The 60,948-nt window shown below is 50.0% G+C and overlaps 2 non-coding genes across 2 annotated transcripts; one reads left to right on the forward strand and one right to left on the reverse strand.

Moving 5' to 3' along the window:
- Positions 1-47,332: 47,332 nt before the first annotated feature.
- LOC148663738 (5S ribosomal RNA) lies at positions 47,333-47,451 on the forward strand. Its single transcript, XR_015938469.1, has one exon. It is a non-coding gene; the product is annotated as a 5S ribosomal RNA (ribosomal RNA).
- Positions 47,452-48,051: 600 nt separating this feature from the next.
- Positions 48,052-48,215, reverse strand: LOC148663739 (U1 spliceosomal RNA). The gene has a single exon (XR_015938658.1). It is a non-coding gene; the product is annotated as a U1 spliceosomal RNA (small nuclear RNA).
- Positions 48,216-60,948: the final 12,733 nt, after the last annotated feature.

Here is a 60,948-nt window from a genome sequence, read left to right on the forward strand (position 1 = left end):
GCCGCCTCCATCGGCTCGTCCTTATCATCTGTCTCCACCGACACGCAGCTCAGGGAGTTTAAAAAGACCCACCAGCGCTTCTGAAGCAGAGACAGGAGAGTCACGTTTAGAGTCGGACTGGACACTCCAGGACATGAACACTGCACTGAGAGAGAGAAAGGGGTTCATACAGACACATGACTGGACACTCCAGTACATGAACACTGCACTGAGAGAGAGAGGGGTTCATACAGACACACTGACTGGACACTCCAGTACATGAACACTGCACTGAGAGAGAGAGGGGTTCATACAGACACACTGACTGGACACTCCAGTACATGAACACTGCACTGAGAGAGAGAGAGGGGTTCATACCGACACCCTGACTGGACACTGACTGGACACTGGACAGGAGTAAAGAGAGGATCAGAGCATTACCCACCTTCTTTTTCTTCTGTCTCACAAGAGATGGTGATTGGACCTCCTCTAGCTGGAGTCCGAGGAGGGAGAGAGGGGGCAGGAGAGGGACAGCACAGGGAGAGAAAGAGAAAGACAGGTGAGTCAAGTGTCCCAAGAGCACCGAGACTCTGCTGAGATCACACTCGCAGTGAGTGAGCCTGGGTGTAGCCCACTAATACTGACCCACTGGACACCACAGGACAGAGAGGAGGAGAGAGACACACTGCCTGGACACCACAGGACAGAGAGGAGGAGGAGAGAGACACTGACAGACAGGGCTGAAAGAGAGAGAGACAGAGAGGCAGGGACAGGCAGACAGCAGGCCGAGAGAGAGACACTGAGATCGAGGGACAGACAGACTGAGAGACAGGGCTGAAAGAGAGAGAGACAGAGAGGCAGGGACAGGCAGACAGCAGGCCGAGAGAGAGACACTGAGATCGAGGGACAGACAGACTGACAGACGGGGCTGAAAGAGAGAGACAGAGAGGCAGGGACAGACAGACAGCAGGCCGAGAGAGACACTGACAGACAGGGCTGAAAGAGAGAGAGACACTGAGACCCAGGGACAGACCCAGGGTGGGACCAGCACTGACCTCCTTCCTCTCTCCTGCCGGAGGAGCTGTCTCCACCTCCTCTTCCTCCTGCAAGTCAAGAGACAGGCTGAGAGAGAGACGGGCTGGCGGTACATCGGCGAACAGAGCTGAAGGCAGAGAGCAGAGGAGACAGACCCAGCTGGGACAACGCAGGACAGACAGAGAGACAGACAGGGAGACACAGGGAGAGAGACCCAGCTGGGACAACGGAGGACAGACAGGGAGACATGGAAAGACACAGGGAGAGAGGGACAGACACAGAGAAAAAGAGAGACTCAGACAGAAAGACAGAAAGAGAGAAGTACAGACGGACAAAAAGACAGAGAAAAGGACAGATGGACTGATGGACAGAAAGAGAGAAAAGGACAGAAAGACAGATGGACAGAAGGACAGAGAAAAGAACAGAAAGTCAGAAGGACAGAAGGACACATGGACAGAGAAAAGAACAGAAAGACAGAAGGACAGTGAAAGGGACAGATGGACAGAAGGAAAGATGGACAGAGAAAAGGACAGACAGACGGACAGACGGACAGACAGACAGACGGACAGACTCTGCCCCACTTGCCTCGTCAGACATCTCAGCCTCTCTCCTTGCCCTCCGCACTGGGGAGCCCCAGGCGGGACCTGGCGGGGCCGGGCGGGCGATGGGGGGCAGGACGGGTGGGGGCAGGGGCAGGGGCACCGCCCAAGGCAGCAGGGGGGGCTCGAGGGGCATGGCGGGGATGAAGAGGGGGCGGCGGGGCGGGGCGGGCAGGGGCCTGAGGGGGCCGGAGGGGGGGCCGGAGGCGGGTAGCGGAGTGGGCTCTCGGGCGAGGAGGGGGGGGGACACTGAGCGGAACGAGTCGGGCGAGCCCGAGCGGGACGAGCCGGGCGACCCCGGGAGCTCCAGCTGCAGCTCGGCCGCCCTCTCCAGCTTCTGGACGAGCTCGGGGAGACAAGAAGACACCACAGGATTCTGTCCAGCGGGGAGAGGGGGAGACACAACGCAGGGGGGATGAGGAGCAGAGACTACGCCTGGACAGGTGAGTGTGGACAGTGTGTCCAGTGAGAGTGTGGACAGGTGAGTGTGGACAGTGTGTCCAGTGAGAGTCTGGACAGGTGAGTGTGGACAGTGTGTCCAGTGAGAGTGTGGACAGGTGAGTGTGGACAGTGTGAGTCTGGACAGGTGAGTGTGGACAGTGTGTCCAGTAAGAGTCTGGACAGGTCAGTGTGTACAGTGTGTCCAATAAGAGCCGGGACAGGTGAGTGTGGACAGTGTGTCCAGTGAGAATCTGGACAGGTGAGTGTGGACAGTGTGTCCAGTGAAAGTGTGGACAGGTGAGTGTGGACAGTGTGAGTCTGGACAGGTGAGTGTGGACAGTGTGTCCAGTAAGAGTCTGGACAGGTGAGTGTGTACAGTGTGTCCAATAAGAGCCGGGACAGGTGAGTGTGGACAGTGTGTCCAGTGAGAGTGTGGACAGGTGAGTGTGTACAGTGTGTCCAGTGAGAGTCTGGACAGGTGAGTGTGTACAGTGTGTCCAGTGAGAGTCTGGACAGGTGAGTCTCTACAGTGTGTCCAGTGAGAGTCTGGACAGGTGAGTGTGTACAGTGTGTCCAGTAAGAGTCTGGACAGGTGAGTGTGTACAGTGTGTCCAGTGAGAGTGTGGACAGGTGAGTCTGTACAGTGTGTCCAGTAAGAGTGTGGACAGGTGAGTGTGTCCAGTGTGTCCAGAAAGAGTGTGGACAGGTGTGTCCAAGAGTAAGAAGCTGTCTTACCCTGTAACCCAGCTCAGGAGTGTTAGGGGGTGCTCTGTCTCCTCCCCAGATCTCACCTTCAGGTCTGGTGAAGTGACGGACCACAAGGAGACGCTGGAAACGAGGACACAAGACAGAGGTCAGGTCCACAGAGCTCACTCAATCACTACAGCAAGCAGAGACCTCTCGGCCATCAGGACTGTGGGGGTCAGAGTGGGGAGCTGTAGGGTATCGGGAGTTTAGGGGTCAGAGTGGGGAGCTGTAGGGTATCGGGAGTTTAGGGGTCAGTGTGGGGAGCTGTAGGGTATCGGGAGTTTAGGGGTCAGAGTGGGGAGCTGTAGGGTATCGGGAGTTTAGGGGTCAGTGTGGGGAGCTGTAGGGTGTCGGGAGTTTAGGGGTCAGTGTGGGGAGCTGTAGGGTATCGGGAGTTTAGGGGTCAGTGTGGGGAGCTGTAGGGTATCGGGAGTTTATGGGTCAGTCTGGGGACCTGTAGGGTATCGGGAGTTTAGGGGTCAGTGGGGGGAGCTGTAGGGTAGATGTGGGGCACCGGGCCCACTAAGAGTCTGGACAGGTGAGTCTCTACAGTGTGTCCAGTAAGAGTCTGGACAGGTGAGTCTCTACAGTGTGTCCAGTGAGAGTCTGGACAGGTGAGTGTGTACAGTGTGTCCAGTAAGAGTCTGGACAAGTGAGTCTCTACACTGTGTCCAGTGAGAATCTGGACAGGTGAGTGTGTACAGTGTGTCCAGTAAGAGTCTGGACAGGTGAGTCTCTACAGTGTGTCCAGTGAGAGTCCGGACAGGTGAGTCTCTACAGTGTGTCCAGGAAGAGTGTGGGACGTCCAGAGGCAATCTGTGCTCTCAGAAGGCCATAATGGACCTGCAGCTTGGTTTTCCTCGGACCCGCGACCCTGTCTCTTGAGCCGAGGCGCGTCCTCAGTCAAGATCACCACTGGAAGTGTCTCGTGGACTTATGACGCCTCGCCGGGCCCGGGTCCTGCTGTGACCGCGCATGGCCGTGCGGCATCTCTGTCGGTCCATTGTCCTGCCGAGACAAGCAGAGTCACAGAGGGGAGGGGAGGGGGCGGAGCCACACAGCTGGGCGGCTTGTTCCCCACCCCCGCCCCCCTCTGTGTATAGAAGAGCCTACTGTCCTGACTGGAGGAGCTCACCCAGCTGTGTCTGGAGAGGAGCCAGGGTATCAGCTTTGTTCCACACCCCCACCACCCTCGGCGTACAGAAGAGCCTCCTGTCCTGACTGGAGGAGCTCACCCAGCTGTGTCTGGAGAGAAGCCAGGGTATCAGCTTTGTTCCACAACCCCGCCACTCTCTGTGTACAGTAGACCCTCCTGTCCTGACTGGAGGAGCTCACCCAGCTGTGTCTGGAGAGAAGCCAGGGTATCGGCTTCAACCTCAGGGCTGGGCAGCTTGTTCCCCACCCCCACCACTCTTTGTGTAGAGGTGCACCTCCTCTCAATATCGTTTTACAGCATGATCACACCCATAAGAGTGGAGTAACGGGAAAAAAAACAACTTATTTCTCAACTTATTTTGTTTTTTCTCACTTTTGACTGACTTACCGATTTCACGGGGATACTTCAGAGTGAATCTGAAGCTGAAACTATTATTTGATTGAAGTCGAAGTAACCCGCGAATCTTTTTTGGAAGAAACACGTGTTTAGAAAGCGCTATATAGTCCTTTCCTCCTCCTCTCTCTTCACACCTCTGAGCTCACGGGGCTCCGGCGCTGCCCCCCGCTAGATTCGGCCGCTCTGTGACGTCAGGCGGCTCATTGTGACGCCACCGTGACGTCGCCCCCGACGCGATCACGGCTCGGCCGCGAAACAAAAATGGCCGCCATTTTTCGCGGTTGTATTTTTTTTTAGGTGGACATTTTATCTTTCCAACTCTCGGCGGCCAGCCGGGTGTCCCTGTACGACCCCGTTAGTCGCCACCTCGGACAGGCAGGGGAAACGGGTCCAGCTGTTTCCGGCCCAAGGGTTACAAAAGCTGCACTTGAATTTAAAGACAAATTCACGTCGAGGGCGCATTCAGCACCCCCACGTCCAACACGGGTTTCCGTGGGGTGGGGTTCAGTGAAATTAGCAACCCCCCCCTACCCCCAAGTCAAAGAAAGACCAACCTCCACCCCCCTCTAGCGGCCATGGGCGGAAATTTGGGGCCACGCCACGTCCAAAAAACACGGGTCCCCCCCCCCCTGTCCTGCAGGGAAAAGAGACGGCATTTTCTTTTCCGAGCGCTACGTGGGACCTCACGACCCCCCCCCCCCCCCAAAAAAAAGGGCTTCGCAGACGAGAAAAACCAGGCACGTCGACCTCTCTACAACACCACCCGGCTGTTTCTGTTTCAAACCGTGGGAAAAAAATAAATACAATTTCGCCCCTCACCGACCGCCGCGCAAAAAAACACAACTTCACGCTACAGAAACGGCCTGTGTGAGGGGGGGCTCGGGAAAAAAATAAAACCTGCGTGTTTTCGGCAGAGTAAGCTCAGCGGGGAAACTCCCTGAATCTCGGGGTTGCTTCTTGAACCCCGAAAACGACCTTTTTTCTCTCTCTCGTTTTCTTGGTGTCTGGGACGTTCACGAACTCCACCGCGTCGGTGCGATTCCCAGCGGGACTTGAACATAACCCCCCCCGTGGAGCCACAGCGCCCCCGTGTGGCCAAGAGGACCACCAGCAGTCCATCACAGGACACACACACACTCACACACCCTGGACAGGACAGCAGTCCATCACAGGACACACACACACTCACAACCTGGACAGGACACCAGTCCATCACGGGATGTTCAGTGCCTCTCTCTAATAAAGTAGAAACGCGACATTAAACGCGACATTGCTTGGGACGATGGGAGAACACCTGTACCTTCACGAGTCCGGGTTGTGAAAACTTCTTCTGGCAGTTCAAAACGTGTCGAAGAGACTACAGCACTACCCTGTTTTAAATTTTATCGTGAATTATTATACAGTCATAAGTATCTGTACTGATCACAGAGTCCCCCTCTCACTGCCAGGACAGGAGCCCAGTGCAGCACGAATAATAATAATAATTAATAAGTCTGGACTCTCCACTCATGGCTCTTCCCAGGTCAGGGGGAAACTCCATTCGAAACGGGAGAAATCACCAGGACATGATACACCTTGCTCCGGACGATGGGAGAACACCTGTACCTTCACGAGTCCGGGTTGTGAAAACTTCTTCTGGCAGTTCAAAACGTTTCGAAGGGACTACAGCGCTACCCTGTGTTCCATTTCTATCGTGTGTTATTATACAGTCATAAGTATCTGTCCTGATCACAGAGTCCCCCTCTCACTGCCAGGACTGAAGCCCAGTGCAGCACGAATAATAATAATAATTAATAAGTCTGGACCCTCCCCTCAGAGCTCTTCCCAGGTCAGGGGGATCCCCTCCAGCCCCCCCAGTGTGCAGCCCCCACCTGGATGATGCTCCAGTCCGCTCAGCACACAGCAGCTCTCAGTGGGGAGGAGAGCAGAGGGATGGAGCCAGTTCAGAGAGGGGGGTGATAAGGAGGCCATGATGGGTCAAGACCAGGGGGGGAATCAGGCCAGGACACTGGGGTAACACCCCTACTTTTCTCCAGAAACACCCCGGGATTGTTAATGAGCACAGAGAGTCAGGACCTCGGTTTGACGTCTCATCCGAAGGACGGCGCCTGTTTACAGTCCAGTGTCCTCCGTCACTATACTGGGGCATCAGGACCCACACAGACCGCAGGGTGAGAGAACCCCCTGCCGGCCCCACTAACACCTCTCCCAGCAGCAACCTTAGTTCTTATTGTCAAGAAGGAAAGAATATTAGGAACATGAAAAGGCTGAATGTCTTAAATGCATTTTTTTATACTGAAACAGAGGAGCACACACACGTCATTTCAAACGCACACCCGCACAGAGACGTTCTCAAGTGCCTAGTTCATATTTATGGGCTCCAACAGGAACAAAAAACGCCAGCCTGACAACTCGAGCATTCAAACCAAGAACCCAACACGTACTCACGTTGGCAGCCTGTGCATCCAGAACGTATCATTTCTTGAAAGGGATTGCTGTCCGCATGCACATCTGAATCCCAAACAGAATCTCTAGTAAAATACGATCATTTGTGAAATAGGCAAATGACTGTCTCAGGGGCCCATTCCTCATTCTCAAGACACATGTATGCAGTACGTACACCATGCATTGAGCAATAGGGACTGAAGACACCACAGGTAAGGTTAGAAGTCATTCTGAGGTGCCACATGTGAGGGATACAGCTAGGCATCTGAAATGCAGGGTTTGAGAGCCCCTCCAGGAGCACTGCATCCTTTGAGACAGACCCGTGCATGTTAAACAAATGATTATTTCTTTCAGCATTAGGGACTAAATATACTAAACGTATGATGCTAAAATGTTATTTCCACATATATTAATGTAATAAATGATTGTTTATGCTTAATAAACAAATCTAATTAAAATAAAAGCTTAAGTTTTGTATTTATCTTGTACCATAGAACATGATTTTCTTTGTATTTCAAGCCCACAAAGTGTCCAAATGACACACTACATGATATAAGGAAGATTATCACATGCATATCGGTATTATCTTTCTTATGAAAATGCATTCCTATCATTACCTTTTACTTTTTAAAATGAACTCAAATTGTGTATAATGTAATAATTTAAGTAGAGGACGCCTTCACTGTCCTGACTCTCCGCTGTGTCTCTGATCCTGTCTCTGTCTGTGGCTCTTCTCTCTGTGTATCTGATCTCCTCCATGAGGACGCCTTCACTGTCCTGACTCTCCCCTGTGTCTCTGATCCTGTCTCTGTCTGTGGTTCTTCTCTCAGTGTATCTGATCTCCTCCATGAGGACTCCTTCACTGTCCTGACTCTCCCCTGTGTCTCTGATCCTGTCTCTGTCTGTGGCTCTTCTCTCAGTGTATCTGATCTCCTCCATGAGGACTCCTTCACTGTCCTGACTCTCCGCTGTGTCTCTGATCCTGTCTCTGTCTGTGGCTCTTCTCTCAGTGTATCTGATCTCCTCCATGAGGACGCCTTCACTGTCCTGACTCTCCACTGTGTCTCTGATCCTGTCTCTGTCTGTGGCTCTTCTCTCAGTGTATCTGATCTCCTCGATGAGGACGCCTTCACTGTCCTGACTCTCTCCTGTGTCTCTGATCCTGTCTCTGTCTGTCTGTGGCTCTTCTGTGAGTTTGACCTTGAGAGATCTGTAATGCTGAGTTCTCACTGGAGCAGTCCGATATGATGGTCAATAAAAGGTCCAGCAAAGTCAAAGCTGGTCGCTCCCAGAACAGGACAACGCAAGCTCAAGTATCAATTCATGAAGTTTGTGGGTTTTAATGGATCCGGCCTGAGCAAGCCTGGTTCAGTTAGCAAACGGGCGGCCCATGATCGGCTTTCAACTCATTTCACAACTGCGGTCTCTCATCCTGTGTTTTGGGTTGTTTCAGAACGCCTGGAGAAAACGGACTCCGACTACTGCCTGGCGCAAACCCCACTCCCAGCTGGTAACGGTGAGATCCGAAGACCTTTTAGAACAGGACTTGTAAATATTCCCCTTCCATCGTCGTCAGAAGTATGAAGTGGCTCTGCGGGTTTTTTTTAAAAACCCAGCGACACCGACTTTGTCTTCACCCGCAGTGGAGCAGGTCAAGGTTTATCCCTGCGCTGAAAGGACAGGAAAAGAGACGCGGCGTTTCGGCCGCGGAGCCTCCTTCGGGCGCGTGAAGCCGGAAAAGACCACAGTCGAAATGTCGCGTCTCTTTCCCCTCTCTCTCGGCCGCGTGGAACGATCCCGAACCTGCTGCCTCTGCGGCCTGCGGGTGGCCGACACGGCCCCCTCCCTGACCGTTATCCCTACCTGCCGCGCGTCTTCAGCGACGCTTCCCTGACCGTTATCTCTCTTTCAGGAACCGCGGCAACGCAGGAATTCCACTACTCCGTGATCCAGGATCCCGGGCCCGCGGGCGGAAGTAGGTTTTGCCTTCTCGCGTGTAAGGGCTCGCAGGGCTCAAACGGCAGCGGCGGGGGGGGGCGAGACGCCTGTGGTGCGTGGGCTTGCTAGGTCAGTGCGAGGTGAAGTCGGGGCAGAGCCCCTGGACCACAGCCCCACCACCGGGAGCTCTGCTAAGTGGTGGGTTGGGCAATCATTACTGGATACGAGTGTCAAGTGTCAACACGAGTGTGAGCAGCGTCGATTCGAGTGTGAACGGTGTCGACACGAGTCCTGTTGGTCAGTACAGTGTCAATGCGAGTGTGAACAGTGAGTCCGGTTCTGTACAGTGTTAACTCATTGAATTCCTTCTTGCTCTGCACAGTGTTAACGGGTGAGAACACGTGTTTTATTCTTTGCAGAATTAACACAGACAGATACTGCTGTTGAATACTCCACAGTCAACAAACCCCGAGCCGCACAAAGTGAGGATCTTTTACTTCTATCTATTAAACTAGCAGAAATAAAACATCATGATAACTTCTTGCTGCTCTGTCCAGTTTTAACACAAGTGTGAACATTTGTAATAATAGTGAGTCCTGCTGTTGTGTACAGCGTGAATACAAGCGTGAACAGTGAGTCCTGTCGTCTGTACAGTGTCAATACGTGTGTGAACAGTGAGTCCTGTTGTTCAGTACAGTGTCAATACGCGTGTGAACAGTGAGTCCTGTTGTCTGTACAGTGTCAATACGAGTGTGAACAGTGAGCCCTGTTGTTTAGTATGGTGTTAATGTAAGTCTTATCCTGTATAGTATAAGTAAACATAAGTATTGACCTGTATCCTGTTCTCTACAGACATCACACTACCCAACAGGGATGTGGAGTACGCCACCGTCAACAAACTGAGAGCAGCACAAAGTGAGGACTTTTTTAACTCTTTACCACAGTATAAAACCCACAGGAGTAATGAGAAGGACACTAAAAACAACAACACTGATAGTGAACAAGAGATTTTGAACAATACACATTCTAGTCAGATTTAAATACCCACAGACCTGACCGTTGGAAGTTGTAAAAAAATGCAATTTTTTTTTTTCTGCATGCAGGTTTTCTAAGAACTGAAGAGAGGTTAAAAACGAGAGAACGCCATTCGGTTTTTCAAGCCTGTCTGGTAGTTAGTGATTAATTGGACCCATGATTTAATCCACCTGTATCTGGAGGGAAGCCAGGGTATCGGCATCAACAACAAGGCTGGGCAGCTTGTTCCCCACCCGCCTCTGTGTAAAGACGCGTCACCCATTCTTGGTTTTATTTTCACCTTTCACTATACGTGAAGAATTCCAAAAGGTGCACAAATGCTCCGGAGCTATTCTGTGGTTCAGCGATGTCTCTGGAGCCTCTTGTCACAGTGTGCGACTTCCCTGTGTGTCTCCCCGAACACAGGGTCTGACTGAAGGGGCACTGACCTGCAGGAATGGGAGGAGACCGAGCTGGGACGGTTCTGCCACGTCAGCGAAACTCTGGACCCCGACTTCATCTGCCAAAGAAACAGCAGCGTCAATTAACTCAGCCAGCGAGTTCAACTGTTGCCTCCCTTCTCTCCATCTCTGTGTGTCCCATCTCTTCATAACCCCTCTCCTATCAATCCTACTGTGTTTCATTTACTCTTCCTCACTCTGTCTCCTGTCCGGTTGTCTGCACTTAAAACTGAGGTATTTCCTGTGATCTCCTCTCTCTCGCTGTGTCTCCTGTCCTGTGTGTTTGTTACTGAGGGATTCTCTGTGATCTCCTCTCTCTCGCTGTGTCTCCTGTCCTGTGTGTAAGTATGTTTGTTACTGAGGTATTTCCTGTGATCTCCTCTCTCTCACTGTGTCTCCTGTTCTTCAGTGTTTTAATCCTCTTAAATAATTTAGCTCATTCCTCTCTCACTCACTGCGACTCCTATCCATTCTGTGTTCAGTTCCTCTGACTTGCCTCTTGCATCAGCGCTAGCAATATCATGCATCTATTTAATTTAAAATTATTGATCTGTCACCTTGATAGTTCGATCTCTGCTACAGTTAGCATAGATGGCACAATTAAAAGGACGATGAGCTCAACATCTGTGCGCGTCTAATTAACTGAACCGTACAGAACGTCCTGCCTCAGCTAGTCTCTCGCTGGCGGGGTCGCCCATCGGCTAGGCCACGTCTCCAGGAAATTCTGCGGACTGGACACTGCGGGAGGGTGGGGCTGTGTTTCCACACGAACGCCGGAAATCACTCAGGATCTCCAGAGAGACTCCTGTAGCCTTACAGCATCACAGTCACAGGCCTCAGCATTGCAACTGTATAATATCAAACGCCCAGACACCCTGAGGTGAGGCCGACCAGTCTGAAGTATTACCTGTAAACACCAGGCACACTGGAACCTGACTTCATCGTCCACTTAGCGCAGAGGTGGGGCGGACAGTCAGTTTTCTGGGGAGAAAAAAAACAACACCAGGAATTTAGCATACTGAAAGGATCATGGAGTGATGATCTGGCTGAACCCGCTTGGCTGAGGGCTCCTGGCCAGAGGACGAGGAGGCTGGGTCCCCCCCTGCACAGCGAGGAGGAGTGACCAGGGGGGGCAGCTACACAGGTGGAGACGGGGTGGGAGAGGGACGCGAGGGAGAGAGGGGGATCACGTGCAGTATTGACAGTGTTTCAGGAGAGGAGTCAGGAGTGATTGCTAAAATATCGAGAGCCGAGTCTGACCGAACTAGGGTGTGGCCATCCCTCTCGAACTTTCATCACAAACTCCTGTCTTCCTGCGGTGTCTCTGAGGAAGCTACCATTTTTCATTGGCTAATAAGAGGTGGAAGAGGTGTTAGTGGGACAGCAGGGGGGCGCTCACCCTGTGGTCTGATACCCCAGTATAGTGACGGGGGACACTATACTGTAAACAGGCGCCGTCCTTCGGATGAGACGTAAAACCGAGGTCCTAACTCTCTGTGGTCATTAACAATCCCAGGGTGTTTCTCGAAAAGAGTAGGGGTGTAACCCAGGCGTCCTGGACAAATTTCCCATTGGCCCTTACCAATCATGGCCTCCTAATAACCCCCCTCTCTGAACTGGCTTCATCCCTCTGCTCTCCTCCCCACTGAGAGCTGGTGTGTGGGGAGCGTTCTGGCACACTATGGCTGCCGTCACATCAACCAGGTGGGGGCTGTACATTGGTGGTGGTAGTGGGATTCGTCATACCGAAGGTCGCGCTTCGGGCCGCGGCGATGTTGACGGACTGTCTTGTAGCTGATAAGGGTTTAAATTTCGACTTAAGGAGTTGGCCATCGTTATATTTCGCGAGGTATAATACGGGGGGAAAAAGAACATTTATATGTATCAACCTACTAGTAATACTGGGTGGATGTCACGTTCCCCAAAGTTCAGTGCCTCTCTGTAATAAAGTGCAGCGCTTTGAGTGGAGTGTCCAGAAAAGCGCTATATAAGTGTAAGCAATTATTAATAAGGCCCCTCAGTAGTTGAGATCTCTGTTATACCCATCTAGAAACATGCAATCAGCATGTTATTGATGAAGCAATAGTCACAACATTATTCCACACCTCTAACCCTGCACTAAGGGGCGTGCTTCAGGCTCGGGCCAGGGTGAGAGGCGGGTTATGATGACAGTCATGCTTTCTACACCTTATACTGAGCTCAGAAATGGACCGAGCGGACATCTCACATCTATTGATAGATGTGGTGGTTAGATCTCACATCTACCCACCACATCTATTTTAGATTCCATTCCCACCACTTTATTCCAGTACTGTTTCTCTTCTCTCTGTCCCATTGTCCTCAATATAATACATGAATCCTTGAGCATTGTACCAACGGTCCTCAAAACTGCTGCTATTACCCCAGTGCCAAAGAAGCCTAACATGGCTCTCGACAATCTTAACAACTTTCGCCCCATCTCGAACTTACCCTTTCTGTCTAAAATTCTAGAACGTGCTGTCACACTTCAGTTACATAACCACCTCATGACAAACAACCTTTTCGAACGCCTCCAATCTGGCTTCCGTCAACTTCACAGCACAGAAACCGCCCTAGTCAAAGTCACCAACGACCTCCTAATAGCTTCTGATTCTGGTTCTCTTTCCATACTCATCCTTCTTGATCTCAGTGCTGCCTTTGACACTGTTGACCATAACATCTTGCTTTCTCGTCTCGAGACTGTGTTTGGAGTCTCTGACACTGCCCTCAAATGGTTTAAGTCTTACCTCACTGATCGCTGTCACTTTGTCTCTCTCAGTGGGTACAGGTCTGAAATTGGTCTTGTCAAGTCTGGTGTCCCTCAGGGCTCAATACTGGGCCCCTTGCTCTTCAGCATTTACATGTTCCCACTTGGTCAGCTTTTAAGATCACATGGCCTCAGCTTTCATTTTTACGCTGACGATACTCAAATATACATCCATACCAAACCCGACACTGATGTGGCTGTCTCTATTCTATCTAATTGCATCTCTGACATAAAAATTTGGATGACTCAAAACTTCCTTCATCTTAACTGTGACAAGACTGAAGTCATGCTTATTGGTACCCCCCATCAACTCCGTAAAGCCAGTCCTGTAACCCTGTCTGTAGATGGCTCTGTACTTGAGCTCCAATCAAAATTGAAAAACCTTGGGGTTATATTCGATTCTGGCTTAACATTCGACCCACATGTACAGCATACTGTCAAAACATCTTTTTTTCACCTTAGAAATATCGCAAGACTACGCCCTATGCTATCATTAACTGTGGCTGAAAAGCTGATCAACATATTTGTATTCTCTCGAATTGACTACTGCAATGCTCTGCTCCCTGGGGTATCTAAATCTACTCTGAACAAGCTGCAGTATGTCCAAAATTCAGCAGCCAGAATCCTGACCAGATCTAGTGCAAGTGTTCACATTACTCCTATCCTGGAGTCCTTGCACTGGCTTCTGGTCAAATTCCGCGTAGACTTTAAAATCCTCATGCTCACCTACAAGGCTTTACATGGCTTGGCACCTCAATACCTATCTGAACTTTTATCGCCCTACTCCCCACCTCGCAACCTCCGCTCTTCAAATTCTGCCCTCCTTACTGTCCCCCAAGCCCGTCTACATTGTATGGGCGACAGGGCCTTCTCCTGCTATGCCCCCAAGCTCTGGAACTCCTTGCCCAAGGATATTAGAGAGTCACCTTCTCTAAACTCCTTCAAATCCAGACTCAAAACCCTCCTTTTCAGAAAAGCCTTTACTTAACTGGTTCCATTCTTCACCCCTCTGCTCTTCTTAATACCATCTTCCACGGTCTCCTCTATTGTTATTGTTGTATTGTTGTAATTATAAATGTGTCCTGTCTTGTGAAATTTTCTTATCTATTGTTGTAGTCTTCTTATTTATTGTTATTGTCATCCTGTAAAGCGCTTTGAGAAGCCACCTTTAAAGGCGCTATATAAAATAAAGTTTATTATTATTATTATTATTATTATTATTATTATTATTATTATTATTATTATCTCACGAGCAGATCCCTCCGCGTATAAGAAAGGCAACTTGTCTCGGCAAAAATACCACGGATTCACATCCGAAATATGACATAAAGGCAAAATCCCCACACTTGGAATGCAAACGTACCCTAAAAAGGAAACACGGTTTTAAAACCAACTTGATTTTCCCCTGGAGAAACCTTTTTATGGACACACATCGCATCTATTACACATGTATGACTAAATATAAAGATAAAACTTAATATATGAAGTCATGACATATCACACATGACAAAGTCTGGTCCAGAATAAACAGTTTACACTGACCCACCTTTATTTACCCTGGTCACACATTTCTATTAACTGTTTTAATAAGGGTAACAAATGAATATTTGTTTCAATTTGGGATCTACATCTGGGAGCCCTGAAATGTTGGTCAGAGGGGAGAAGCTGATATTCAGACGTGAGAATATATTTAAAAAAAGGATCTGGTGTTGTTTTTCACCTGTCTAATCAAAGCTTGTTCAAAAATTATCTGATCATAGGACACACGAGTTTATAATCATACTCATTCCACTTTTTAACCCCGTATATATGCACAATATGAAACGTATATACACTAAATCTCACGTGTGACTCCCATAATATACATTTCTTTCCGAAAATTAGGAACACTTATTACAATTATCAACCCCCCATGACGAGGCAATATTTCATACCTTTGTTTCTTTGTGGGTTCAAAGTTCTGTCCTGTCGTTTCACACGTAATGTTTTGGTAGTTATCTCAATTTTCCTTTGCAATTATCTCCAAGATCATCCTCAACTTTTTGTAAAACGCTATGCACAACTGATATTTAAAGAAAGTCCTGTACCAAAACGTCTTCGTAGGGAAAGAAAACTTTTTTTTCCTTACGTTAGTTGCTACACGCTTACTCATAAAATCTATTCACCGCCTTTAAAAAAAAAGTTTCGTTTTTTATTGTGGTTCACTGACATTCCTGTCACAATTCTGAGGGACCCCAAATAAAATTCACTTGCAGGTATAAAGACGCCGGCGAGGTTAAGACAGGTATCGAGCCACCTGCGTATCTAACGGACGTTTAAAATAAAAAAAAATGGCGTGTAATGTTGCGAAGGGCTACTGTTTTTTTATAGTTTGTCAATTGTAGGGGACGTGGGCCGCAACAGAAATACTGGTCGGGTGGGAAAAGGTTTATTGATGGTTTATTGTACCGCAACGGTCACAATTGACTCACCAGCAAAGATGGCGCCGAGGCCACATCGACTCCCTCCCGCCCTGCCTCGCACCGAAGCTCGAGCTGCGGAGCGCGACGCCGAACCGCCGGTCCGCGGGCGCGGGCGCCGGACATAGACGTCATAACCCCTTCCGAGGCGCAGGAATTATAGATCACTGTAGTTTCTTCTGGACCCGGGTTAGGGACAGTGTGCCCTCCGTGAGAGTCTTCTGAGGAAGCCAGTGTCTCATGGGTGTCCAGGCTGGGTACCATCTGTCCATCACAGGACACACAGACACACACACTCACACATCCTGGACAGGACACCAGTCCATCACAGGACACACCCACACTCACTCACACACCCTGGACAGGACACCAGTCACTCACAGGACACACACACACTCACACACCCTGGACAGGACAGCAGTCCATCACAGGACACACACACACTCACACGCCCTGGACAGGACACCAGTCCATCACAGGACACACACACCAGGTCCAGTTTTCCCAGAAGCCAATTAGCCCAAAAGCCTGTCTTTGGACCCGGAGAACACAGGGAGACCATGCAGACTCCACACAGACAGTCCCCCCCCCCCCCCCCCGGGTCCAGACCCGAGCCCGGAGCCCCCCCGCGCTGAACCCCTCCGTACAGACGGCCGCACACAGCTCCGTTGTTCCCGATTCCCGAGGTGATCTGTTAAAAGAAGCCGGTGTGTTGCCTCCAGGTGAGGCCTGCGGCCCGACCCAGATAACCCCTGAACCCCGTCTCTACTGTCACTCCAGTCAGGACAGGAGGCTCTACTGTACACAGAAGGGGGTGGGGGTGGGGAACAAGCCCAAGCTGCCCAGCCCTGTGGTTGAAGCCGATACCCTGGCTTCTCTCCAGACACAGCTGGCTGAGCTCCTCCAGTCAGGACAGGAGGCTCTACTGTACACAGAGGGTGGTGGAGGTGGGGAACAAGCCCAAGCCGCCCAGCCCTGTGGTTGAAGCCGATACCCCGGCTTCTCTCCAGACACAGCTGGGTGAGCTCCTCCAGTCAGGACAGGGGGCTCTACTGTACACAGAGGGTGGCGGGGGTGTGGAACAACTCCTTTGTTCGGGGCCTTGGGGCATTCTTGTTGTGAAAGGCGCTATATAAAACAAACTCAATTTAAATTGAATCTTACAGGTTTGGGTTTTTCGGAGATCTTGTCAGAGATCTTGTCTGACATGCCCGTTTCAAAAACGTAACGATAGTCCTCACGCCCGAGCGCCGCCGGTCTGTGACGTAACGTATCCTTACACAACCATGACGGTTTCATCATGGACAGCACGAAAGCCCGAAAAGTGGTCGACGTTTTAATTTGGCAACGCCACGATGGATCCCAGTTTTTTTTTTTATTTTGGAGGCCAAAGAGGACAAAAAAGGAAACGTCCGGAGTGGATCGATGGTCATCTCTGCAGTTGTTCTGATGTTCTGGAAAAAAACAAACAAAAAAAAACGGCTCGCTTGCCCGGTCGTGTAGTGTTTCCACACCCCACGCAAATCAGCTTCTCTTCGCTCCCGGGGGCTCGTCGCCCGCCGCACCCCTCTCACGTGATAGGGGCTTCCCCCGGCTGTGACGTACTTACCCTACCCCCTTCGGCCAACGTCATACCGAAGGTCGGCGATGTTGACGGACTGTCTTGTAGCTGATAAGGGTTTAAATTTCGACTTAAGGAGTTGGCCATCGTTATATTTCGCGAGGTATAATACGGGGGGAAAAATAACATTTATATTTATCAACGTACTAGTAATACTGGGTGGATGTCACGTTCCCCAAAGTTCAGTGCCTCTCTCTAATAAAGTAAAAACGCGACATTAAACTCCGTTCGAAACGGGAGAAATCACCAGGACACGATACAACTGACGTCCGGAAAAGAAAGAAAAAAAGAACTCCTATTCCCATTTGGATTAAGGGAGCCTGTACCTTCACGAGTCCGGGTTGTGAAAACTTCTTATATTAATAATTAATAAGTCTGGACTCTCCACTCAGAGCTCCTCCCAGGTCAGGGGGATCCCCTCCAGCCCCCCCTGGATGATGCTCCAGTCCGCTCAGCACACAGCAGCTCTCAGTGGGGAGGAGAGCAGAGGGATGGAGCCAGTTCAGAGAGGGGGGTGATAAGGAGGCCATGATGGGTCAAGACCAGGGGGGGGAATCAGGCCAGGACACTGGGGTAACACCCCTACTCTTCTCCAGAGACACCCCGGGATTGTTAATGAGCACAGAGAGTCAGGACCTCGGTTTGACGTCTCATCCGAAGGACAGCGCCTGTTTACAGTCCAGTGTCCCCCCTCACTATACTGGGGCATCAGGACCCACACAGACCGCAGGGTGAGAGCGCCCCCTGCTGGCCCCACTCACACCTCTCCCAGCAGCACTCTTAGGGGGGGGGAGGGAAAAAACCAAAAGCTAAACAGATATTTTTTTAAAAAAATTTATTGATGCTTAACAAAAGGTCATCAGTCCAGTCTGGGACCCCTCAGCTTCAGTCCAGTGCAGTCTGGGGTCCCTCAGCTTCAGTCCAGACTGGGGTCCCTCAGCATCGGTCCAGCACAGACTGGGGTCCCTCAGCTTCGGTCCAGTCTGGGGTCCCTCAGCTTCGGTCCAGCACAGACTGGGGTCCCTCAGCTTCGGTCCAGACTGGGGTCCCTAAGCTTCGGTCCAGCACAGTCTGGGGTCCCTCAGCTTCGGTACAGCACAGCCTGAGGTCCCTCAGCTTTGGTCCAGTCCAGTCTGGGGCCTCTCAGCTCCAGTCTAGTGCAGTCTGGGGCCCCTCAGCTCCAGTCCAGTCCAGTCTGGTGTCCCTCAGCTCCAGTGCAGTCCAGTCTGCAGTCCCTCAGCTTCAGACCAGCACAGTCTGGGGTCTCTCAGCTTCAGTCCAGCACAGACTGGGGTCCCTCAGCTTCGGTCCAGCACAGACTGGGGTCCCTCAGCTTCGGTCCAGCACAGTCTGGGGTCCCTCAGCTTCAGTCCAGACTGGGGTCCCTCAGCTTCGGTCCAGCACAGTCTGGTGTCCCTCAGCTCCAGTCCAGTCTAGTGCCTCTCAGCTCCGGTCCAGTCCAGTCTGGTGTCCCTAGGCTCCAGTCCAGTCATCTGGTGTCCCTCAGCTCCAGTCCAGTCCAGTCCAGTCCAGTCCAGTCCAGATCTTAGCAGGCACAGAACCAGGAAAGGAACCTGGAAAGAATATTGTTATTGCAGGTGTGAGGGACATAGACACAGACGTCACCATGACATCAAACAGCAAGAGGAGACTCCTCCTTGAATCACAGACATGACCGGGCGGCACCCCCCTGTCTGCTCACCCGCCCCTCCTCTTCCTCTTCTTGTCCTTCCCGGCAGCCTGCTCCTCCTCTCCCTCGCTCTTCCTCTCCTGAGCTACGGTCTCCGCCACCTCCATCGGCTCGTCCTGATCTTCTGTCTCCACCGACACGCAGCTCAGGGACATCAAAAAGACGCATCGGCGCTTCTGAAGCAGAGACAGGAGAGTCACGTTAAGAGTCGGACTGGACACTCCAGTACATGAACACTGCACTGAGAGAGAGAGGGGTTCATACAGACACACTGACTGGACACTCTAGGACATGAACACTGCACTGAGAGAGAGAGGGGTTCATACACACACACTGACTGGACACTCCAGTACATGAACACTGCACTGAGAGAGAGAGGGGTTCATACAGACACACTGACTGGACACTAGACAGGAGTAAAGAGAGGATCAGAGCATCACCCACCTTCTTTTTCTTCTGTCTCACAGGAGGTGGTGATTGGACCTCCTCCAGCTGGAGTCCAAAGAGGGAGAGAGGGGGCAGGAGAGGGACAGCACAGGGAGAGAAAGAGAGAGACAGGTGAGTCAAGTGTCCCAAGAGCACAGAGACTCTGCTGAGATCACACTCGCAGTGAGTGAGCCTGGGTGTAGCCCACTAATACTGACCCACTGGAAACCACAGGACAGAGAGGAGGAGAGAGACACACTGAGGACAGAGAGGAGGAGGAGAGAGACACTGACAGACAGGGCTGAAAGAGAGAGAGACAGAGAGGCAGGGACAGGCAGACAGCAGGACGAGAGAGACACTGACAGACAGGGCTGAAAGAGAGAGAGACACTGAGACCCAGGGACAGACAAGACGGCAAAACTCCACCACAGACAGGACAGGGGGCAGGGTGGGACCAGCACTGACCTCCTTCCTCTCTCCTGCCGGAAGAGCTGTCTCCACCTCCTCTTCATCCTGCAAGTCAAGAGACAGGCTGAGAGAGAGACGGGCTGGCGGGACATCGGCGAACAGAGCTGAAGTCAGAGAGCAGAGGAGACAGGCCCAGCTGGGACAACGCAGGAGAGACAGAGAGACAGACAGGGAGACACACGGAGAGACACAAGGAGAGAGACCCAGCTGGGACAACGCAGGACATACAGAGAGCAGGGAGACACACGGAGAGAGAGAGGAGGGAGGGAGACCTAGCTGGGACAACGCAGGACAGACAGAGAGACAGGCAGGGAGACACACGGAGAGACACAGGGAGAGAGACCTGGCTGGGACAACGCAGGACAGACAGAGAGCAGGGAGACACACGGAGAGACACAGGGAGAGAGGCCCAGCTGGGACAACGCAGGACAGACAGAGAGCAGGGAGACACACGGAGAGACACAGGGAGAGAGACCCAGCTGGGACAACGCAGGACAGACAGAGAGCAGGGAGACACACGGAGAGAGAGAGGAGGGAGGGAGACCTAGCTGGGACAACGCAGGACAGACAGAGAGACAGGCAGGGAGACACACGGAGAGACACAGGGAGAGAGACCCGGCTGGGACAACGCAGGACAGACAGAGAGCAGGGGGACACACGGAGAGACACAGGGAGACAGACCCAGCTGGGACAACGCAGGACAGACAGAGAGCAGGGAGACATGGAAAGACACAGGGAGAGAGACAGGGAGAGAGGGACAGACACAGAGAAAAAGAGAGACTCAGACAGAAGGACAGAAAGACAGAAAGAGAGAAGTACAGATGGACAAAAAGACAGAGAAAAGGACAGAAAGACAGAAAAGGACAGAAAGACGGATGGACAGAAGGACAGATGGACAGAGAAAAGGATAGATAGAGTGATGGATAGAAAGACAGAAAAAGACAGAAAGACAGAAAAGGACAGAAAGACAGATGGACACAGAAAAGAACAGAAAGACAGAAGGACAGAGAAAAGGACAGAAGGACAGGACAGAGAAAAGGACAGATGGACAGAAGGATAGATGGACAGACGGACAGATGGACGGACAGACGGACAGACGGACAGACTCTGCCCCACTTGCCTCGTCAGACATCTCAGCCTCTCTCCTTGCCCTCCGCACCGGGGAGCCCCAGGAGGGGCCTGGCGGGGCCGGGCGGGCGATGGGGGGCAGGACGGGCGGGGGCAGGGGCAGGGGCACCGCCCCGGGCAGCAGGGGGGGCTCGAGGGGCATGGCGGCGAGGAAGGGGGGGCGGCGGGGCGGGGCGGTCAGGGGCCTGAGGGGGCCGGAGGGGGGGGCCGGGGGCGGGGAGCGGAGGGGGCTCTCGGGCGAGGACGGGGGGGACACCGAGCGGAACGAGCCGGGCGAGCCCGAGCGGGACGAGCCGGGCGACCCCGGGAGCTCCAGCTGCAGCTCGGCCGCCCTCTCCAGCTTCTGGACGAGCTCGGGGAGACACGAAGACACCACAGGATTCTGTCCAGCGGGGAGAGGGGGAGACACAACGCAGGGGGGATGAGGAGCACAGACTACGCCTGGACAGGTGAGTGTGTACACTGTGTCCATTGAGAGTGTGGACAGGTGAGTGTGTACAGTGTGTCCAGTGAGAGTGTGGACAGGTGAGTATGTACAGTGTGTCCAGTGAGAATGTGGACAGGTGAGTGTGTCCAGTGTGTCCAGTAAGAGTCCGGACAGGCGAGTGTGTCCAGTGTGTCCAGTAAGAGTGTGGACAGGTGTGTCCAACAGTAAGAAGCTGTCTTACCCTGTAACCCAGCTCAGGGGTGTTAGGGGGTGCTCTGTCTCCTCCCCAGATCTCACCTTCAGGTCGTGTGAAATGCCGGACCACTAGGAGACGCTGGAAACGAGGACACAAGACAAAGGTCAGGTCCACAGAGCTCACTCAATCACTACAACAAGCAGAGACCTCTCGGCCATCAGGACTGTGGGGGTCAGAGTGGGGAGCTGTAGGGTATCGGGAGTTTAGGGGTCAGTGTGGGGAGCTGTAGGGTATCGGGAGTTTAGGGTTCAGTGTGGGGAGCTGTAGGGTATCGGGAGTTTAGGGGTCAGTGTGGGGAGCTGTAGGGTATCGGGAGTTTAGGGGTCAGTGTGGGGAGCTGTAGGGTATCGGGAGTTTAGGGGTCAGTGTGGGGAGCTGTAGGGTAGATGTGGGGCACCGGGCCCACCACAGGGCGGCCGGTCCAGTCTCGCGGAAGGCGACCAGGTGAGACTTACGGAAAAGCACCGGGACTTGGGCCGGGACCTCTCCCGCTGCCAGTCCGGGTTCGGCCTGACCGGTGTGACCTGTGAAGACGCCAAACAGCCCATCTCCGAGACAGCTCTGACCACATAGCCCAGCCCAGTCGTGTCGCGACTAGGGGCCTTGGGCAGTCTCTACAGTGTGTCCAGTGAGAGTGTGGACAGGTGAGTGTTTACAGTGTGTCCAGTAAGAGTGTGGACAGGTGAGTGTGTACAGTGTGTCCAGTGAGAGTCTGGACAGGTGAGTGTGTACAGTGTGTCCAGTGAGAGTGTGGACAGGTGAGGGTGTACAGTGTGTCCAGTGAGAGTCTGGACAGGTGAGTGTGTCCAGTGTGTCCAGTAAGAGTGTGGACAGGTGAGTGTGTACAGTGTGTCCAGTGAGAGTCTGGACAGGTGAGTGTGTACAGTGTGTCCAGTAAGAGTCTGGGACGTTCAGAGGCAATCTGTGCTCTCAGAAGGCTATAATGGACCTGCGACCCTGTCTCTTGAGCCGAGGCGTGTCCTCAGTCAAGATCACCACTGGAAGTGTCTCTCCTCGTCTGGAGGTGTTACCGTGAGACCTGGTCTGTCAAGCGCTTTGCGCTGCTATGTGTGTGAAAGGTGCTCTATCAGTGAAGTTTATTATTATTATTATTATAATACAGCGAGCGCTGCTGGGGGCGGAGAGGCCAGTCGGAGGAGGGCTGGACGCTGGACGCTGGACGGCGGGCGGGAGGGGTGGACTTACGACGCCTCGCCGGGCCCGGGTCCTGCTGCGACCGCGCACGGCCGTGCGGCATCTCTGTCGGTCCATCGTCCTGCCGAGACAAGCAGAGTCACAGAGCGGAGGGGAGGGGGCGGAGCCACACCGCTGGGCGGCTTGTTCCCCACCCCCGCCACCCTCTGTGTACAGAAGAGCCTCCTGTCCTAACTGGAGGAGCTCACCCAGCTGTGTCTGGAGAGAAGCCAGGGTATCGGCTTTGTTCCCCACCCCCACCACCCTCTGTGTACAGTAGAGCCTCCTGTCCTGACTGGAGGAGCTCACCCAGCTGTGTCTGGAGAGGAGCCAGGGTATCGGCTTTGTTCCCCACCCCCACCCCCCTCTGTGTACAGTAGAGCCTCCTGTCCTGAATGGAGAATCTCACCCAGCTGTGTCTGGAGAGAAGCCAGGGTATCGGCTTTGTTCCCCACCCCCACCCCCCTCTGTGTACAGTAGAGCCACCTGTCCTGACTGGAGGAGCTCACCCAGCTGTGTCTGGAGAGGAGCCAGGGTATCGGCTTCAACCACACGGACTGGGCGGCCTGTTCCCCACCCCCACCACCCTCTGTGTAGAGGTGCACCTCCTCTCAATATCTTTTTACAGCACGATCACACCCATAAGAGTGGAGTAACGGTAAAAAAAAAACAACTTATTTCTCCACTTACTTTGTTAGTTCTTGCCAGCGGCGCTTTTGACTGACTTACCGATTTCACGGGGATACTGAAGAGCGATTCTGTTTATTAAGCGCTATATAGTTCTTTCCTCCTCCTCTCTCTTCACTCCTCTGAGCTCACGGGGCTCCGGCGCCGCCCCCCGCTAGAATCCGCCGCTCTGTGACGTCAGGCGGCTCATTGTGACGCCCCCGTGACGTCAGCCCCCGACGCGCTCACGGCTCGGCCGCGAAACAAAAATGGCCGCCATTTTTCGCGGTTGTTTTTTTTGGGGGGGGCGGACATTTTATTTTTCCAACTCTCGGCGGCCAGCCGGGTGTCCCTGTACGACCCCGGTAGTCGCCACCTCGGACAGGCAGGGGAAACGGGTCCAGCTGTTTCCGGCCCAAGGGTGACAAAAGCTGCACTTGAATTTAAAGACAAAATCACGTCGAGGGCGCATTCAGCACCCCCACGTCCAACACGGGTTTCCGTGGGGTGGGGTTCAGTGAAAGTAGCACCCCCCCCGACCCCCAAGTCGAAGAAAGACCAACCTCCACCCCCCTCTAGCGCCCAAGGGCGGACATTTCGGGCCACGCCACGTCCAAAAAACACGGGTCCCCCCCGTCCTGCGGGGAAAAGAGACGCCATTTTCTTTTCCGAGCGCTGCGTGGGACCTCACGACCCCCCCCCCCAAAAAAAACGGGCTTCGCAGACGAGGAAACCCAGGCACGTCGACCTCTCTACAACACCACCCGGCCGTTTCTGTTTCAGACCGTGGGAAAAAAAATAAATAAATAAAATGTCGCCCCTCACCGACCGCCGCGCAAAAAAACACAACTTCACGCTACAGAAACGGCCTGTGTGTGTGTGGGGGGGGGGGGGCACGGGAAAAAAATAAAACCTGCGTGTTTTCGGCAGAGTAAGCTCAGCGGGGAAACTCCCTGAATCTCGGGGTTGCTTCTTGAACCCCGAAAACGACCTTTTCTCTCTCTCTCTCGTTTTCTTGGTGTCTGGGACGTTCACGAACTCCGCCGCGTCGGTGCGATTCCCAGCGGGACGTGAACCCCCCCCCGTGGAGCCACAGCGCCCCCGTGTGGCCGAGAGGACCACCACCCGCAGGGCTGAGCTTTTACTGCCGTGTCCCGCTTTCACTCTGGCGATGAAGGAGGGAATCAAGGAGGAGAATTAATATTGTGATCCACCAGTCCATCACAGGACACACACACACCCTGGACAGGACACCAGTCTTTCACAGGATACCAGTCCATCACAGGACACACACACACCCTGGACAGGACACCAGTCCATCACAGGACACACACACACCCTGGACAGGACACCAGTCCATCACAGGACACACACACACACCCTGGACAGGACACCAGTCCTTCACAGGATACCAGTCCATCACAGTACACACACACCCTGGACAGGACACCAGTCCTTCACAGGATACCAGTCCATCACAGGACACACACACCCTGGACAGAACACCAGTCCATCAAAGGACACACACACCCTAGACAGAACACCAGTCCATCAAAGGACACACATACAAACCCTGGACAGGACAGCAGTCCATCACAGGACACACACACACTCACACACCCTGGACAGGACACCAGTCCATCACAGGACACACACACTCACACATCCTGGACAGGACACCAGTCCATCACAGGACACACACACCCTGGATAGAACACCAGTCCATCACAGGACACACACACCCTGGACAGGACACCAGTCCATCAAAGGACACACATACAAACACTGGACAGGACAGCAGTCCATCACAGGACACACACACTCACACACCCTGGACAGGACACCAGTCCATCACAGGACACACACACACTCAAACACCCTGGACAGGACACCAGTCCAGCACAGGACACACACACTCTGGATAGAACACCAGTCCATCACAGGACACACACACACTCACACACCCTGGACAGGACACCAGTCCATCATAGGATGTTCAGTGCCTCTCTCTAATAAAGTAGAAACGCGACATTAGACTCCGTTCGAAACGGGAGAAATCACCAGGACACGATACACCTTGCTCCGGACGAAGGGAGAAGACCTGTACCTTCACGAGTCCGGGTTGTGAAAACTTCTTCTGGCAGTTCAAAACGTTTCGAAGAGACAACAGCGCTACCCTGTTTTCCATTTCTATCGTGTGTTATTATACAGTCATAAGTATCTGTCCTGATCACAGAGTCCCCCTCTCACTGCCAGGACTGAAGCCCAGTGCAGCACCAATAATAATAATAATTAATAAGTCTGGACCCTCCACTCAGAGCTCTTCCCAGGTCAGGGGGATCCCCTCCAGCCCCCCCAGTGTGCAGCCCCCACCTGGATGATGCTCCAGTCCGCTCAGCACACAGCAGCTCTCAGTGGGGAGGAGAGCAGAGGGATGGAGCCAGTTCAGAGAGGGGGGGGTGATTAGGAGGCCATGATGGGTCAAGACCAGGGGGGGAATCAGGCCAGGACACTGGGGTAACACCCCTACTCTTCTCCAGAGACACCCCGGGATTGTTAACGAGCACAGAGAGTTGGTTTGACGTCTCATCCGAAGGACGGCGCCTGTTTACAGTCCAGTGTCCCCCGTCACTATACTGGGGCATCAGGACCCCCACAGACCGCAGGGTGAGAGCGCCCCCTGCTGGCCCCACTCACACCTCTCCCAGCAGCAGCCTTGGGGGGGGGGGGGGGGAGGGAAAAAACCAAAAGCTAAACAGATTTTTTTTTATTTTTTTTTTATTGATCCTTAACAAAAGAATAAAAATTACAAGCTTCAGTCCAGTCCAGTCTGGTGTCTCTCAGCTCCAGTCCAGTCTGGTGTCCCTCAGCTCCAGTGCAGTCCAGACTGGGGTCCCTCAGCTTCGGTCCAGCACAGTCTGGGGTCCCTCAGCTCCAGTCCAGTCCAGTCTGGGGCCCCTCAGCTCCAGTCCAGTCCAGTCTGGGGCCCCTCAGCTCCAGTCCAGTCCAGTCTGGTGTCCCTCAGCTCCAGTCCAGTCCAGTCTGGGGTCCCTCAGCTTCGGTCCAGCACAGACTGGGGTCCCTCAGCTTCGGTCCAGCACAGTCTGGTGTCCCTCAGCTTCGGTCCAGACTGGGGTCCCTCAGCTTCGGTCCAGCACAGTCTGGGGTCCCTCAGCTTCGGTCCAGCACAGACTGGGGTCCCTCAGCTTCGGTCCAGCACAGTCTGGTGTCTCTCAGCTTCAGTCCAGACTGGGGTCCCTCAGCTTCGGTCCAGCACAGTCTGGGGTCCCTCAGCTCCAGTCCAGTCCAGTCTGGTGTCTCTCAGCTCCGGTCCAGTCCAGTCTGGTGTCCCTAGGCTCCTGTCCAGTCCCGTCTGGTGTCCCTCAGCTCCAGTCCAGTCCAGTCCAGTCCAGTCCAGTCCAGTCCGGTCCAGTCCAGATCTTAGCCGGCACAGAACCAGGAAAGGAACCTGGAAAGAATATTGTTATTGCAGGTGTGAGGGACACAGACACAGACGTCACCATGACATCAAACAGCAAGAGGAGACTCCTCCTTGAATCACAGACACGACCAGGCGGCGCCCCCCTGTCTGCTCACCTGCACCTCCTCTTCCTCCTCTTGTCCTTCCCGGCAGCCAGCTCCTCCTCTCCCTCGCTCTTCCTCTCCTGAGCTACGGTCTCCATCGGCTCGTCCTGGTCTTCTGGCTCCACCGACACGCAGCTCAGGGAGTTAAGAAGGGCGCACCAGCGCTTCTGAAGCAGAGACAGGAGAGTCACGTTAAGAGTCGGACTGGACACTCCAGTACATGAACACTGCACTGAGAGAGAGAGGGGTTCATACAGACACACTGACTGGACAGTCCAGGACATGAACACTGCACTGAGAGAGAGAGGGGTTCATACAGACACACTGACTGGACACTCCAGTACATTAACACTGCACAGAGAGAGAGAGAGGGGTTCACACAGACACACTGACTGGACACTCCAGGACATGAACACTGCACTGAGAGAGAGAGAGGGGTTCATACAGACACACTGACTGGACACTCCAGGACATGAACACTGCACTGAGAGAGAGAGAGAGGGGTTCATACAGACACACTGACTGGACACTCCAGTACATGAACACTGCACTGAGAGAGAGAGGGGTTCATACAGAAACACTGACTGGACACTCCAGTACATGAACACTGCACTGAGAGAGAGGGGTTCACACAGACACACTGACTGACTGGACACTCCAGTACATGAACACTGCACTGAGAGAGAGAGGGGTTCATACAGACACACTGACTGGACACTCCAGTACATGAACACTGCACTGAGAGAGAGAGGGGCTCATACACACACACTGACTGGACACTCCAGTACATGAACACTGCACTGAGAGAGAGAGAGAGGGGTTCACACAGACACACTGACTGGACACTCCAGGACATGAACACTGCACTGAGAGAGAGAGGGGTTCACACAGACACACTGACTGGACACTCCAGTACATGAACACTGCACTGAGAGAGAGAGAGAGGGGTTCACACAGACACACTGACTGGACACTCCAGTACATGAACACTGCACTGAGAGAAAGAGGGATTCATACACACACACTGACTGGACACTCCAGGACATGAACACTGCACTGAGAGAGAGAGAGGGGTTCATACAGACACACTGACTGGACACTCCAGTACATGAACACTGCACTGAGAGAGAGAGAGAGGGGTTCATACAGACACACTGACTGGACACTCCAGGACATGAACACTGCACTGAGAGAGAGAGGGGTTCATACAGACACACTGACTGGACACTCCAGGACATGAACACTGCACTGAGAGAGAGAGGGGTTCATACAGACACACTGACTGGACACTCCAGGACATGAACACTGCACTGAGAGAGAGAGGGGTTCATACAGACACACCGACTGGACACTTCAGGACATGAACACTGCACTGAGAGAGAGAGAAGGGTTCATACAGACACTGGACACTGGACAGGAGTAAAGAGAGGATCAGAGCATCACCCACCTTATTTTTCTTCTGTCTCACAGGAGGTGGTGATTGGACCTCCTCCAGCTGGAGTCCGAGGAGGGAGAGAGGGGGCAGGAGAGGGACAGCACAGGGAGAGAAAGACAGAGACAGGTGAGTCAAGTGTCCCAAGAGTACAGAGACTCTGCTGAGATCACACTCGCAGGGAGTGAGCCTGGGTGTAGCCCACTAATACCGACCCACTGGACACCACAGGACAGAGAGGAGGAGGAGGAGAGAGACACACTGCCTGGACACCACAGGACAGAGAGGAGGAGGAGGAGAGAGACACACTGCCTGGACACCACAGGACAGAGAGGAGGAGGAGAGAGACACACTGAGGACAGAGAGGAGGAGGAGAGAGACACTGACAGACAGGGCTGAAAGAGAGAGAGACAGAGAGGCAGGGACAGGCAGACAGCAGGCCGAGAGAGACACTGACAGACAGGGCTGAAAGAGAGAGAGACAGAGAGGCAGGGACAGGCAGATAGCAGGCCGAGAGAGACACTGACAGACAGGGCTGAAAGAGAGAGAGACAGAGAGGCAGGGACAGACAGACAGCAGGCCGAGAGAGAGACACTGACAGACAGGGCTGAAAGAGAGAGAGACACTGAGACCCAGGGACAGACAAGACGGCGAAACTCCACCACAGACAGGACAGGGGGCAGGGTGGGACCAGCACTGACCTCCTTCCTCTCTCCTGCCGGAGGAGCTGTCTCCACCTCCTCTTCCTCCTGCAAGTCAAGAGACAGGCTGAGAGAGAGACGGGCTGGCGGGACATCGGCGAACAGAGCTGAAGGCAGAGAGCCGTGGAGACAGGCCCAGCTGGGACAACGCAGGACAGACAGAGAGCAGGGAGACACAGGGAGGGAGACCCAGCTGGGACAACGCAGGACAGACAGAGAGCAGGGAGACACACGGAGAGACACAGGGAGAGAGACAGGGAGAGAGGGACAAACACAGAGACTCAGACAGAAGGACAGAAAGACAGAAAGAGAGAAGTACAGACGGACAAAAAGACAGAGAAAAGGACAGATGGACTGATGGACAGAAAGAGAGAAAAGGACAGAAAGACAGATGGACTGAAGGACAGATGGACAGAGAAAAGAACAGAAAGTCAGAAGGACAGATGGACAGAGAAAAGAACAGAAAGACAGAAGGACAGTGAAAGGGACAGATGGACAGAAAGAAAGATGGACAGAGAAAAGGACAGAAGGACAGAGGGACAGATGGACAGACAGACAGATGGACGGACAGACAGATGGACAGAGAAAAGAACAGAAAGTCAGAAGGACAGATGGAAAAAGAAAAGAACAGAAAGACAGAAGGACAGTGAAAGGGACAGATGGACAGAAGGAAAGATGGACAGAGAAAAGGACAGAAGGACAGATGGATAGAAAGATAGAAGGATAGAAGGACAGACAGACAGAAAGACAGATGGACAGAAGGACAGATGGACAGAGAAAAGAACAGAAAGTCAGAAGGACAGATGGAAAGAGAAAAGAACAGAAAGACAGAAGGACAGTGAAAGGGACAGATGGACAGAAGGAAAGATGGACAGAGAAAAGGACAGAAGGACAGATGGATAGAAAGATAGAAGGATAGAAGGACAGACAGACAGAAAGACAGACGGACAGATGGACAGATGGACAGAGAAAAGAACAGAAAGACAGACGGACAGATGGACAGAGAAAAGAACAGAAAGTCAGAAGGACAGATGGACAGAGAAAAGAACAGAAAGACAGAAGGACAGTGAAAGGGACAGATGGACAGAAGGAAAGATGGACAGAGAATAGGACAGCAGGACAGATGGACAGAAGGACAGACAGACAGACAGACAGACGGATGGACAGACAGACAGACAGACAGACGGACAGACAGACAGACAGACAGACAGACAGATGGACAGACGGACAGACAGATGGACAGACGGACAGACAGACAGACAGATGGACGGACAGACAGACAGACAGACAGACGGACAGACTCTGCCCCACTTGCCTCGTCAGACATCTCCGCCTCTCTCCTTGCCCTCCGCACCGGGGAGCCCCAGGAGGGGCCTGGCGGGGCCGGGCGGGCGATGGGGGGCAGGACGGGCGGGGGCAGGGGCAGGGGCACCGCCCCGGGCAGCAGGGGGGGCTCGAGGGGCATGGCGGCGAGGAAGGGGGGGCGGCGGGGCGGGGCGGTCAGGGGCCGGAGGGGGGGGCCGGGGGCGGGGGGCGGAGGGGGCTCTCGGGCGAGGACGGGGGGGACACCGAGCGGAACGAGCCGGGCGAGCCCGAGCGGGACGAGCCGGGCGACTCTGGGAGCTCCAGATGCAGCTCGGCCGCCCTCTCCAGCTTCTGGACGAGCTCGGGGAGACACGAAGACACCTCGGGATTCTGTCCAGCGGGGAGAGGGGGAGACACAACGCAGGGGGGATGAGACTACGCCTGGACAGGTGAGTGTGGACAGTGAGAGTGTGGACAGGTGAGTGTGGACAGTGTGTCCAGTGAGAGTGTGGACAGGTGAGTGTGGACAGTGTGTCCAGTGAGAGTCTGGACAGGTGAGTGTGGACAGTGTGTCCAGTGAGAGTCTGGACAGGTGAGTGTGTCCAGTGTGTCCAGTGAGAGTCTGGACAGGTGAGTGTGTACAGTGTGTCCAGTAAGAGTCTGGACAGGTGGGTGTGTCTCTACAGTGTGTCCAGTAAGAGTCTGGACAGGCGAGTGTGTCCAGTGTGTCCATTAAGAGTCTGGACAGGCGAGTGTGTCCAGTGTGTCCAGTAAGAGTGTGGACAGGTGTGTCCAACAGTAAGAAGCTGTCTTACCCTGTAACCCAGCTCAGGGGTGTTAGGGGGTGCTCTGTCTCCTCCCCAGATCTCACCTTCAGGCCTGCTGAAATGCCGGACCACTAGGAGACGCTGGAAACGAGGACACAAGACAGAGGTCAGGTCCACAGAGCTCACTCAATCACTACAGCAAGCAGAGACCTCTCGGCCATCAGGACTGTGGGGGTCAGTGTGGGGAGCTGTAGGGTATCGGGAGTTTAGGGGTCAGTGTGGAGCTGTAGGGTATCGGGAGTTTAGGGGTCAGTGTGGGGAGCTGTAGGGTATCGGGAGTTTAGGGGTCAGAGTGGGGAGCTGTAGGGTATCGGGAGTTTAGGGGTCAGTGTGGGGAGCTGTAGGGTATCGGGAGTTTAGGGGTCAGTGTGGGGAGCTGTAGGGTATCGGGAGTTTAGGGGTCAGAGTGGGGAGCTGTAGGGTATCGGGAGTTTAGGGGTCAGTGTGGGGAGCTGTAGGGTATCGGGAGTTTAGGGGTCAGTGTGGGGAGCTGTAGGGTATCGGGAGTTTAGGGGTCAGTGTGGGGAGCTGTAGGGTATCGGGAGTTTAGGGGTCAGTGTGGGGAGCTGTAGGGTAGATGTGGGGCACCGGGCCCACCACAGGGCGGCCGGTCCAGTCTCGCGGAAGGCGACCGGGTCAGACTTACGGAAAAGCACCGGGATTTGGGCCGGGACCTCTCCCGCTGCCAGTCCGGGTTCGGCCTGACCGGTGTGACCTGTGAAGACGCCAAACAGCCCATCTCTGAGACAGCTCTAACCACACAGCCCAGCCCAGTCGTGTCGAGACTAGAGGCCTTGGGCAGTCTCTACAGTGTGTCCAGTGAGAGTGTGGACAGGTGAGTGTGTACAGTGTGTCCAGTGAGAGTCTGGACAGGTGAGTCTCTACAGTCTGTCCAGTGAGAGTCTGGACAGGTGAGTGTGTACAGTGTGTCCAGTGAGAGTGTGGACAGGTGAGTGTGTACAGTGTGTCCAGTGAGAGTGTGGACAGGTGAGTGTGTACAGTGTGTCCAGTGAGAGTCTGGACAGGTGAGTGTGTCCAGTGTGTCCAGAAAGATTCTGGACAGGTGAGTCTCTACAGTCTGTCCAGTGAGAGTCTGGACAGGTGAGTGTGTACAGTGTGTCCAGTGAAAGTGTGGACAGGTGAGTGTGTACAGTGTGTCCAGTGAGAGTGTGGACAGGTGAGTGTGTACAGTGTGTCCAGTGAGAGTCTGGACAGGTGAGTCTCTACAGTGTGTCCAGGAAGAGTGTGGGACGTCCAGAGGCAATCTGTGCTCTCAGAAGGCCATAATGGACCTGCAGCTTGGTTTTCCTCGGACCCGCGACCCTGTCTCTTGAGCCGAGACGTGTCCTCAGTCAAGATCACCACTGGAAGTGTCTCTCCTCGTCTGGAGGTGTTACCGTGAGACCTGGTCTGTCAAGCGCTTTGCGCTGCTATGTGTGTGAAAGGTGCTCTATCAGTGAAGTTTATTATTATTATTATTATTATAATACAGCGAGCACTGCTGGGGGCGGAGAGGCCAGTCGGAGGAGGGCTGGACGCTGGACGCTGGACGGCGGGCGGGAGGGGTGGACTTACGACGCCTCGCCGGGCCCGGGTCCTGCTGCGACCGCGCACGGCTGTGCGGCATCTCTGTCGGTCCATCGTCCTGCCGAGACAAGCAGAGTCACAGAGGGGAGGGGAGGGGGCGGAGCCACACAGCTGGGCGGCTTGTTCCCCACCCCCGCCCCCCTCTGTGTATAGAAGAGCCTCCTGTCCTGACTGAAGGACCTCACCCAGCTGTGGCTGGAGAGAAGCCAGGGTATCGGCTTCAACCACAGGGCTGGGCGGCTTGTTCCCCACCCCCACCACCCTCTGTGTACAGTAGAGCCTCCTGTCCTGACAGGAGGAGCTCACCCAGCTGTGTCTGGAGAGGAGCCAGGTTATCAGCTTTGTTCCACACCCCCGCCACCCTCTGTGTAGAGAAGAGCCTCCTGTCCTGACTGGAGGAGCTCACCCAGCTCTGTCTGGAGAGGAGCCAGGGTATCAGCTTTGTTCCACACCCCCGCCACCCTCTGTGTACAGAAGAGCCTCCTGTCCTGACTGGAGGAGCTCACCCAGCTGTGTCTGGAGAGAAGCCAGGGTATCGGCTTCAACCACAGGGCTGGGCAGCTTGTTCCCCACCCCCACCACTCTCTGAGTAGAGGTGCACCTCCTCTCAATATCTTTTTACAGCACGATCACACCCATAAGAGTTGAGTAACGGTAAAAAAAACAACTTATTTCTCCACTTATTTTGTTATTTCTCACTTTTGACTGACTTACCGATTTCACGGGGATTCTGAAGAGCGTTTCTGAAGCTGAAACTAACGATCTAAGTCGAAGTAACTTTATTGGAAGAAACACGTGTTTAGAAAAGACTATATAGCGCTTTCCTCCTCTTCTCTCTTCACTCCTCTGAGCTCATGGGGCTCCGGCGCCGCCCCCCGCTAGAATCCGCCGCTCTGTGACGTCAGGCGGCTCATTGTGACGCCACCGTGACGTCACCCCCGACGCGCTCACGGCTCGGCCGCGAAACAAAAATGGCCGTCATTTTTCACGGTTGTTGTTTTTTTTGGGTGGACATTTTATTTTTCCCAACTCTCGGCGGCCAGCCGGGTGTCCCTGTACGACCCCGGTAGTCGCCACCTCGGACAGGCAGGGGAAACGGGTCCAGCTGTTTCCGGCCCAAGGCTTACAAAAGCTGCACTTGAATTTAAAGACAAAATCACGTCGAGGGCGCATTCAGCACCCCCACGTCCAACACGGGTTTCCGTGGGGTTTGGTTCAGTGAAATTAGACCCCCCCCGCCGACCCCCAAATCAAAGAAAGACCAAACTCCACCCCCCTCTAGCGCCCAAGGGCGGAAATTTCGGGCCACGCCACGTCCAAAAAACACGGGTTCCCCCCCGTCCTGCGGGGAAAAGAAACGTCATTTTCTTTTCCGAGCGCTGCGTGGGACCTCACGACCCCCCCCCCCCCCAAAAAAAAAACGGGCTTCGCAGACGAGGAAACCCAGGCACGTCGACCTCTCTACAACACCACCCGGCTGTTTCTGTTTCAGACCGTGGGAAAAAAATAAATTAAATTTCGCCCTTCACCGACCGCCGCGCAAAAAAACACAACTTCACGCTACAGAAACGGCCTGTGTGAGGGGGGGCACGGGAAAAAAATAAAACCTGCGTGTTTTCGGCAGAGTAAGCTCAGCGGGGAAACTCCCTGAATCTCGGGGTTGCTTCTTGAACCCCGAAAACGACCTTTTTTCTCTCTCTCGTTTTCTTGGTGTCTGGGACGTTCACGAGCTCCGCCGCGTCGGTGCGATTCCCAGCGGGACTTGAACATAACCCCCCCCGTGGGGCCACAGCGCCCCCGTGTGGCCGAGAGGACCACCACCCGCAGGGCTGAGCTTTTACTGCCGTGTCCCGCTTTCACTCTGGCGATGAAGGAGGGAATCAAGGAGGAGAATTAATATTGTGATCCACCAGTCCATCACAGGACACACACACACCCTGGACAGGACAGCATTCCTTCACAGGATACCAGTCCATCACAGTACACACACACACCCTGGACAGGACAGCAGTCCATCACAGGACACACACACCCTCACACACCCTGGACAGGACACCAGTCCATCACAGGATGTTCAGTGCCTCTCTCTAATAAAGTAGAAATGCGACATTAAACTCAGTTCGAAACGGGAGAAATCACCAGGACACGATACACCTTGCTCCGGACGATGGGAGAAGACCTGTACCTTCACGAGTCCGGGTTGTGAAAACTTCTTCTGCCAGTTCAAAACGTTTCGAAGAGACAACAGCGCTACCCTGTTTTCCATTTCTATCGTGTATTATTATACAGTCATAAGTATCTGTACTGATCACAGAGTCCCCCTCTCACTGCCAGGACTGAAGCCCAGTGCAGCACGAATAATAATAATAATGAATAAGTCTGGACCCTCCACTCAGAGCTCTTCCCAGGTCAGGGGGATCCCCTCCAGCCCCCCCAGTGTGCAGCCCCCACCTGGATGATGCTCCATTCCGCTCAGCACACAGCAGCTCTCAGTGGGGAGGAGAGCAGAGGGATGGAGCCAGTTCAGAGAGGGGGGTGAGAAGGAGGCCATGATGGGTCAAGACCAGGGGGGGAATCAGGCCAGGATAGTGGGGTAACACCCCTACTCTTCTCCAGAGACACCCCGGGATTGTTAATGAGCACAGAGAGTCAGGACCTTGGTTTGACGGCGCCTGTTTACAGTCCAGTGTCCCCGTCACTATACTGGGGCATCAGGACTCACACAGACCACAGGGTGAGAGCGCCCCCTGCTGGCCCCACTCACACCTCTCCCAGCAGCAACTTTGGGGGGGGGGGGAGGGAAAAAACCAAAAGCTAAATAGATTTTTTTTAAAAAAATTTTATTGATGCTTAACAAAAGAACAAAAATTACAAGCTTCAGTCCAGACTGGGGTCTGGGGTCCCTCAGCTTCAGTCCAGTCCAGTTTGGGGCCCCTCAGCTTCAGTCCAGTCCAGTCTGGGGCCCCTCAGCTCCAGTGCAGTCCAGACTGGGGTCCCTCAGCTTCGGTCCAGCACAGTCTGGGGTCCCTCAGCTTCAGTCCAGACTGGGGTCCCTCAGCTTAGGTCCAGCACAGTCTGGGGTCCCTCAGCTCCAGTCCAGTCCAGTCTGGTGTCTCTCAGCTCCGGTGCAGTCCAGTCTGGTGTCTCTCAGCTCCGGTCCAGTCCAGTCTGGTATCCCTAGGCTCCAGTCCAGTCCAGTCTGGTGTCCCTCAGCTCCTGTGCAGTTCAGTCTGGGGCCCCTCAGCTTCAGTGCAGTCCAGTCTGGCGTCCCTCAGCTCCACTCCAGTCCAGTCCAGTCCAGTCCAGTCCAGATCTTAGCTGGCACAGAACCAGGAAAGGAACCTGGAAAGAATATTGTTATTGCAGGTGTGAGGGACACAGACACAGACGTCACCATGACATCAAACAGCAAGAGGAGACTCCTCCTTGAATCACAGACATGACCGGGCGGCGCCCCCCTGTCTGCTCACCTGCACCTCCTCTTCCTCTTCTTGTCCTTCCCGGCATCCTGCTCCTCCTCTCCCTCGCTCTTCCTCTCCTGACCCACGGTCTCCGCTGCCTCCATCGGCTCGTCCTGATCATCTGTCTCCACTGACACGCAGCTCAGGGACTTTAAAAAGACGCACCAGTGCTTCTGAAGCAGAGACAGGAAAGTCACGTTAAGAGTCGGACTGGACACTCCAGGACATGACACTGCACTGAGAGAGAGAGAGGAGTTCATACAGACACATGACTGGACACTCCAGTACATGAACACTGCACTGAGAGAGAGAGGGGTTCATACAGACACACTGACTGGACACTCCAGTACATGAACACTGCACTGAGAGAGAGAGGGGTTCATACAGACACACTGACTGGACACTCCAGTACATGAACACTGCACTGAGAGAGAGAGAGGGGTTCATACAGACACACTGACTGGACACTGACTGGACACTGGACAGATGTAAAGAGAGGATCAGAGCATTACCCACCTTATTTTTCTTCTGTCTCACAGGAGGTGGTGATTGGACCTCCTCCAGCTGGAGTCCGAGGAGGGAGAGAGGGGGCAGGAGAGGGACAGCACAGGGAGAGAAAGAGAGAGACAGGTGAGTCAAGTGTCCCAAGAGTACAGAGACTCTGCTGAGATCACACTCGCAGTGAGTGACACCGACACTAACCAGCCTCAGGACAGCACTGCTAGAGCACCACAACCCAGACTCAACCACATCACAGCACAGATCAAACAGCAATATCTCACACACTGGGACACACACACACAAACACAACATAAACTGGAATGCTACAGAACTGTCAGGGCCATACGACACTTCTTTATTCAGAGAGTGGAGGGGGTGGGATGTCAGGGCTAGATGACACTGCTTTACACAGAGAGTGGAGAGGTGGGTGTCAAGGCTATACGACAGTGCTTTCCGCAGAGAGTGGTGGGGGTGTGATGTCAGGGCCATACAACAGTGCTTTACACAGAGAGTGGTGGGGGTGGGATGTCAGGGCCATATGACACTGCTTTACACAGAGAGTGGCGGGGCTAGGATGTCAGGGCCATATGACACTGCTTTACACAGAGAGTGGTGGGGGTGGGATGTCAGGGCTTGACGACACTGCTTTATGCAGAGAGTGGAGGGGTGGGATGTCAGGGCTATACGACAGTGCTTTCGGCAGAGAGTGGTGGGGGTGTGATGTCAGGGCCATATGACACTTCTTTACGCAGGGAGTGGCAGGGGTGGGATGTCAGGGCCTGACGATACTACTTTACACAGTTAGTGGTGGGGGTGGGATTTCAGGGCCATACGACACTTCTTTACGCAGAGAGTGGCAGGGCTTGACGACACTGCTTTATGCAAAAAATGGAGGGGTGGGTGTCAGGGCTATATGACAGTGCTTTCCGCAGAGAGTGGTGGGGGTGTGATGTCAGGGCCATACAGCAGTGCTTTACACAGAGAGTGGTGGGGGTGGGATGTCAGGGCCATATGACACTGCTTTACACAGAGAGTGGCGGGGGTGGGATATCAGGGCCTGACAACACAGCTTAACGCAGAGTGTGGAGGGGTGGGTGTCAGGGTTATACGGCAGTGCTTTACGCAGAGAGTGGTGGGGGAGGGATGTCAGGGCTTGACAACACTGCTTTATGTAGAGAGTGGAGGGGAGGGTTTCAGGGCCATAAGACACTGCTTTATGCAGAGAGTGGAGGGATTGGTGTCAGGGCCATATGACACTACTTTACACAGAGAGTGGCGGGAGTGGGATGTCAGGCCCTGACGATACTACTTTACGTAGACAGTGGCGGGGGTGGGATGTCAGGGCCTGACGATACTTATTTACGCAGAGAGTGGCAGGGGTGGGATGTCGGGGCCTGAAGATACTGCTTTTCGCAGAGAGCGGAGGAGGTGGGATACAACCTCTCAGTGGGGCCAGCAGGGGGCACTCACCCTGCGCTCTGTGTGGGTCTTAATGCCCCAGTGTAGTGACGGGGGACACGATCTGGCCCACCAGCGACGAGCAGGTTACCAGATCTAGACAAAGGGGGCAACTCTTAGTCGTATGAGCTTAGTCACACATCGCAGCGATTAAAAAAACAAAACAAACATATTATGTCTGTTACTAACGACTTTTTTTTCCTACATTGAAAGTCTCTTTCCCGGGTGATTTTCTAGCGCGACTGGGGCTCTTCATTTCTCCTCGGTGTCTCATCGCGGGCGGATTTGAAACAGACCACAGAAGATGGTCACACACTATATTATTATTGAGAGACAGACTCACTGTACCTCAGGCTGGGACAGTAGATCACACTGTATTATTATTATTAATATTATTGAGAGTCTGGCTCACTGTTCCCCAGGCTGGGACAGGAGATCCCACACTGTATTATTATTATTGAGAGACAGGCTTACTCTCTGTTCCTCAAGCTCAGACAGGACATCACATACTGTATTATTATTGATTGACAGGCTCGCTGTTCCTCAGGCTGGGACAGGAGATCACACACTGTATTATTATTATAGTGAGACAGGCTCACTGTCTGTTCCTCAGAGTTGGACAGGAGATCCCACACTGAATTATTATTATAGAGAGACAGTCTCACTGTCTGTTCCTCAGTCTGGGACAGGAGATCACACACTGTATTATTATTATTGAGAGACAGGCTCACTGTCTGTTCCCCAGGCTGGTACAGGAGATAACACTGTATTATTATTGAGAGACAAACTCACTGTCTGTTCCTCAGGCTGGGACAGTAGATCACACTGTATTATTATTATTGAGAGTCTGGCTCACTGTTCCCCAGGCTGGGACAGGAGATCCCACACTGTATTATTATTATTTAGAGACAGACTCACTGTCTTTTCCTCGGTCTGGGACAGATGGTCACACACTGTATAATTATTGAGACAGGCTCACTGTCTGTTCCTCAATCTGGGACAGTAGATCACATTGTATTATTATTATTAATATTATTGAGAGTCTGGCACACTGTTTCCCAGGCTGGGACAGGAGATCCCACACTGTATTATTATTATTTTGAGACAGGCTCACTGTTTGTTCCTCAGGCTGGGACAGGAGATCACACACTGTATTATTTTTATTGAGAGAGAGGCTCACTGTCTGTTCATCAGACTGGGACAGGAGATCCCACACTGAATTATTATTATTGAGAGACAGGCTTACTCTCTGTTCCTCAGGCGAAGACAGGACATCACATACTGTATTATTATTGATTGACAGGCTCATTGTTCCTCAGGCTGGGACAGGAGATCAGACACTGTATTATTATTATAGTGAGACAGGCTCACTGTATATTCCCCAGGCTGGGACAGGAGGTCATACATTATATTATTATTATAGAGAGACAGGCTCACTGTATGTTCCACATGCTGAGACAGGAATTCACACTGTATTATTATTATTGAGAGACAGGCTCACTGTCTGTTCCTCAGGCTGGGACAGAGGATCACACACTGTATTATTATTGAGAGACAGGCTCACTGTCTGTTTCTCAGGCTGGGACAGAGGATCACACACTGTATTATTATTGAGAGACAGGCTCACTCTCTGTTCCTCAGGCTGGGACAGGAGATCACACATTGGCTTGTTATTGAGAGGCAGGCTTACTGTCTGTTCCTCAGGCTGGGACAGGAGATCACACGCTGTATTATTATTATTGAGAGACAGGCTCACTGTCTGTTTCTCAGGCTGGGACAGGAGATCACACACTGTATTACTATTATTGACAGATAGGCTCACTGTGTCTTCACTTGGGCTTGAACAGGAGATCACACACTGGATTATTATTATTGAGAGAGGCTCACAGTCTGTTCCTCAGGCTGAGACAGGAAATCACACACTATTATTATTACTGAGAGACAGGCTCACAGTCTGTTCCTCAGGCTGGGACAGGAGATCACACACTCTATTATTATTCTTGAGAGACAGGCTCACAGTCTGTTCCTCTGACTGGGACAGGAGATCACACATTGGCTTGTTATTGAGAGGCAGGCTCACTGTCTGTTCCTCAGGCTGGGACAGGAGATCACACACTGTATTATTATTATTGAGAGACTGGCTCACTCCTGTCTGTTCCTCAGGTTGGGAAAGGAGATCACACACTGTATTATTATTATTGAGAGACGGGCTCACTGTCTGTTCCTCTGACTGGGGCAGGAGATCACACATTGGCTTGTTATTGAGAGGCAGGCTCACTGTCTGTTCCTCAGGCTGAGACAGGAAATCACACACTATTATTATTGAGAGACAGGCTCACAGTCTGTTCCTCAGGCTGGGACAGGAAATCACACACTCTATTATTATTATTGAGAGACTGGCTCACTCCTGTCTGTTCCTCAGGTTGGGAAAGGAGATCACACACTGTATTATTATTATTGAGAGACGGGCTCACTGTCTGTTCCTCTGACTGGGGCAGGAAATGACACACTGTATAATTAATATTGAGAGACAGGCTCAGTGTTCCCCAGGCTGAGACAGGAGATCACACACTGTATTATTATTATTGAGTATCTGGTTCACTGTTCCCCAGGCTGGGACAGGAAATCACACACTGTATTATTATTATTGAGAGACAGGCTCACTGTCTGTTCCTCAGGCTGGGGCAGGATATCACACACTGTATTATGAGTATTGAGAGACAGCCTCAGTGTTCCCCAGGCTTGGACAGGAGATCACACACTGTATTATTAGTATTGAGATACAGACTCACTGTCTGTTCCTCCTGCTGGGACTGGAGAACACACACTGTTCTATTATAACTGAGGGACATGCTCACTGTTTGTCCTTCAGACTGGGACAGGACATTCCATACTAGGTTATCATTATTGAAAGACAGGCTCGCTGTCTGTTCCTCAGGCTAGTACAGGAGATCACACACTGTATTATTATTATTTAGATACAGGCTCACTGTGTGTTCCTCTGGCTGGGACAGTAGATCACACTGTATTATAATTATTGAGAGGCTGACTCACTGTTTCCCAAGCTGGGACAGGGGATCACACACTGTATTATTATTGAGAGACAGGCTCACTGTCTGTTCCTCTGGCTGGGGCAGGGAATCACACACTGTATTAGTATTATTGAGAGACAGGCTCACTGTCTGTTCCTCAGGCTGGGACAGGAGATCACACACTGTATTATTATTGAGAGACAGGCTCACTGTCTGTTCCTCTGGCTGGGGCAGGGAATCACACACTGTATTATTAGCATTATTAAGAGACAGGCTCGCTGTCTGCTCCTCAGGCTGGGACAGGATATCACACACTGTTGTAGTGTTCTCTCACGAGGCACCAGTTCTGTAGGGGTTTGGGCATTTACTGGGACAATTATTTTTTGTGGCAGTAAATCACAAAATTGATTATTTTAATGGTCTTAGAATCCAACCATGCGACATAACTCAAACAACGCACACACAGGTACTAATACACGAGGATACATTTGTTAATATATAGAATATGCATGCAAACCTAACAGATCTTATCGTAAGGCTTAACAGAATACAAAAGATATAAATTCATTCAGTTACAAAGAGTTACACATATCAAGAGGACATAAGTATATCATTCATTTAGACCGTTTCGTAATTGAACTTGTTTACAACGTCTACATGAGATACTCAAAACAAGAACATAACCCTTAGGAATTAAATTGATATCAACTGGTTGGGAGCAGTAATCCAATAAGGTTGAATACTCACTGCCGGTGAGGCCCTCTTCTCACCGTTTCCGTAGTGCAGCGGTTATCACGTTTGCCTCACACGCGAAAAATCCCCGGTTCGAAACCGGACGGGAACAGCCTCTTTTTGTACGCTCCTGTACTTCACAGAGGTCTTGAGCGACCGGTCACACGTTCCTTTCCTTCTGAGTGACGTTCCTGCAACACTCTCCCGCTCCTCTTGGTGCGCTCATGCCGCAACACAGGAAGGCTGGAGCAGGTGGCTGTGTGCTCTGTGCACCGCCGAAATAGCTCAGCTGGGAGAGCATTAGACTGAAGATCTAAAGGTCCCTAGTTTGATCCCAGGTTTCGGCATTTTGTTTAATCGCGCCCTTTGTTCCTCTCTCCAGCGCCCCCTGCCTAAAGTGACGCGTCCCTTTCTCAGCCCGAAACGCAAGCGAGACACCAGCAGCGGTCCTTGCAGGTTTCCGTAGTGTAGAGGCTATCACGTTCGCCTAACACGCGAAAGGTCCCCGGTTCGAGACCGGGTGGAAACAGCCTCGTTTTGCACGCTCCTGTACTTCACAGAGGTCTTGAGCGACCGGTCATTTGTTCCCAATGTATTTCCGGTGCCTTCGTGCACTCTTGTACCAAACGCACGTTCCTTCTGTACGCGGAGCCGATCATTTGCAATTGGGCTGTGCCGACAGACCAGGACGAGCTCTGTCGGCTCAAAAGCAGCGCAGGACCTGCAAGAACAACAGAAAGATTAGCATCCAGCGGGGGCCTCTTAGTGAGCCCAAGAGCTCATCAAAAATCGGCTAAAGCAACAGGGCTGGGCGCATTGTTCCATTCTCCGACCACTCTCGGTGTAAACAAGTCCCTCCTGGTCTCTGCTTGAATTGCACTTTCCTGCGTTTGCTTTGGTGTAACTGGCTTCCCCTGCATGGGCGAATGTGAAGAAGATCCTTAGTAAGTCATTAAAGAAAACCGAGAAGAGGTCGGAGTGGCCTCTGACGTTCATCAACGATCCAGTCAGGCAGTACTCCTCTGTAAAGCGCCGTTCGTTCACATCGATTGGCTTTTTTTTGCCTTCATTCGTGCAAGTAGTAAAAGCAGACGCCCCTTTAGGGAGCCTGTCAGCACCCGGAGTTTTCCCCTTCTGTAAGCTCTCCATAGCCTCTCAACTCTTCTACTGTCAAATCCCCCTCAAGTACTTCCCTATCTTCTTCACTCAAAACGTTTTCTAGCTTTGAGGTAAAAAAATGAATTTCTTCATCCTTTACCTCTGTAGAGCTGTACAGTCTTGAGTAGAAGTGTCACGCCCTCTGCAGCCAGAGGGCGGTCCTTCTCTATCCTGTCCCTAGTTTCTGGTCTGCTGTCCTTCCTGTCCCTCTCTTTCCCTTGGGCTATATATTTCCGGGTCTTGCACTCTGTCCTCGCTCAGCACAGACGTTCGGATGTCCTGAGACCCGCCTAGCACCAGGGCGCCCCACGTCCGCTCCCTGAGGGCACAGGTTTCTATACGGCATTCCTGAACTCTTTGCACTAATGAGCTCGGGCCTCTTTCCCGTCTCGCCGCTACGCATATGGGTCTTTTTCTGCCCTCCTGCTCCCCACGGTTAGTCCCTTTGGACGTCCGTGACAAGAAGGCCTCGATGCAGGAGAGGATAGCACTCGGCTCTGTTCTCTCTAGTCCCTCCTCATCAACTACACTTTCCATGACAGACTTGGAGCCTACCACTTTCCTGAAAAAGAAGCGAGTACACTTCTCATTTTCTTCCAAGAACTGCACTCAGCTTCTTAACAGAACTCCTCGACTAGTTTCTTCCGCTATGCTCCGGACATCCTTTTTTAAAAGGGTGATATCCTCGAGCACATCGAAGCCACTGTGCAGCATCGTGTAGAGACGCTGCAGCTGCCTCTGTTTCCTGGCTAACACTCCTCTCCATCTGGCAGCAGCCTTCCTTCCCTCAGCCATGAAAAAGGCCTTTGTCCTCACCTTCGCCTCCTCCCACCACTCTCCTACTGACCCGTACAGACACTGCAAGGACAGCCACTGTGATAGTTTCTCCTTGCAGCGGGATACTACCCCCTCGTTCTCTAGCAGCTTTGTGTTGAGTTTCCAGAGGCCTGGGCCAAAGACAGTCCCGCCCTGGAGTTCCACTCTACACCCTAAAGCCTGATGATCTGAGAAGAAGACAGGCTGAAGAGTGACCCCAACAACTTTCACTCTCTCTGAGACAAAGCAATAGTCAATTCTGATTCCTCCCTGACCATGTATATCCTGCTGTTGTGGGATATATACATCTATATGTGTCTGAGAGTTTAAAGTCTTGAACTAAGTTTTGCAGGGCCAGTGAGCTGGTATCCAGTTTTATCGGAGAGCAGTAAAAGTGTTCACGGAGTCCATTTCAAGGAAGGGGGTAGAGGGAGGGGTGGAGGGGTTCCAGCTGTCCCCATCACCATGCTCTCCTTCCTCCTTGCTCGGGGAGAAAACAGAGTCATTTTCCTTTTCCTCAAGTCCAGCTCCTGGGAGCACTGAGCTGGACCTGCTCCACCGGGGGGCCCCACACTGGCCCTCGTTCTGAGGAGCAGGAGTGGGGGAGGGGTCCTCGCTGTTCTCGGGGGTTTTCAAACCCTCGTGCTTGTCTGGTGCAGTCTGCAGTTGTGGGGGCGTAGTGGATTTCTCTTCCACCGGCCCCAGAGCCACAGCAGGACTGATCCTGGCTGGAGGCTGAGAGTCTTTGTCCAACAAGGGTTCTTTGTTTGACTTGTTGTTTGCTTTGGATTTACGGGCCGGTTTGGCTGAAACAAGCACTGCCTCATCCTTTCTCATTTTGAGTTTATTGGCGTAGGCGTGAGGGCAGTTCTTAAAAACGTGTCCTTCCGAGCCACATAAATAGCACTTTGGCAGCATTGAACAGTCAGAGGCTAAATGTCCCTGTTTGCCACAGGTCTTGCAGCATTTCACAGTGCAGGACGATGCCAGGTGTCCCACAGCACCACAGCGCCAACACACCTTTGGTTGTCCCACATAAAGAACATCCAGCCGGATTGTAGAGGGCAGGTGCCTTAAGCCTCCATTTACATTGTCCGGTAGCAAGCGAACCTCGAATTACCTTGCTCCTGTTTTTATACCGTCAACATCTCTAACCTCAGTTCCATGGTGGACGGTGCAGTACTGGTTAAGCCAGGTGTGAATGTCCTCAGTCTTTGCCAGTTCCGAGAACATAACAACATGCACCATTTTCCTCTCTCTCTGTGTCAGAGGCTGCAAGTTGATCTTCTCAAGGGCAGGAACTTTCCCTCTTCTTGCCTCAAACACATCCACACATTGTTCAAACAGAGGATAGGTAGCAAATACAACCTCAAATGCTTTCTGACCTGGGAGAGCGAAGATGAAATCAAAGTGCTGAGGTTCAAAGCCAAGTTCCTTCTGCAACACTTTTCTGCTAAACTGCATACGATCCATGAAGAGGTCATCCAAAAGCTCAAAACGCACAGAATTCTTGCGGGATCCAAAAGTTGCCATTTTGTAAACTGCAAAACAAACACTGCTTCCACAAAACAAGAAAACAATCCAACTACTCCACCTACAGGATGATCAAGGTATCACCCCTGCCAGGTAAGTATAAGTTGTATAAGGCCCTGCAAGCGGCCAGCACCCACAGCACAAAGCGCGCAGCCTAGGCCAACTCCTCGCCCCGCACGCCACTGCCTCCTGCTGGGCCCACTCTTTCACACACTCACACGCCACACTAGCACTCAAAAGGGTGGGCAAAACGAAAAAACGAGCGCGCCGTTTCCTACACATCTGCAGTCGCCATTGCGCATTTGCAGCATGTCCCGGGACGCAATTCGGCCTCATTTGCATAACACCAGACCGGCAGATCGCTACGCAAGCTCGCGTCGTGCGCCTGCCACGCACCGAACAAACACCGGAGCCTTTTCAGCAATTTCCAAAAAATTGGGCCTGCTCGCCTGCCCACAAGGCTCCGTCTCTTACCCGCTCTCCAGAGCCTGCTGCCTTCTGTGCTGTTGTCTCGGCACCGCTGCAGCGCACACAACTCCTGCAGCGCGGGGAGAAAGTTTCCATGCTCCGCCGCAGGGAAGGCTCGCTCCGAGCGCACACGTCCTTTCAATGCTAGTTCAACAAGTGCTCCGCATTAGCAGCGTCGGGGCTCCGGCATGTCGCACCTCACCTCACCTCGCACAGCCCCCTCCTCGAATGTCTGGCGCTGGGCATGCCCCGCTCTCCTCCACCTTATCTTATCGCGTGTGACCACCGACAATGGCCACAATGCCGGGGAATGCCACCTGTAAAGTGTTAATTGGGGCACAGGAATAGCCCGTCTCATCTCGGGGGCCGGCTTCAAAGACAATACAGCAAACACAGCAGGGCGGGGGAAGAAGACGACACGACACATGCAGGTACATTCAGCTCCGGTGGGAACGAGTCATTTGTCGGTCTTTTCAAGTGCTGGGAGTCGAGTAATCCTTCGCTTGTATCGTTTCTCCCCGGTGACTAGATCTCACCCTGCGACTCTCGACTGGGCTCACCCACGGCAGCCCAGCAGGTGTGAGCCTAGCCAGCACCCGGATGGGAGATTCCCCCCGGAGAAGCTCAGGTTGCTGCTGCTCCTACAAGAGGTGTGACTGGGACCAGTAGGGAGCGCTCACCCTGCGGTCTGTGTGGGTTTCTTATGCCCCAGCATCCTGATGGCGACACTCTGCTACACAAACAGGCGCCGTCCTTCGGGTGAGGCATAAAACCGAGGTCTCGACCCTTCTTGGCCATTAAGAAGGGTGTCTCTCTGGTGTTAGTGTTCCCCTTTACCAATCAGTCGGGGTCTCCTCCTAATCCCCGTCTCATATGTAACAATCAATGACGAGGCCCCCCTGTCCCGCGATATTGTATTTGTCTCCTGGCCGCTGGCTGGCACCATGAGATTTAGTACTCGCGCAAGAGACCGGGGGCAGAGCGCGAACGCGGTCCCCCGCCCCCCACAAAGTGTGCTCTCCAGGTTCCCTCTCGGGGCTCTGCAACACAGCGGAAAGGCAGCGAGAAGGAGCCTCTTGCTCTGACGCCACAAGGCCACAAGAGGGCGGAGGCGCCGCGCGCCCGGCCGACGTGTTGGACTGGTGCGCTTTATGTGCTGTGCACTGGAGGATTTTGTCTTGTGAAGACTTGCCTTGTGCTCCTCCGAGCAGTTTGTTTGTTCTCCTCCAGTGCGGGACAAGCCAACACAAGGGAGCACATTCGCCAACATCCAGGTACGCAATGCGATTTGGAAAGAGACTCCTTTCCAAAGAGTTGCACATGAACGATCCTTCAGTCCCGCTCGGGGGGCACAGAGCCCCAGCCACACACAGCTTCAAGTAGCGAGTTAAGCGCCATGGCTTTCGCTTGCGGCCACACCACCCTGAATGTGCCCAATCTCATCTGATCTCAGAAGCTAAGCAGGGTTGGGCCTGGTTAGTACTTGGATGGGAGACTTCCTGGGAATTCCAGGTGCTGCAAGCTTTTGCTCTCTCGGCCAGCAGGGGTCGCCGTTGGTGCCGTAGGCTTTGGGAGGAAAACCTGGAGGATGGAAAGGTGATCTATAGCCTCATCTCTAGAGATGTTTTGTTGCTATGGCATGTGTGTGACCCATATAAAAAAAAAAACAGTTTGTAAAACGAATATCGAAGCTGCCTCTAAATCTGCAAATGAAGATGAGTCGATAAACCACTTGTTTTTCGTATAACTATACATATATTCATTTATTACTGATTTCATTCATTGAGCACAGATACAATAAAGGTACAGCCATTCACTGTTTGACATGTCTGCACTGGTACAGAACCTAGCAACCAGAAAACGGGTGAAACTGTCTTGAGAATTAGCATACAGTACCGAGGCCCCCATGACCAAATAAATTGGCCTTAATAATGCAGACTACAGCAAAACGACTGACTTTGAAAAGGGAATGAATGTCCGGAAGGAGTAGTGTAACCAGCTTGAAATGCTTCTCCGGACCTCTAACTAAAAGAAACCGGGAACCAGCAGTGGCTTTCGAACTGGGATCCTATCGCAGCACGTGGTGTCGTAACTCTTCCGTATCTGATATTGGACCAAGCACATCAGGGGAGAGCGCGAACGCAGTCCCGCACTACCACAAATTATGCAGTCGAGATTCCCACATTTGGGGAATTCGCAGGGGTCAGCACAGCCGGAGTGCAATGGCCGAGCCTCGCACTGGGTGAATCGATTTTTAAGAACTTTATTTTCTTTTCACAAAAAAATACAGGACATCACAAATTAGAAAGCTTTACATTAATATACATACTTAAAACAGTATATATGATCACATCTCATTACATTTTGACACGGTAACAGTTACATAGCAACAATTTCTTTTTTTCTGGTGTAAATCACATTCTTTACTTAAACATGATAATGTTTTTCACAGTTTCTTGAGATATTGACCTATGCTTTCTATTTCCCACAGATTTTCTGCTTCCTCCCTCCCTTCTCTCCACAGATCTCTGAGGTAATAGTTCTCTCGGGTGATGAACAGGGCCAGGCTACCTGCTGCCTTGACTGGGACCTCGATGCCTTTGAACAGCCCCATGTTCCTCACTCTCCACAGGGCGTCTTTCCCACTGTTCACCACGGCCCAGATCCTGTCAAACACGTCAGGAGGAAGTTTGACAGGAGAGATGCCGTTTTAGCGGCAATGCTTGTTAATAAGACAGAATTAAGCGGTGGTATGCTGTCCTAAATGAGGCCCCATCTCACCCTCCATCTCTGAGGTGCAGCCACAGAGAAAGTATTCATGCAGGCTGATTTAAGATGTTTTCTTTTGATAAGGGACAGCTCCCAGATGGGGATGCACTTAGCTAAGCCTGGCTATCATGATCAATGGTCATCCATTGGCGCCTATCCTTTAGGGAGTGCCAAATGGACATCTGGACTGCATTCCTAAGTGTCAAGAGTAAGTGACTCATATCTCACCTTGATCAACCAATCAGGGACTGGCAGGGCGTGGTAATACCACGTGGGTCTCCAATGCCCGCCAAACTCTCAACCAATCAGCAAACATCTGTGTCTTGGTCAAAAAGGGAGCGCAAGCTCAGATCGGGGCTCTCCTTGGCCATTTTCGCGCATCCTCAGAGACAATCATGTGACAACTGCTGTTGTCTGCAAAGGGACTTGGACTTTGTTCTAAGCGCAAGGCCAAGGATCCCGTACGTACTCAGAATTCTTCCAAAATGAATTCTCCGCTTGATCAATGGCAGCCTACAGTTGGACCCTCGTCGACAACCTGAATAGCTTATTCAGAAGCAGCGCTGGACCGGGAACGAACCAGCTTCTTCCCAGGCAAAAGAGTGACTTGTGAGGACTCGCGGTCACACTCTGTGCATAGAGACTTTCTACTAGCCAGCTGGACTGCTGGTAGATCCCCTCGGAGCAACGACTGCCCTGCGCGCCGCAGTCAGATTCCTCCGCCCGTCCTACTCCGAGCTGCACCTTGACTGGTTGGCCGGTAGCCAGAGAACGCCGACACAACGCCCATTGGACAACCGCTGCAACAGAGCTGCAACAGAGCCTGTCAGCTGGTTTTGTGTTCGTGCCGGGAGATTCCAAATCCATACACAGTGGATAAGTAAACCCCATGTTCTACATTGCGTCTCGAGAATTCAATTGTACCTCAACACAAGTTGTTATCAATTTAATTCATGAGTAATGTATTTACTTCCGAGTTTAGAGTAACAGTGGGTAATAACACTGATTAGCGATTTGGTAACCGAACGATATATATTGACATATATTCTCTGTTGTGTATCTCTTTGTGTTGGCATCTCTTCGAGATTATATACCTTGTATATTGATAACCCTCACAGTAAGGTCTGCCGCTCGTATCCAGGCAGACAAGTATATGTTTGGTGCACAATTTATATGAATAAATGTATCTCGTGTATTGAACCCGTGTGTGTGCGTTGTTAGTTGTTCTGACAATTGATTTTCTAAAAGCCACAACGAACAACCTTGTGATTACTGCTACAATTAATAATTGTCTCAGTAAACCCATCAAACCTCTACAACCACGATACACCACCATAAACTATATTAATTTAGGAACATAAACATATAGTGTAAACTGTATATGGCTGGTATTGGTAGTTTAAAGAAAAAATACACACCAGTATTCCACTTTCTTCCTAAACATTTTAAGCATCAAAGTCTTACATGTAGTAAGATTTTACCACGTTTCGGAAACGTTTTTACATGCTCCTTCTGACCATCTTAAGTTTATATACTTTGTGAAAAGTCATAAGATATTAACATTTTCTGTGAATGTGCTCGTTATCGGAGTAAACAAAAGCATACTTTTAGAATTTGATTAATAGGGAATATAATATGGAATCACGTACCTAAAGAAATTAATAACGATATAATTATTTTTATGTACTGTAGCTCAAATAGTAGTATAATACACTTTCTATGGATACATGTGCTTCTACGCAACGCAGAAGCACATCCACAAGTAACATTACCTAGCTAAGAGAGGACATTGGCTAGCCAATATGATAAATACAGTGGAAAAAAGCAATTGGGAAAATAAGACTTGCTGATCTGTTATACATACCAGGAAGAGAACAGAATATGATTTTTTTCTATTCGAAACGTGTGTTGTCTTTATGAAATTCATGTATTTTAAACGTTTAATTAAGAAGAAAAAAACTTACAGAAAGATACTAAGCTGATCACGAGATAGAAAGATCACCCGTTTTTCGCGCATAAAAAGTGGCTATTAACTGGGTGAACTGTTATTAACTGGAGTCAACTGGGTGAAAACACATAATATGAACATGAAACAAAACAAAAAATAAAAATAAGATACAATCTACAGACATTAAAACCGGTGTCATGGAAATATAACTATCAAGGAAGCCACAAGAGAGAGTTCTCACCTGAGTAAGGTCTTTATTTCAATATTGCAATATTGGGAGCCCTGCTGCCACTTCGCAAAGTGCAACCAGAGACTCAATTTGTTACAAGCAGTACAGGGTTTTTATAAGACGTTGCGCTGTAAAAAAGCTCAGCGCTTTGTCCCTTCTAAAACTTCCCCTTTCTCTAAGAGAAAACAGATTACATCAAAAAGCGAAAGAAGAAGCACTAGATATGTTATTCAAAGCTTATCAGTTACTTTCAGCTAATTCTAACGACCCAGACAGCATATATTGTTTTGGTACATTGTCTTCTAAAGTAACCTAAACAGTGTACTTTGTTGACGAACTGTTTTCTAAAATTCTGCACGTACTGTAGCACAGCAGTTACATCCTTGAAATATATTATCTAAAAGCCCCAATATATTTTTTTGCAAAGCTCTCTACATTTTAAGAATCAATTTAGTTATTAGATTTCCACTTCAAGACTTGTTCGGCTGGCGTTCGGGGAGTCGCGTTTTTCAGAATTGTATTGAGATCGTTTTCCACAGAGCTCAGATGTCAAAGCACCGCAGCAGCTCTCCACAGCGATCCTCTATAGCGCCCTTTCTCCCACAGCTCCGTCCTCATTGGAAGGAAGCAAGAGTGAAAGGCTGAAGTGAAATTGAGCGGGGACGAAGGCAGTGAAGAGAGAGAACGTGGGAAGAAGAGAAAAACGTAAGGGAAAAAAAGCAGCGTCGTAAAAGAGGTGACGGAGCTGTCCTCTGAAGTGGAAATCTAATAAGTAAATTGATTCTTAAAAATGTAGAGAGCTTTGAAAAACATATATTGGGGCTTTTAGATAATATATTTCAAGGATGTAACTGCTGTGCTACAGTACGTGCAGAATTTTAGAAAACAGTTCGTCAACAAAGTACACTGTTTAGGTTAGTTTAGAAGACAATGTACCAAAACAATATATGCTGTCTGGGTCATTAGAATTAGCTGAAAGTAACTGATAAGCTTTGAATAACAAATCTAGTTTTTCTTCTCTCCAGCCCACAGGGATTTACCTGTGCTGTAAGAACTAATGCATGAATAAGGAGACTGGATTCTGGTGAAAGACTTCAGGAAAAAGAAATGGTGTTCACTCAGGTGGAGGGGGCCGTGCCAGGTGCCCTGGATTCATGCTTCCCACTGTAAAAAGGTCACAAACAAACTGAGCAAAGCGCAGGAGTGATGTCTCCACAGGGATAGATGGGGATCACATGCTTGGGACTGATGTGCACAGCCTTTTTCCTTTTTATGTGGAAGCCTGTCACCACCCAGAAAGAGGAAGAATCTAAACGCGAAGCCTCTTTGTATACAAACTGGCTGAATGAAACTGATAATGAGGGGGATATGAGTAATTTGTGGTATAAACTTATAAATCATACTGTAAAGTTAAAGAAATGTAATGCATCTTGTTATGTATGTGCTTCAATGCCTCATTCTACAGCCTAACCCATTTCTCTCCTAGTTAGAATCACTGTTTGGGCCAGGGGGAATGTTTTTCTTTAAGTTACTAACACCGATTATAGTAGCTGTGATACTTGTCTTCCTGCTTTTGTGTTGCTGTACGAAATATATTATGCCAATGCTTTGAAATATGGTAATGAATATGTTTGCGCATCAGTATGTTCTGATAAGAACGCAAGAATCCGAAGTATGGGAGCCTCCTGGGAGTCCATATGAAGAATCTAACTTTTAATCATTTTCAAGAATAAAAAGGAGGGAATTGAAGTGGAAATCTAATAAGTAAATTGATTCTTAAAAATGTAGAGAGCTTTGAAAAAAATATATTGGTGCTTTTAGATAATATATTTCAAGGATGTAACTGCTGTGCTACAGTGCGTGCAGAATTTTAGAAAACAGTTCGTCATCAAAGTACACTGTTTAGGTTAGTTTAGAAGACAATGTACCAAAACAATATATGCTGTCTGGGTCATTAGAATTAGCTGAAAGTAACTGATAAGCTTTGAATAACAAATCTAGTTTTTCTTCTCTCGCTCTATGATGTAATCTGTTTTCTCTTAGAGAAAGGGGAAGTTTTAGAAGGGACCAAGTGCTGAACTTTTTTACAGCGCAACGTCTTATAAAAACCCTGTACTGCTTGTAACAAATTGAGTCTCTGGTTGCACTTTGCAGGGCTCCCAATATTGCAATATTGAAATAAAGACCTTACTCAGGTGAGAACTCTCTTGTGGCTTCCTTGATAGTTATATTTCCATGACAATTCTCTATAAGAAGGGTGCCAGCGAGCCTTGCTCTCACTTACGGCCACACCCCCTTGAGCACGCCTAATCTCTTCTGATCTCGGAAGATAAACAGGGCGGCCTGGTTAGTACTTGGATGGGAGACCGCCTGGGAATACCAGGTTCCGTAAGCTTTTAAGCGCAGGAGGCGCCCTATCCCCGCTCACTCGCTCATTCCCCTGTTCACACGTGCAGTGCGGCTTGTCCGTCTGTTTATTTGTCAGCTTTGGCGAGACACGGGTGCTTGTGTATTAGCGTGAGCGTTTTTTATTCTGATCAGGAACAGTTTTACAAGTCCGCAAAGGATCGAGGAAAGGTTTATCGCCAGCTGAAGAGACACAGCGCTTCGGCTGTGGAGACTTGTTCGGCTGGCATTCGGGGAGTTGCGTTTTTCAGAATTGTATTGAGATCGTTTTCCACAGAGCTCAGATGTCAAAGCACAGCAGCAGCTCTCAACAGCGATCCTCTATAGCGCCCTTTCTCCCGCAGCTCCGTCCTCATTGGAAGGAAGCAAGAGTGAAAGGCTGAAGTGAAATACAGATGCAGCCATTCAAAATGAGCATTAAAAACCCGCGGTTCGGTAACCCACCCGCAGGGCACCGTAGGGCACCTTGGAAAGTGATTGGCTGGCCAAAATGACCGACAGGGGCACTCGTGGTGCATTGGTTGGTAGTGAAAAGATTTAATCATTTAATGTCTTTACTGTGCACGTTTCAATCCGCTTAGTTTTGAATATTTATATGGAATTTTACCACTAAAGGGAAATTTTAGTAGCTGAGCATATAAAGAAGAGGAGCATAACGCATCTGAAGGTCATATACGATATTAATTTAGGAACATAAACATTACTGTATGTACATAAACTGTACTGTGTATGGCTGGTCTTGATAGTTTAAAGAAAAAATACACACCAGTCTTCCATTTCTCCCTAAACATTTTAAGCATGAAAGTTTTATGAAACGGTACCCAAATATGGGATTGCTGTATAGAATGAATTTTAATTTTTAAAAATTATTTAACACGAAAATTAAGCTGTTTACATCTTCCGCCTGAGAACAGTCACCCGTTGCTACTGTAGATTAAACTGACCCAGGGACGCCAAATAATGTAGATTAAGCCGGCCCAGGGACGCCAAATAATGTAGATTAAGCCGGTTCAGGGACGCCAAATATGTAATCATAGTGGCTCTCTGAAGGCACCAGTTCTGTAGGGTTTGGGCATTTACTGAGACAATTATTAATTGTAGCAGTAAATCACAAAGTTGATTCTTTTGATGGCTTTAGAATCCAACCATGCGACATAACTCAAACAACGCGCACACACAGGTACTAATACACGAGGATACATTTATTAATACATAGAATATGCATGTAAAACTAACAGATCTTATCGAGAGGGTTATCAGAATACAAAAGATATATATTCAATCAGTTACAAAGTGTTACACATATCAAGAGGACATACGTTCAGTATATCATTCATTTAGACCGTTTCGTAAAGTGAACTTGGTTACAACTTCTACATTAGATACTCAAAACAAGTACATAACTCTTAGGAATTAAATTGATATCAACTGGTTGGGATAACAATTGAATTCTCGAGCTGTAATGCATTGAAGTTGAATACTCATCCAATCTTTGGGGATTCAGATCTCCTGCGGACTCAAAGAAAGAGTTGCAGGCTGTTGCTGTCCAATCCGCGCTCTCTGGCTCCGTGCCAGGCTGTGCTGTGCGGCTTGCGACGGTGCGCTGCTGATGCTCACTGACCGGCTAGTTAGTGTTGGCTTTAACTAGCAAAGTTTGTGCACAGAAGAAAAGATGACTGTGGGTCCCAGCAAGTCAGGAAGAGGACCGGATCATTCCTGATGAAGAGCTAGTTCTGAATAGTAATTCAGCTGTCCACAGTTCCGACCTGTTCACGAGGCCTGCTGCTGGTTACTCTCTGGCAACCTCCACTCTAGACTCTTAGAACAAAGGAAAGTTCTGGCACTCGGACACACTGGCCGTTCCGTGGTTGTCCGGGCTGAGTCTCAGGATGGTCAGGAGGCGCGCTGCGAGAATGTCCTGACCTTGGGATTCTCCTTTGAATTCCCTTTAGAATTGTTGAATCTGAATCTGAATCTCAATCTCAATCTGAATCTCTCAGGCTCTCTGTGCTGCCTGTTTTTACCTGGAGGAACTTCAGCTCATTGATTGGCTGAAAGTTCCATGGGCATCAGAGTCCCACGTGGGTTACTCGGCCCTACCAGTCCCTGATTGGTTGATCAAGGTGAGATATGAGTCACTTACTCCTGACACTTAGTAATGCAGTCCAGATGTCCAACTGGCACTCCCTAAACAGATAGGCCCCAATGGATGACCATTGATCATGATAGCCAGGCTTAGCTAAGTGCATCCCCCTTTGGGAGCTGTCCTTATCAAAAGAAAACATCTTGCATGAATGGTTTCTCTGTGGCTGCACCACAGAGATGAACAGAGAAATGGGGCCTCATTTGGGAAGCTCAGAAACACTTAATTCTGCCTTATTATTAAGCCTCGCCGCTACACTACCCAACGCAGAAACACAGCCACTAACTAGCAAAGAGAGGACATTAGCTAGCCAATATGATAAAGAAATAAATGATTATTTTGTTTATTTCTTTTGCACATTTATTTGAACATTTCCATCGATTGTACAAGCACTTGGAAACTGTCCAATCCCTAGTTCATCAAGCATTTACCGGTCTGGCGCCGGTCTGTGTCTTCTAGGATATAATGCCAGCGAACTCTTGTTTTTATGTCCACTATAACTACGCTGGGCAAACGTTCCAAGGTCAAATTCTTCCAGCACGGGGGTACCTTTAAAGCGGAGACGACGGCACCGAAATTTTTTGGCGCGCCTTCTCTTTAAAGCCCTGGCCAAATATGAAGACAGTACGTACAGTTATAATTCAAACGGAATTAAAAACTACACATCCCAGTTACCATGGTGGTGCTTGTGATCATTGCGTTTAACCAACGTAACAGGGCAAAAAATCAGTCACATGACTTTGGGGCAGAGTTTCGAAAGCTTAACCTATCAGCAACAAAGCGAAATTTACACGATAGGCTACCTCAAACTGTCAGTTACACGACTGTGTATGTCGCTTAAGCCACTCCTGTTTGGCATTTTAGTTATGGAGGCGAAAAGACGTCCCCCCCCCCCCCCCCCACCTCTCTGGGTGTCTGATTTGCCGCCATCTTTAACTGTTCGGTGTCCGAATCAGAGTAGCTACGCGTACGAAATAAAGTTAATCCCAACTACAAAACATATATTTTTGGGGTAAGAGGGCGCAAAACATCAGTATTTACTGCTATTAATTACTGTACGATTTATAGTTGAAATCTGAGCCTAGATATAAAGTTAGATATAAAGTTAAAATCTCGACAAAGCAATGTAGGAAATACAGAGAAAATAAATCCTTTCTGACATCTAAAATCAGTTTCGATCAAGGTCTCTAAAACGAACAAGAAAAAGAGGATTTTCGGACGGCAATTACGCTGTGTTTATATAGAATAAGTGATTTATGAGCAATCTAATTTCTTGTTCATTTAAAACAGTGAAATGTCAGCTGCAAAAGATCGCACCAGAAACAGCACTCTCTCTGCCTGTCATAGACGTTCAGGAAAGGCTGAATGAAGTCATGTCAAGTACAATAATTCGGTGATCGATAATAACAGTTGTAGGACAGTATATAAGGAGGATAAGGATTTTGAAGTTGACTCGAAATCTGATAGGTAACCAGTGCAAGGACTTGAAAACAGGTATAATGCATCCCTGATAGGATTCTTGCTGTCATATTCTGAACATATTGAAGATTGCTCAGTGTGGATTTAATTTTCCCTTAAAATAAACTATTATTCCACAATGCAGAGTATTACATGGCCAGTATTTACACGTGATATTTGTGATTTAAAGAAATTAACACAAGCAGCTTTTGGAGATTTAAGTGTTGGCTGAGTTATTGCAGGATAAAAGACTAGAGATGTTGGCAAGAACATATTGAAGATTGCTCAGTGTGGATTTAATTTCCCCAGTGAACAGGATGTGCATTTATTAATTCTAGAAAAAAAGCCTTTCTTGATTTCTCTAGTTCTTAGTTTCTCTAGTTCCCTTTAAAATAAACTATTATTCCACAATGCAGAGTGTTACATGGCCAGTATTTACACATGATATTTGTGATTTAAAGAAATTAACACAAGCAGCTTTTGGAGATTTAAGTGTTGGCTGAGTTATTGCAGGATAAAAGACTAGAGATGTTGGCAAGAAGAAGATAATTTGGGGAAAGCTGAGGAGTACACTTACAGATGCAACCATTCAAAATGGGTGAGGTATTTCGCGGCATACCGCGACACGCCCACCGGGGTATCACGTGTGTCACGTGACTAACTATCCGGCGTCGCCTTGTAAAACCGCCAGGGGGAGCTTAACCTCTCATGTACAGCATTCGAGCCTTTAATTTTGAACTGTGTATTACAGCATGTTAATCATCAGTCATTCAAATGTTGGTATATTTTATGAAAGCAAGATTGCTCAGTTGGACAAAAGTACACAACCTACCTTTATCAGAAATATTTATGCATCAAAGCCTTTACTGAAGATATTACTAATAGTATTAATAATGGATGACTTTGGACAAGCTGTATACTCAAAGTATAATTTCTTTAGCACATTTGTACAAGCACTTGGAATCTGTCCAAGCCATATGTCAGGCATTTTGTTTTACTTCAACGGGCATAAAAACTTCCTTGCTTTTAACAGGGCGTTTCATAATTTCTAACTACGAAAATGATTTAAAATGCGACACCTATCATGAAAAGAAAAAAATACACACCAGTATTCCATTTCTCCCTAAACATTGTAAGCTTCGAAGTCTTTAACTAACGTGATACCGGAGTCAACAAGCATACTTTTAGAATTTGATTAAAAGGGAATATAATATGGAATTGCGTATCTCAAGAATTTAATAACGGTATGATTATAGCCGTGTACTGCGGCAGGGCTGTGTAGGGCTGTTTCGCCTGCCTGCTTATACGAGCTGTCTTGTAGCCTACTGGTCTAGGTGCATAACTACCAACTGGCAGGTTGTGTGTTCAAATCCAGCTGGTGCTGGACCTTTCAGTATTATTTATTTATTTTTTAATCGCGTAACATAAACATATTACCGTATGCAAACTGTACTGTATACAATATGTATATGTATATTTAATGTCTTAACTGTGCCCGTTTAAGTATTGAATATTCATATCTAATTTTACCACTGAAGGGAAATCTTAACATAAACATACAGTATATGGCTAGTCTCGGTACTTTAAAGAAAAAAATACACACCAGTATTCCATTTCTCCCTAAACATTGTAAGCTTCGAATGAAACCACTAAATAAAGACATAAATATAGAAATCTTAAGATTTGTTTTATTTAATGTTGGTAGCAGGATGAACTGTCAGAGTGTATATTTTGTCGCAAAGTTGCTACAAGATGTTAACAGTGAAAAAGGTATTTAGAAATGAGTTATTTCAAGATGAAAAAGAAAACATACACGAAACATGGTTTCATTATGACCAGAATCGGTCAAGATATTTTTAACTTGATTTACAGTATTTGAGAGGTATGTCTTAACACCGATACTACAGTGCATAAATACTGCTCACGTATATGTTTCTAGGTTTATATTATGCATTTCATACGGTCAAATTACTTTTGAGCAACTAATAAGAAGCGCGAAACGGTATGCGTTTTAGTTTCGTTTTGTGCTGGAACCCGTGGATTGATTAGAGATATCAAGTACATACAAGTCATTTTTTTAATGTTGTAGTTCGTCTTGAAAAAATACATCATCTATCAACAATTACACAGGTTCTGTTTCTATATTACGGATTTTGGTTAGGTACAGTATTATCAAATCCAGTGGCGCTGTGTGTTACTTTACTGAGTCCCATGTCACATGGTCTGTGATTGAAACCTGTAAAACCGGTTTAATTCGTCACAGCCAGCACTCTTCAGGTGTGAGGGTCTTCTGCTCAGAATGAAACGCTAAAATGTTTGTGTATATTCTAATGGTAGTGGGGGCAGGGTGTGTGGGAACACCCTGCATTGGAGATCTATGTTCTTCACACCTGAAACATTTTCTCTGAAAGGATTTTCTTCGCAGTTTAACCGATCTTGTTACAGCATGTTACAGTTTACTATTATTAACCATATTAATTTTAAGTGCTTAATGTAAAATCTTGTAAAAATATATTTTCATTGTTCAAATATACATTAATATACATTAAGTCTGACTATCATATAATAAGATAAATACAAAACTAAAGAAAATTAGGGTTAAATATAATTCAAAATATTTTGCTAACAATGTTAACTGTTTATGAATAATAAAATGTATTAGCTAAGGAGTAGGATGGCACAGTTGTTAGTATGTTTTAAGTTTTGAATCTTTTTCATAAATACAACAGTAGCACCTGATGTCTCAGTGGCTTTCAAAATTAAATTATGCATGCAAACCTGTGAACTAGAAAGATAACTAAGATTTTAATACTAATTTAATGACCGCGGGCACTTTCCACCTCCTCTACATTCTCAGAGTAGAACAGACTAACCTTCTAATGAAAGACGGTCCACCCCCCACGGACAGGAAAAGTGCCCACAGGCACTTAAACTTAATATGGTCAGTAACAGTAAACAGTAACATGGTAAGAAGGAGCACGTACAAACGTTTTCGAAATAACCACATGTAAGACTCTGATGCTTAAAATGTTTAGGGAGAAAGTGGAATACTGATGTGTATTTTTTCTTTAAACTACCAATACCAGCCATATACAGTCTGTAACGTAGGGATTTCTATATGTCTTTATTTAGTGTTTACATTAGTGACAAAGGCTAAACTTTTAGCTTCAGTAACGTGTACATATCTCCCTTTTTTATAAAACGACTTGGTTGAAAACTGTTCCAGAGCCACTGTTGTTTCATCAGTGAAAAGTACATCATGAAATGCCTCTCCCTGTTCAATCCACTGGAAAAAAGAAAAGGAGCATAAAGCTTCTGATGGTCATAAACGATATTCATTTAGGAGCAGCATCAGAGGTATGTTTTTAACTGCACTGCATTGGAGAGAATACCATAGTGTGTTTTTTTTTTTACTCCCTGGCGGAAACTGGCTTCCAGAAGAATCAGTATGGCTCAGAGATTAAATAAAACTTAACTGACATTAACGAAGAGCATAACGCGTGTACTGTATACACTGCAAGTACAACCCAACTCTCTGCAGGAGTGCTGGCTGTGACGAATTGAACCGGTTTCACGGGTATTTTCAAAGTAGGAGGCGAGATTTCCAGCGAAAGACACCCCCCCCCTCAAAAACCCAGTAAATACAGTACTTACTAGTTAAAGGCTAGGCTCCCGACTACGGCGAAAGGAACCCTTCTTTCGTTAGAAGACAATGAACATATTTTAGCCCTGAATGAATTAATAGCAAACATGGTTTACATAAAAGACATTTTTCCAAGAAAGTTTAGCCTTTGTCACTAATGAAACCACTAAATAAAGACATAAATATAAAAATCTTAAGATTTTTAAAATACATGACTTTGCTAAAATTTATTTGAAAATAAAAACAATTACAACCGCCAGGGGAGAGAGAGAACAGGGGAGGGGTGTTGGTTTTGCATAAGGGGCGGGGCTATGGAAATTAGGTATGTTTGGGAATGTGTAGTTACATGTTCTGGCTGTTTGTGAATTATCGTTGTTGAGTATGGAGTGTTGAGGTATTGATTTTGTGTAATGCTTTATGTTGAA

This window comes from Lepisosteus platostomus, chromosome 5 (assembly GCF_059453375.1).
Source record: "Lepisosteus platostomus isolate fLepPlt1 chromosome 5, fLepPlt1.hap1, whole genome shotgun sequence".
Classification (NCBI taxonomy): domain Eukaryota; kingdom Metazoa; phylum Chordata; class Actinopteri; order Semionotiformes; family Lepisosteidae; genus Lepisosteus; species Lepisosteus platostomus.